Source organism: Hermetia illucens, chromosome 2 (genome assembly GCF_905115235.1).
Source record: "Hermetia illucens chromosome 2, iHerIll2.2.curated.20191125, whole genome shotgun sequence".
In the NCBI taxonomy this organism is placed as follows: domain Eukaryota; kingdom Metazoa; phylum Arthropoda; class Insecta; order Diptera; family Stratiomyidae; genus Hermetia; species Hermetia illucens.
Window position 1 is genome coordinate 153,886,732 of NC_051850.1, and position 72,089 is coordinate 153,958,820.

Consider the following 72,089-nt stretch of genomic DNA (forward strand, 5'->3'; position numbering starts at 1 on the left):
AAATGATTTATTTAAATCGCTTTTTAAAAAATAGAGGGCAATGAAATTTTGTGTGTGCACGCTGAAGTGTCATGCACTCATCGTTCCTCACATAGGAAAACACAAAACCTTTTATACCAGAAGCGTCTACTTTCCCAACGTGTTTATGTATGGAGTAGGTAATTCCTCCGTCAAGCATTAATTTACTGTCCCACACTTTGGGCACTATTTGGTAAGCCGCTTGGTGTAATTAGTGGCCTCCATATTTAACCAATTCGCCTCTAATTTCGTCGACTCCTGCAACATATGATTTTTAAGCCGATGAATTGCACGGACTGTTTCTTCTATACTTGGTGGTGGCAGCATTTGTCCGTTGTCTTCAGTTGGCGGGACCTCCAACCCGCCGATGTTGTGGTTATTCAGCTTTTTATCAAAATATTCAGCACAATCGCTACAATATGCCTATTATCTCGGAAATCAGATTTCCCTCCTGGTTTTGGCAGGATGACCATCAAGGTGTATAAGGCTTCATCCTACTGACCCTAACCCCCTCCCCGCCTGGTGCAGTGTCTCCCTGTACTTTTTTAGCTCACAGATTTGTTGGTTCTCCCAGGCTTCCTTTTTCAGTCTGTGAAGTCGCTTCTCCGTTCGACGCAGTTCGTGATAAGTCTGTGCACGTGCCTGCGTTCTTTGAGAATGAAACATTACTCAGTATGCAGCATTTTTCGTTCGGTTGCTAGCTTTTCATTAATCGGCAAACCAGCGTTCTGACTTTTCTTGTGGCTGGGGCCAAGTATCTTGGTGGCAATGTCAATGGTAACGCTGATGCTTCATCTCCAGGATCTCTGCTGTCTGCGGTTATTGCGGCATCCACGACCTGCTTATGAACCACTTTCTGCGTAAACCAGGTATTTTCAACAACAATTTCGTGTGACACTGCTAATTGAATAATCCGCAGTTCGCTGTCGTTGGTATCTTTATGTAAGCTATGAAAGCCAACGTATCGCCTGAATATGGGCTCCATCCTTACTTGGCTGTTGAAATCACCAAGTATGATTTTGATATCATACCCGGGACAGCCTTCGAGGGTTCGTTCTACTGCCTCGTAGAATGAATCCTTCTCCGACTCTGCAGCCTTTATAAATTTGCCTCACAAGCACAGAGTGCATAGTCGTTCGTTTATGTTTTCAGAGCTGATTACAGCAGGTTTCATTTTTTGGCTGACTAAGAAACCTTCACCGAGCACACGGTTTACTGGAAGGCCACTATAATATATGGTATAGTGGCTCTTCTCCGGGAAACCGGTCCCTGTGTAACGCATCTCCTGCAATGTTGTCACATCAGGGTATCCGCTAGCTGCATGCGCGCATGTTCCATGAGAAAATGCGCAAATGGTTCCGTTTTCGTTGCCGGGTTTGTCGTTGCTCTGTTAATCCAGTCCGAGGCTCCCTTGTGGCTTCGTATTGTTTTCCACAACACGTTAAAAATGGAATTGAATTGGCAATAACGAATTTGTTTTGAATTTTGCATTAAAAATGAACCCAATTCTGCATTCACTAGGTACTCCTCTACCAAATCAGTCATTATTGGAGCCGCGGTGTTGTGCATTTCCGGAAGATTAGGTAGTGAACAAAGAGTATTATGGAACGATCGTACGAAGCAATTCGCCATCAACGAAAAGGTCTGTGGCCAAAGAGCTTTCGGATTCTTTACTACGACAACATCCACCGAATTCTGTGATTTCTTTCAATTCAATCCAGTAAAAAAATAACTAAATCCCAAAATAGGCCCTAAAATCTCGCTTTAAGGGCCCTTCTCAATCGGAACTCCAACAAATCAATCTTCAATCTATTTGAATGTCCTTGCCAAACCCAGAATCTTTCCAAACTCCATTTAGTATGCACATATCATTACAAAACAGTTATACAAACTGTTGCTTTTATATATAGGTGTTGAAAATTAAAACGTTAATAAGATTTAAATCCTGGCTTCTCTCCTCACCTCTGCCGCAAAGGTCTTTCAAATGAACATAGATAACAACCGAATTTTTCAATATATCTTAGCAAATCTCATTAATACAAAAGTCAACAGGCAGACATAAATTCCGCTAAGCCCTCTATTTTTATTTCCAGAATATCACCTACATATCTATAATTTGATTTTCGTGTATACGTTCCGTGGTAGCATTTTTCAAGATTACTGACTCCATTACTGTCTCTTTAGACATTCCCATTTGCATATTTTACAATGGTCCAAAGTGTGTTTATGATGTTGTCAAAAATGCAAAAATTAAGTGTTATTAGTTTTTGTGTTTTTATAAAGCATACGCCAACGCAGGAATCTTGAAATATCATAGTTAATTTCTCAGACGAAATGGAAGTTTTCGGTGATAATTAACCGATTTCAGATGGTTTATTTGTAACAGGTGAGCAGCCATGGCGGTTGGCCGATGAGATGTTGTCCTTGAAATTTCGGTTTTTAGTAGATATTTTCCAGCGTTGATTGTGGAAAAGAAAATTGCATTTCCTGCGGAATAGGTGAAAGACGGTTGGAGTGAGAGAAAATGCACGTTTTCAATTCAATGGGGTTTTATTTTTAAATACAATATTTCGCCAAACAACTAAATATTTAATATAACTTATCTATCTAGATTAGAACTAATTCATAACTAAAGGAGGAAATTTACTTGCAGCATTCTATACATACAAATTAAAAGAGAATTTATTGTTTTTTTTTCATTTTTATTCTTAGTAAAATAATGGTTTTCATGCTCATAATAAAATCTACAAATTTACATTGTTCCATAGGAAAAAATGATTTTATTTTATTTTATTTTTATTTGAAATGAAATGCAGTCTTCTTTGAAAATTACCACAGCCCTGAATAACAGTAAAGAAACTTTTCCCGATTTTGATTTTCATGCTTGTATGTACAATGATTTGTGTTATAAATAAGGTAAGTCGGTGAAAATGCACTTCGCCATTCCGAAGTAGAATAATTGCACTTGATATTCCAAATACCATTTACCGATGAGGAAATGAAACTGAATTAGCACTTTCGATTGCAACACTTAATCTTTAGTGATCGCTTCCTAATATCGCTGATATTGTGAAGCTGGTTTTCCTTGGAACTTTCGGCGAGGAAATTTCTTTGTAGCTGGTAGTGTTGTTGCTAATGTTGTTATTGTTATTCGGAATTAATGGTGGTGACATTATCGGTGCAACATCTGCCGGAACTGGTGATCCATTGCAAGGCTGCGCTTCTGCAATTTGAGGTGAATAGTAGCCGGGCATATGATGGCTTGGGTAGTAAGGTTGCCGTCCGAAGTACGAGCAGGCTAGGTCGACCAGCGAGGGTTGAATGAGGGACTGCATATTTTGATGGAATTGCTGCAGAATAAGGTCATTCCTGGCGACGGGCAATGCAGCTGGGTGTTGGATTCGGGGGTCGTCATTGGTATTCGCTGGGGAGCTCGCGCCACTTGAACTTCCGCTCATGGAATGCACGCTGTCGTCCATCGAAGATACTGAGCACGCTGACCCGGTCGATCGCATACGTTTAACACTCGCGGCATGATTGTTGTTATCAAGATCGTAGTTGGAGTCGTCCAATGATTCAGAATTTTTGGTCGGTGATTCGGAGATTTCTGATTGTGACGAACCTTCGCCGCTTGAGCCTCCCTCGGATGATGTCATTTTTCGTTTGCATCTTGATTGTCCAGTTTCGCGGAAACCTTTCGCGAACGGATTGTTATCGATCTTCAATTTCGTAATCCGATCATTCTGCAACAAAAAGGGACAAAATAGTTGATTAGAGACCAGTCAAGAGCCAATGATATATGAAACGAACTAGGCGCCAGTAATTAGCATTAAATCTTAATTAACTTTTCAAAATTCCCGACAAGCCATGACTAACGACATGACCCGTCTATCTCAAGCGAACAATCCCTGTCGGACGTAGGCGGATTGGGACAACCACTCACTTTCAAGGGTCATAGAAGGATCTTTTGTTTTTAAACACAAACCAGACACGGTCATTTCGCGCAAGTCTACTTAAGTTGTTGTCGGAAATATTATTCGGAACCTGGACTTGAGTTTCTACAACAATTTCCAGACAGGCATAGGCAAAATGTTTTAAGTGAGAGGCTTTTAGGACGAATATTGATTTTTCGCTTTCAACACGAGTTTGTCTAGATCTTGAGATATTTCAATTTTTTTTTTTGGGATAGAAATTTTGGAAATGATTTCTCGGTTATGACGCCTAGGATCTTGTTTTGGAATTTTTTTTTTGTAGGTTTAGCTTCCCATTAACACTTAAGAGTGACTTTAAAGCATATGTGCAAGATAGTGAGTTGATACGAGTACATACCTGATAGGCGGTGACGGCTACAAATTCTGTTTCAGGAAATACGAAGGCCTGTTGTGGCGCCCATGGGATTTGTGTAGGGTCTGATGTGCGGATTATGTGAATTCGGGGCTGATATTTATGCATACTCGTTAGGACAACCTGGAAATAGAAGAAAAAGAAAAATTTGTTAATGATTTTGCTTTACTTTGATATTGTTTTATAATGGAAGGATCCCCGGTTTTCTTAATATTTTGTCAATATGAGTTTAGATCATGGATGGGGTGAAATCAGAGTTTCAGGGGATAGAACTTACATGGACAGATAGTTCATTTCAAAGAGTTGAAGATATTATTTGGTAGCAAACCGCGCACCAAATTTAATCTGTATGGTAAAAATATTGAATCGTCTATCACAGAAAATTTGGTACACAAAAAATAGTCTGTGCTGGAAATACAGTATCTGCGTAATCTCAATAAAAATGTTTAACCGAGGACCGAAATTTTCTTCAATCTCTTCCTTTTATTGAAAATGGCGAATTGGGACCGAAGGAGTAATTTGACAATTACTATGAGCAGAAAAATATCCCACTATCCTTTTTCATGTGAATTATGAGCAATATATTGCGACGCAACCGCTCTTAATTCTTATTACACGTAGCGAGATTGAAAGCAACGCTGGTGCATGGTTCTTCTGCGTATACAACAAAACCCTCATCCGAACACCATCTCGGTGAATTCCAATTGCTACGACTGATGAGATCATCTTAAGCCAACCTGATTACAGACCCACAAGCTCAATTTTGGAATTATTTGTGACTAGTCAGCGTCACTTTGCACTTCGCGAGGACAACGGCCACCATGGGTCAGAGGTGTCTTGATTGCTAATCAATTTGAAACATTTGACCTTCCTCGCTGAAGACCAACATTGCAGTTCGTATTGCCGGTAAATGTACGAGCTTTCCTGACATATCAGTTGGTAGTGCTGGCTTCATTACTGATGCTTAGTAACCACTCCATTTCACACCGCTTTGCATCAACTATATTAAAACTGAGAGTAACAGCTTTGAAACTATACTATTCCAGCATTCCTAGACTTGCCCACCCTACTGAAATGGGAGCTGTTGGAACTAGCTTTAGGCAAGTTTTACTAAAATCGGTTGCAAAACCAACTCCGGCAGGACCAATTTCCAAGATCCGTTCAATTTTCTCCTTCTACCTCAGAATATCAGACGAAAAGCATAGAACCTACCTTGGAGATCCAAGAATTATATGCTAGAACTGGAATACCGATAAACAAGGAGCCGAGCATAGAAAATCTAAATGGAGTGGACTACTGAACGTCACAATAATCACAAAGGATCAATCATGGGATCAATATACTGTTGTCCACTGTTAGAGCTCTCACCAACTATTATCCAGAAAGGTTTTCAAACCGACAGCTTCTTTAATTGACTCCTCTTAAAGTTGCCTCAGTCATTAAAAACGTTAAAAGCTCAAGAAATCAAGGAAACTGTCACGACAGTCGCTGAGTACTCAATACTAAACCTCTCGATACTGTCTCAAAGGATTTCGACAGTTCCTTATGGCTTCCGCAGTTAAAGATTCGAGTCCCAAAAATTGTGATTGGGATCATTTGCTTTCAAGTGCATCCATACTGGTGACTTACAAAATCAAACGATGGATCTGTAGCAAATTATGCAGCTCCTTCTTGGTCTTCCAATTTAAATGTACGAGCATTCAAATCTGTCTGAATGCTGATCGTTGTATAGTGGTATTCTGCCTCCTAATGTCATGCCCAAGACTGATTACACCAGGGGAACGATGCTCCCGTTTCGCTCCTCTTTGAACAACTTCAAAACTACTTAATACCTGCTTTGTGAACTACTAGATGGGATCTTTCATGTTGCTGAGGTCAGAAGCCCCACCGAACGGGTGGATGGAACATGCGAGCTGAGCGCAGTTCCCAAGAGGAAAGGTCTGTGGATACATTTTGTTTTTAGGACTGTTCCGAATAATGTAAAATTTTTCATCTTGGGAATGAGACCGTTTGATAACTATGCAAATGGGGGCAGAAAGGAAGAGATCGGTAGATGGAAGGCAAAAGTGTTTGAACCGCTCAGGAAAGGATAAATGGATGTATAGAATGATCCCTGCCATCAAGAGATGGTTGCAGGGAAAGTATATAAAGATCAATTGTAACATGCTTTCCTCAGGTCCTCATGGAATGTGAAGAATACCGTGAATATCTCTGAAGGTTTGAACTAGGCAGTCCACCTGGTTGGTCAAATGATCAGATTTATGAACGAAAGCAGAGGGCAAATTGAAATTGAAGGTTTGGGATGTTATTAACTCGATGACCGAATCCATCTCACAAAAATCGAGAGGAATGCGCGTTTGCGATCGCTGCGAGCGGAAGGAGGAAGCCAGATTGAATAAGCTAGCGCTACTATTATATTGGAAGCTCACTACCTGCTCGGCATAAGTGTGACGACAGTGAAATTAAAACACAGTCTTTTTCTTGAATATAAAATGAAGAGAGAAAAATGCATGAGGAGAAGGAGACTGTGTGCAAACTAATGGAAAGGAGAGGTACCACTTTATGATGTGATATGAGGTTTATTCAGTTGGACTCCATTTGGAAAACCTGCAATTGAAACACTTACTATGCTCAACACAGCTCATGGTGATGAAGCGCACGGCATGATCCAAGTGGCATGACCGTTTTAAGGGGTTGCAGATGATGAGCTTCCAGGATGTGATTTCACGTCAACTGGAGATTCACACATCGAGAGTCGAGCATATAAGTTGGTTTTTGTTATGTCTAGGGTTGGCTTGACCTTTCAGAAGAAGATGATAACCTTTTATCGAGCATCATAACAAGTGATAAATTTTAGTTATAGGATTATGACATTCAAATGAAGGCGGGTGAAACGTCTCCAAGACCCAAAAAAAGATGATCAAGTACGATCCATTGTCAAGATGATATTTTTCTTCGAAGCTAAAGGAGTTTATTACTATCTGAATCCCTCCCAAGGCTCTACAGTGAACTAAACTTACTACATTAAAGTTATAAAATGTCTGGGGGCCAAAGATGCCAGAAATGTGTAGGGGTGGCGGTCGGGAGAACTCGTAAGTCTTTGGTCAAACACTCAATCATTGTTCTTTCCCACTGCTCTGCTCACTGACCTTGATCCTTGTCTCCCAGTAGCTGATATAAGTGTGTTCATTGGGAAGGTGAATACTTTGAAAGAGACGTCTGATGGTGTCAGTCAGTGTGTTTTTTTAACAGACCTTGTACCTTAGTGTGATTTCACAAGGAAACTAGAGAGTAGGAGGTGATTTCAGCAGGTAAAAACTCCACACACTGGTATCTCTACACAAAACCTTAAAATATATATCTTTGGAAAACGCTGAACATCACATTCAAAATGTTCACTAAACCCTAAAATTGCTTCAACAAATCAAATGATCTGGAAATTTGTGCATATTGGATGTGATTGTATGTACCATGGCACTGTAAAATTTCGTTAGGCGGCATTACCTAGATATGCAATAATAAAGAGGCACATCCGATTGTAAGTGTCGACAAAGGACAACACTTAATGCAGACAATGCCCTTCAATGAAAAAAATTAAAATCCCTTCACAAAAGGGCTCACAATGAGACGAACTACTGAAACCTATCTTCTGGGTCTTTCATTTCCCTTAATCCCCCAAAAAACTTTTGTTACTCAATTAACCGCCTATAATTGATATTACCAGAAAGTAGAGCTACCAAATTTTTTGATTGACACTAAGCACAGTATCCCACACGATCTTCAAACAGATATATATTTCTTAAATAAACATTTCATTTGCTTGTGAGCATTAATACTTACATGTCCATTATTGTCCAATGTATTATTTGTCAGTTTCACTTTGTTGAATAGAATTGGTTGCGCTTGCCAATGTGATCCTTGGGCTGGACTATCCGGATGCAAATACATACGTTGCGGGCTTTGTGGTTCAGCACCACCGGCTGGAACCCATTGTGATCCGGAAAATTTGTATCGACAATCACCAATGGGTACCATTTCCAAAAGGACACAATAGTTGGCATCGTCCTCCAATCCTGAGACCGATAATCGCATTGAAGGGAACATACGTCTGAAAGAAAATGGAGAGAAAGTTTAAATGTTAGTTTTGGTGTATTACAATTTTCAGGAATAAATGTGAAAAGTGTGGGTTCAATCAATGAAAAAAAATGTTTATATTTGCTTTAGCTGTTGTAAGGATGTTTCATGAAAATACGTTCGCATTCTGGGTGGAACGAATATCTTTACAGAGCTAAAAATATTTTAAAGAAATTGGGATATATTTTCGAAAATTTTGTTTGTTTACACGGTGTTGACCGCTCTTGAAATGTGAGACATCTGGATCTGTTTAGCTTCAAAGCAAGAAAAGGTACTTATTTTTTTCATCCTAAGGCCATAAATTTTGGCCTACATAAGAGCCCAAGGCTGTTATCGCCTAGTAAATCTCGTCAACTACTGGTTGTTGTATTACACAAAAACACGTAATGTCGACCTGAAAAATTACATCATTCGTCACACATAATTCGGCACCTTTCTCAACCTCAATCTCAAAGAGGACAACTTATCCAGGAAAAGGAATAAAGAAACATTCTGTATATATATTAGGACAAATTCAGCCAATTTTTTCACTCAAAATACCATGTTGTGTTATTTTTTATACAAAAATGAATGAGAGAAAGACGGTCCGAAATCCGATGTCGATATAAATTGCTCAAGTCCAAAGGGAAAGAACAACACAAGAGGAATAGTCAGTCGGTCAAAAACCAGTACTAGCCGCTGGCGCCACTACCTCATGCTGACTAAAAGACAAAAGATCATTAAAACATGGAATACCGCAGGGTTCCGATCGAGCGCCTTTACTGTTCACAAGTCTTCCTTAAAAAAGTATGCACATGACAAGTGGCTCAAGCGCATCTAGTGCCTAGATATGCCCGTTTGTTTGCAACATCACTTTTACTAACAAGCCAACGGAGAAAAGCAACCAAAACAGGATAGGAACAAGCAAAAGGCATTGAAGATATCTTGGTCAGAGGAGAAAAAAAAAGAAGGCCGAAACGATTTTTCATCCATTTTGACTTATGTTTATTATAGTTATTAACCATCCCGTCAAATTGTGATCAGTTAGTGTTGTCTCTATAACTGGAAACAGAGAATTTTGGATGCTTGATGTTATGGAACATATTTTTCATCTCCTAATGGTCATTTTTGTTTGATATTTGTTTTCTTTATAGAAGAGAGAACAAACATACAATTTAGAGGGATGAGGGTGCATCAACAATTTTTTTTTCTATTTTCGATGGATGCATTCTGCAACAGTTGGCCGGGATATGTTTAGATAAATATTGTATGTTGATAATGGCTCAGAATTTGGAGGAAGGAAAGGACTTTAATGGCAGAAGGATAGTGAACTGTGAACATCCCTGAATATGTTTTTTTTATATAATTTGTTTATTTGTTGAATACTCTCAGAGCACCAGCCGTTGAAAATATAAATAGTTGGAGAAAACAAAACCATAAATTGAACCCCTCAAAATTCAGACCCCTAAATTGCAGACACCCAAATGGTAATTCTACCATGAAGGAGTGACAGACTTATATTATTCAGCAACAAAAACACATCACAATAATAAAATATAAAACATGGCGTGATGCAGACGTGAATGTAACAAAACTAATTAAATCATCTTGTTCTGAGTTTATTTCATTCAGCGGATAAACAAAAAAGACAATTAAATCTTAATAAGTTCACAGCAGGGAGGAGGAAACAAAAACAAGAATCTGCACAAAAAAGAATTCTTCAATAGTTACTTTTAATTAGCTGTTAATTTACATTTTTGAGCAATAATTATTATTTTCAATGTGCGAAACCGATTCGTTTGCATTTGTTAATAACATATTTATGCAATTCTTAGAAGAAAATATTAAGAAGTCGTAAATGAGCTCCGTCGATTGATTGAACACAAATAATTGATTCAACTCAAAGCTGGAGTCTCACAAATTATACTAATTACGAAAAATTCTCCATAAAATGTTCTTTTAAACAATGAGACTCGTTGATTCAAATCTAAATGAATTTAGATTTTTGTATGAAATTATCTAGAATAGAAAAGGAAGCGAGAAATTCAAAAAAGATTCGAAGATTATGGCGGCCTCAGCTACTAAAAGTAACAGTAGGTTGTCGCTATTATCAATAAACAATAAAAAATCTTAAACTGGCGGCGTTCTATCTTCATATGTAAATTCTATTAATCTTTCACCTCAGAAGCGAAATAAAAAAGAATGGAAAACAAAACACTAAATTTTTAAAATAACGCCTAGAGAGAAGATAAATAAACCCCATTGACATGATGAATGAGAAGAAAGGCCCGCGTTTCTTAACAATCGCCAAGCTTTGGCCTTAAATCGAAAAAAAAAAATTTACAGAAAATCAGACCAAAACTGGAAACACGGCGACATTAAAATAACAATAAATCCAATATAAGAATAATAGCGAAATGCGTTTGATAAGATTCCAGAAGAAGAGACTGAGCGAAATAAAAAAATTACGACTCCCAGTGATAATGAACAGACGGCGGCAGCTTACAAAGGAATTAAGAAAAATCGAAACGACTTGGATGAACTTAAAAAACTTCTTCAGTTCTGATTGAAATCTGATAATCAAATGTGTAGTGGCAGAAGAGTGTTTCAAGTTTTTTTTGCTCTATTCATCATTATCATTTCAAATTTGAATCTGAAAGGCAGTTAGGTGCTACTACATTACTAACTAACTGCTTACTATATGAATATCGAATTTTGAGATGGAATTTAACCCTCTGAAATTTTATTGTAAATATCTGAAGATATCGGCACGGTAGATACTTTGCTGTAATGCGTCAGGCAGTTGATCTCCTTTCATTTTCTAGTTTTTCTCAAGAAGATAGCACACTCACATTAAAAAACGTGTCCTTAACTTCTTCTGTAGTTAGGACCAACTACATGAATTTTGATTCCTTATATGTCCCCGAACAAGCTCACAGAGATAATAGCATCAGTGGCTTTTTATTATATTAATTTTAATAGACAAATTAAAAATTAGCTTTGTTTTCCTTACAAAAAAAAAATAATTTAATTATTATTTTAATTATTTATTTGTGTAGGACGAAGTCCAGATTGTACGAAGGAAATGGAGGTTTTAAACAAAAGGAGCGTTGGCCAAATCAAATGAGAGCGCCTGAGGGCAACTTTGTGTCAACCAAGATAAATGGAGAATATGTGAATGTTATTTTGACGAAGTGGAGAACATACTTGATCTTTTACGCCCAAGTCAGCAATTACTTGGGCGTGATTAGAAAAAATCCGAGGAAGAGCAGTTTGTTGTTTTTAGCTTTTGTCCAATCGTAGGTGACATTTCAACGAACCAGCAAAACGATCTGAATCAGTTTTAAGATAGTTCACGTTGCCCGGGTGCAATTTAATTATTATCATCGCTGCAACCACTAAAATGTTAGAGGAGAACAGAATGCCGATCAACCAATGGACGAGCAGCCTTTGACGAGGTGCGTTTAAGTCAAGTTTGCTGGGTAGCAAAGTAAGGAATCCCTGTGAAGGGACTCTGATCGGAGGTGAAAATAAATTCATGATGGGTCTCTAGAGCATGCTCATAGGAAAAAAGCCATACGTTACGGTGAATCATATGCACTCATCTCTTATTAAAAAACATTCATACGTCTTTTTTACCGACGAATACGATTTCGTCCAGGGCAGAGGGAAACTCATCAGACGCGGCCTTTGCCTGGGAGCAGCGTGACCGAAGTGGTTAACAAATGTAGTTCGCTCCCTTTCATTAATCTCCAAAAATTTCATGGGTGCGAATTATATCCAGTAGAAAAACGGTCTGGCCAAAGGAAAGTGACCACTCTCCTTTAATCTTACCACCGTACCTGATGCATTCCGCAACGAAAAATGTTTTGTGAGTAAAGTTTTATAAGTTTCTTGGTAGAAGCTGTGGACATCAGTGGTATTCCTTTTAAAAAAATATCACAGTGCCGCCTCTGTGTAAATTACCAACACCTGAATGCCATAGCTGCCAGAGATTCGCACGCGTTACCCGTATATAATTCGTACCCATTAAGTATTTGCGATTATATGTAGGTGGAACAATTACCATCGGTCGTTACTTTCGGTCACGTCGCTCCCAGGACAGAGGTGAGGCAGCGTCTGATGAGTTGCCTCTGCCCTTGATGACACCATCAGTCAACTTTTTGTTCTTTTTTTGAAAACTTGGGTTTAACTGAAAAAAGAGGAGTCCGTGGACTACAAACGAGGAAGTAAGTTACTTCCCAAGTGGTCCGGTCCGTCACTAAGTGGGTGCGGACTCAGGATTCCCAGCATCTTCAACAAAAAACGTGATCGTGCCATCAACTAGTTCTGGAGAACATCTTAAGGCCTAATTCAAAATTTACAGACGATTTCTTCTCATGGGCAAACGTAACTCTTTAAATACTGCCTCACCTCTGCCCCACAGACCAGCTTAGTCGAAAGTGGTTGCTAGTGTTCGCTTGCTGTGATTATGATTCATAAAAGCGACGTAGATTTGAATCATATATGGCCTACAAATCTAAGCTCTAAACCGACGGCATGCCGCTGGATAACGTTCATACTCACGTCGTGTTTATGAATCATTATAATCGTAACAAAAAAACATCAGCAGCTCTTTTCGGTCATATAGTGTTCTGCAGGACAGAGAGGTGAATCAGTTTCTGAAGAGTTACCTGGCCTTTGCCAGTTGGATAAAACCAAACTATTTGTCATACAATGTGGCAGCAGCAGCTTGAAGGTGGAGGTACTAATGATGGAGATCCTGGCGGTGATATGGATTTTGAAGAAGTTCATGGCTACATTAAGGATTCGCAGATAATCGCTCATGTCCAGAATATCAAAGATATAAGGGAAGCAACCAAATGCCTTTAGAATTGTTACAGGTACTGTTGTATAATCATCGCTTTGAGATCTCGTTGGATTTGTTTGGGCCATTCTGAATCAAATTAAAAGAACTGGGTTTCCATCCTTGAAGATATATACATCAAGTAGGCTGAGCTGTTCGCACTGAATTGACTACTGCAGACGAGTGTGCTTCGACTTTGATCAATGAGGTTTTCCTACGACTAAGGTTGCTCAGAAAAATAATTTCTGACAGGTACGTTCACTACGCCTCTGCCGTGATGCAGCATGTTGTCTTCATGATTGGCATTGAAGAAAGTTCCACACTTCTTCAGCGAATATGGCTGAGAGATAGAATTGCCAAATTAAACTTCTTGGGAGTAATTTGGTAGCCAGTAATTCGGGAATTAGTTGTTTCCGCGTTAAACACGGAAGGGAACAACTACAATAAATTGTAGCTAAAAAGGGGAGAATCGTCTTTTTTACGCTATGAACTACGTGTGATTTGCAATTGCTGGTAAAAAAGCCGCTTCTTATCCTTTAATAGCGAGCTTCGCACAATAGATTAACCCTCTGGCGACCTTCAGACTCTTCTCAACTAACCGATATCCGAATGATGGAAATGTGAATAGAAGCGAAAGAAACACATGACAAACAGGAGAGAACCATCAGAAGGCTTATGCAGATACCAGAATAGAGCTTATAAATAGATTTGAAAATGGCAAATCGATTTGAGTTATGATATAGATATTGAGTAATGCGGGCAAAGTTATAACCAACAAACTACAAGAGTTGGAACATATCACGTATAGGTGTTGACAAATTTAAAAACAGATGAAATTTTGGAGCCGGCCTTAGCAGTTAGAAAAGGGGACCCTCTCGGGGCGAATTCACGACTAGAATGAGGTTATAGCTAGTTAAAGCTAGTTAGGCAACTAAGCATACACCCAGTAAGCATCACCTAGAGGAAGTAGGGGATGATAGAATGAGAGAGCCGGTTAGTCGGAAGAGCGTCGTTACCGCTTACAATCACCGTTTCCCGTCTTTTCACTAAATTCAGGTCTTGGATTGATGTCATTTGCGCTAGGCAAATCATATGAAATTCACCTCCGAAAGCAAGGATCCTTCTTTATCAATTTGAACAATGAACGAATTAGATCAGAATTTTCTTTGATTTACACATTTAATTTGGCCTCTCTCGAACGGTTAACTGGAGTATCTTTCACAATGATATGAGAAGTTTGCTAAAGGTAATCCAAAAATTAAAATCTGGAGTGTTTGTTGGGTGCACTTTTAAATGTAAAACAGTAAACGATGATCCTGTTTTCAACTATAGATTTTCGCTGAATTATGTCATAAACAGGATTTCGGGAACAAATTGTAGCTTTCCTATATTGCATTAGAAGAATTTTTTTTATTATTGGCTAAAATTCTTCATTAAGGGTATTTCGGGAACTATTTATTCCCTTCCCATACTAAAGAATGGAACAAATGGTTCCCGAAGTGCTGTTCATACTTTTAGAGGAAAATCATTATTCCGAAGAATTTCGCTTCCAATTAAACGGATTCTTTGCCAAGCAAAATTGAAAGTAGATTTTATAAGAAATATAAGCCTTCAAAATAATATCTCCTCTATGAAAATTCCAAATCCTAATCAATAAAAAGGGTTAAAAATCAAACCTCATCATTTGCTAATCACCACCTCATCTTCACCAAATTTACATGAAAATACTTTAAAAACGGTGAATATCAAGCTAATTTATCGGACAGAAAGAATCTTTTTTGGGAAAACGGCCTGCCCGCTCATCACGTCAAATAATTCAAGAGAAAACGTAAGATACAAAAAAAAAACGTCCACACCATCTTGAAATGAACAGAAATTTTAGATTCCAATACGATTTTTATTGTTTGGAATAGTTTGATACCGCTTAATATTGTATTTCGGCAGCAAGCAAGTGTGTCTTCACACTTTTTGGGAACATATTATTAGAATAGAAATGATAATGAATGTTATCGATTAGACCCGCGGACCGCAAAGATCATTATTAACTTTGGATTTGAATCTGAAGAAATGAAAACGATGTATTAAAATAGACTGTTGAAAACTTGATGGGGATAAGATGGTGATGCGCCGAAAATTGTCAGAAAGAAAGAATTATTGTATTATAAAAAGATGCTTTTGATGTTTCCGTCATATTTGGGACAATATCTTTTTGAATTTTTAACATGATTTAAGATGTAATTTCAAGCTTTGCATGGACCGTATTTTTTGCATCTTTGACATGTTAAAGAGTCTAGAATGCAACTGACCTTCAATTGGCGTTTGGGAAAAAGTTTAGACGCGTGTTGTCTGGAGATATTTTGGAGAGAATAGCTGTTGATGAACGTTTCAAAAGATGAGGAAAATCCGTTTTAAATACCAGAAGCTAACCTTTTCGACTTAATACAAATTTATGAGTTCGCCGTGAATTGTTTGGGGCGTTCATTGATTAAATATGCATATTTTCATCTTGAATTTTTAAATTAAAATAGTTGGAATTTCATTTTCAAAGATCCTCCAACATTTTCAAATATTTTCATTATTTTAAGAAAAGATCGATTTCACACAAAAATCAGGTTATCCATACAAAAACCGTCTTTCACAAACTGCAAGAATCGAAGATCTACCAGGAATCATGTACAGGATCAACTAAATTTAATTTAAGTAAACATACATACACCCAAATGCTTACAAAACCCACAAACCACGTTGTCCAGTCCACAGTCATTCCGTCCAGTCTGCATGATAGCCACCATCAAAGGCGAAGGTATGATATGTGTTAGCATTAATTTATGACATCAGTCTTCAATTTGGATGGGTCAAGTAGGCGCCAAGAACTTAAAAACTTGAAAATTATTCAGAATATATTACAAAAAAAAAATCCTACACCGAGCGCCGCATAAACGAAACCGAACAACCGGGAGAGCTAGAAAGACATTCAGAGAGATTTGGTAGTAGAACCAGTAGATGTATTACAAGATAGAAATTGAGGTTTGTTGCTGTCGTTGACGATTTGACGAGATGAAAAGAATAAAAATATGACTACTCCGTGCACCAACAAAAACGAACCGAGAGAGAAACCTGAAAAAGATACATTACACTACCAACAGATACATCAGATACATGGGAAGATCTTCCAAGCAAGCGTCATAAATACACATCACAAACTCAGATCTTCACGCAAAGTTGAAGAAGGAGACATGATGAAAAATGACTAGGCGCACTTGAATGGTTATGAAGTAAGAAAAAAATCCAGCCCAAAGCTGAAGCCGGAGAAAATGATATGGTTATTTATATTAATGTAAATGTAGTTTAAAACCCTATCTTTACGAGAATACGTATAGGAGGGAAAGGATCGCGATCTGTTTGCGAGATTGATGAGTGAGAAGATCCATAAATTTTGAAAAGAGGGTAAGGTCAGCCAAGAAATACAGTAAATGAAGTTCAGGGGGTTGGAATTTAAAGCCGAAAATTCAATTAGAATAAAATTCAAATGATGTTTGTTTACATCTTAATTTGTAACACTAAAGAGGGGATTATTTGAAGCATGAAATCTGTGGGGAGGGCTTAATTTAAGTACGTCGGCAAATGATTTAATAGCAATATTTCTTCTTGGTTCGACTCTCCTTATCTGTATCTGACCCTCAGCGAAGGGAGCATGAAGCGCACAAAGGATAGGTGGACCTGCTACAACTATAAAAGTAGATGGAACTGTTCAGTTACTAATTAACAAGTGGAAAAATGTGACTACATGTAGAAATTAGCTTAAGTTCTAATTAGGGTTAGGGTAGGTCTTTCGAGGAGGGGGAGGGGGAAGGGGGTGAAGTGGGGGACTTCCCCCAGGTTCGGAATTCGCTCGAGGGCCTGGAATACAAATTTCAATGAAAGGGACCCGCTTAGTTTTCACCCCAGATCCGTATAATCTTCACCGCGAAGCCCGGTTTTTCGCAGAAGTTTTACTCCGGGGCAGAATTTTCTTTCTACTGCTTTGAAAATATTTGTCAAATATAACCTCTTTTTTGTCTGTTCGGAATCCTGAATCTGTATTTGCTTGCTGGTGGACCCGCGCAATAAGAGCAAAACTTCTAAAGAACCTCTCTTTATCGGCTAGGCACCCATTTTTTCAAAAAAACAAACGACTCACGGTTTCCTTCAAGTTAGGGGCAGCTTATCAGACGCTGCTTCACCTTTCTATTGGAAGTGGCGTATTTAGTTATACACGCAGTGTTCATAACTTTGAATAATATTAAAGAGCTAAAACCGCCAGAAAATGTAAAAAACCAGTCTTCGACCAGCAGTTCCAAATCGTGCTGAAATCCTTGACACCCCAATACATTATGAGGCACCTCCTGACCTTGCTTCGTGGCTTTGTCACTGCGAGATTTCAAAGTGCCATACATACAGCAGACCCAACTCCCTGTGCCAGTATGTCCTCCCCTTTTCAATTATTTTACGGTTTCACAGTATCTTGTCACATTGATGGTCTCCTTCAGAGGTAAATATTCAATAAAGATTATTTCTTTTTGGTTATAAAACACGGATGCCATGACTTTTTGGTTGAAATTTTTGGTTTTGAATTTGGCCCTGGGTGAAAAAGGATCAACACCACTAATGAGACTGTCTTTTGGTTTTAGATGTTTTAAGCGTGTAGTGAGCAATCCCCACAAATGGTTTTAGAGAAGTCTTAACTCAACAACGGAGTTTTTCCGTTTAGGTAGCGAATCACGGCCCGGACTTCGTACTTGGTGAGAGATCGGGTGGACATTTTTGACAAAAGATGATCGTGAGTGCAGACTTTTGAAGATACTTGCCTCAAATTGTTCTCAGGAATCAGGTTGCAGTGCATGTCAACATGTCCAAAACCCATTCCCTATGGCCGCGAAAGTCCCAGTACACTTGCTTTCTGAACGTGCCATGTACATTGCTATTGGAATTGTGATTTGTAATCCTGGTTGCATTTATCGGAACTGCAGCATTAGTCCTGGACTTTATTATTAGTCTTATTTCCTTCTCTGGAAAGCCATTTTTTTAGAAAGGGTGGCTGCACTATTTTTGGACCATAAATTTCAACGGTACTCCAAGCTAAAGCTGAAAATTTCTTGTTGTTTTTCTCGTATAGAAGAACTGGAAATGGATGGCCCGTCTTGAGGCAGTATCCATTTGCCATCCGTTTAACTTCAAGGCTGCTCCGTCCCGTTTGATCACTGTATCTAAATGCGATACGTATACTCGAAAATTGAGTCTAGCTTTCCATGTGAACTGCCCCCGGTTATGATACGAGTTGAGTTCATGGAGAGTGTTAACAACTGTCACTCGGACTCCGAATACTTAGTTACGTGTTTTATTGCTGGAACCCAAACAGCCCATTAACATTGCAGGATGAACAGAATACAATCAAAATTGAGTGCATAGGAGACAAAGATCTTGCGGTGTATGCCATATAATTCGAGCTGATGTGAACGCAAGGTAACAATGGTCTGAGTATCGAAGTCCATAAGAAACGAACAAAAGACTTCAACATCAATGGCTTGATAGGCTAGATTAAGGTTTGAAAACCTCAACCTCACCAAAAATAACGAATTCGATCTAGGTGAGCCAATCCCATTACTGAAGTCTTGTTCAAAAGTTAAAGCAGATGAAGCCTGTATTTGGACTGGTCACTACCTACGATTGCTAGATTGTCGTGCTTCGACCGCGGTGAGAAGGTGAAAATCACATAAGTTGCTCGGAATGCAGTATTTTCGACTAGGGGAAGAGCATTTGGATATGCCTATAACTTGAAGAATCGTCACCTTTGCTCCAAAAAAGTGCTGCCGCATACTGTAATCGACTTCAAACATGGAGTACAAATTTGCATTTGCCTCCGGATGAGATGGCTTTCTTCACTAACCACGAATCTTGGGCTCTTTAAGAGAAACCCGAGCGAAAAAGTCTTCTGTTCCCTTCCAGGCGACCACTATGTCAGTGGTATGCCGTTCGTCGCCTAAAATTTCATCTATCTGCATTTTGGGGTTTTCGAGGGATCTGTTCGACGGAATAAGTATAATATTATCAATACCGACAGTTATGGGGGTACACTTCAAAAACCGCTCAGAAATTGTCTAAAAAGAGCAACTTCAATTTTTTCAAATGGCGTTTCTAAATTAAAATGCGAAAAGAAAAAGATAATGCAGAAATTTCTGCGAGAGTTTGGTTGGATAACAAGCAACGTCCACGTTATAGCTCAAATTTAAAACTATCTGAATACCATTTTGGCTGGTCGTTAAAGCATCACTTGAATAAGAAGAAATCCGAGGATGGACTCGTAGGCCTTTTCAGCATCTTTTCTTTCGTCTTTGTGCCGTTTATATTGTTTCTAGAATAAAGGGTAGATCCTTTCACTGTCAAATGTTTAGAGTTTCTTGATTATAATAGAAATTCAGAGAGAAATTTATTCACTGAAATAACAAGTCGGGGAAAACGAAAGTTCAGCGCTTCAGATAACATTTTTGACTTATTACAACTTTGTTAATAATAGTTGGGCTTCTATCAAACTTTCCAATATGCTCCATATCGTGATCTCCACCGCTTTTAAATTTAGTGTTATGTGATTGCTAGATAAATCATTGCATTGAACACAAATTCCGTAGTAACCATATATTTTGGTGATTGTTGACGCAATATCGTAATGAGTTAAAAGTGGTAGTTAATCAGTTCGACCAGGAAACGTTAGACTTCAACTGATGACTCCCCTGTTCAAGAAATAAACGATCTGGTGGGTCGAAATCTTAGATTGATCATCAGAAGGAAGTTAACATTTGGATTGAATTAGTTATGCCTCAACAACTGAACTAGTTGTGCCTGAAAATTAGAAAATCAGTCACAGGAAATTTGTTCCTTGTTTCATCACCGAAAAAAGAGGCAAATTGAATGGATTGTCAGCAACCTTTCGAGCAAGTCAATCATGGCAAACCTTTGATATAAAAGACCACCAGAGAACACGAATGCTGATTTTATGGTTACAGCATGAAAATAGCAATCACATCGTCACAATGGATTGCCAAAGGATTCTTACGCCCCAGCTCAGAACATCAGTTCTGATCCCATGTCGAAGTGTTGCTCACTATTTTTTTGGATGTGAATTAGAGTGAAACACTGAGCTGAGCATATTATCCAGCCATTTAACAACAATTACATGAACAAATTGGCAAAAAGAGGCTAAACTTGTAAGGACACAGTTAATTGTTCATGCAGTCTGACATATGGTAGACCAGCTCACTCAGCTTTGTTAATTCGTCAATTTCGTGCCAAAAATTTGACTGGCTTGAGCAAACTAGCTCTTCGTCGCCTTTTTTACTCACCAGACCTAGGTCACCGTAATTTGTTTGGTTTCAAAATGGAATTAGTGTTGGTAGGGTACCGCTTTCAGACTTTTGACGTAACCACAACAAGTTACTCGCAGACCATAATAGCCACTTTAAAGGAAGTTATCACAGACTGCTTTGGGCAATGGAAACACTGTTGGGGAAACTGCGTGAATAGGGGAAGGAAGTCCTTTAAAAAATTTATTGTTTTTTTTCTCTAAACAGACTTCGTATATTCTGTATCTACGCAATGAGTGCTATAGAATTTGACATTATCTATCATATAGCGGAAAGTGAAGCCTTGCTTAGCTTGCAGTCGTGAAAATGGGAGAAAAGGTATCACATGTAAAGAGTGTATTAAGCACATCTAGGAGGGTATGGTATTTACGAAGTAAAAAGTTTGTAGAGAGGACTGTTCTGTGCTGCATGCAAGAAATAAGGACGTAACATGATTGCCCACTGATGGGTGATACCAAATCGTTTGGAACGGATTTGGAAGTGAACTTTTGACATGGTTTCTCGTAAGACTTCAATGGTAAATTTCTTGATAAGCAAGTATCATTAAAATATTACGCTCCTACGAGAGTCTAGTCGGAGTTTTTGGTCCCAGCTTCACGACAACGGCCGTCAGTTGAACCCTCTCTCATAATAACTCGCTTGAAATTCCAATTTTAATTGGAGTATTATTTTGCAGGTTTTTGAACTGTACTAGTTTCATAGTATGCTCATAAATGCATTATATCCATAATAAAAATTCTTGAGAGAAACCACGTTTGCATTGATAAAACTCGTTGTTTCACCTTTGAAATATAGATGGAATTAGATGCATAAATACTCCCACCTACCGCATATGGGTGTACTCTTTCGAGTAACTTAACTTTTTTTTCTGCTGATAAAGTTCAGATAACATTTCTTTATAAAATGCACACGCCTTTTTTTCAATATTACTTTTAATGGAGTCAGTAATACTTCCTAAGATGGAAGCTCTAATTGCTATCATTTCGTAGAAAGTACGAAAAAAAAAACTAAGAAGAAAGTTGTTATCTTTTCAGGGAGTGTGAAAATTCCACAAAAATTCATAAATTCCTAGAATAGCTAAGATCAAATGGAGATGAAAAATAGAAATTTAGTCATATAATGCTTTTGCTTGTTTATTTATTTACTCTGTAGGTTTTTCATCTGTATATTGTACTATACTGTGTTATAATGACCTTATAACGATTCACAGAAGGTGGCAAAGTAAAGTGTAGTAAATTTGCGAACGACACCTTTAAATGTTTGCAAATCTTATCTAAATGTTGATATATATATTTTGCATTCGTAAGCTGAATGATTTTTATGCATTTCTACTTTTGCGGTAAGTATAGACAGAGAGTAAGTCACCTAGACTGGGTCTGGTTTTTTAGGTGGCAATGGAAACAGTGTGAAAAGATTGAGGTAATCAGAATTGGATCTTCACCTAAATCTCGCCAATTTAAATAGGTCTACGTGCTACAAACAATACCATTTTGCACGAATTTGACATGAAACTTCACCTGGGGAGTTGCGCTTTAGTAAAGGTTAGTGAATAGATAAAAGAATTATTCCAAAAATCCAGCACCAAAGTGAAAGATACACAAGATATTTTTCTATCCATTTAGCTTATTCACTTCTATGATTCTATTCCGGAGTGAAAAAGAGGATCTTCCTTTTTGGCTACAATTTTCTTTGTTTACCTAAAAGTTGCATTTCAGTTGTTGCCTTCCTCATTGGTTATTTAAGGAAATTAAGACAGACGAAGTGAGCAATGATGTAACGCAATTATTTATTTAAGGAAATAAACATTGAGAAAGGGCGACGCATAAACAAACGTCTAAAATCTAAAATTTACCACAGTGTCGTCCGTCCTGTCGCCCTCTATGGTTCTGTGTGGGCCGACTATAAAAGAAAATGAACGGCGTCTTGTGGTAATGGAGACGAAGATGTTGCATTGGACTAGTGGCGTGACACATTTTGAGCACATCCGAAATGAGGATATCCACGATCGTTATGGGGTTGCATCGATCGTGAAAAAGTTGCGAGAGAGGCGTCTCCGATGGTATGGTCACGCAATTCGTGCTAACGAGAATTCACTTGCCAAGATTGGTCTGAACATCGAAGTCGATGGTAAACGACCAAAAGGCAGACCGAAAGAACGGTGGCTTGATACGCTGGATGGGGATTTAAAAGCCTCGAGATTGCACCCAGATCAGGCATTCGATAGAGCGAAATAGCGAAACCGATCACGACGAGCCGACCTCGCTTGTGAACGGAACAAAGGCTGAAGAAAAAGAAGAGAAGAAACACTGAGAAAGGCAATAACTGATTCCCGAAATGCGGTGCTTGTTAAAGTAAACTTGCCTTTCCTTTTTCTTGTTACTTGAAATACTGACTACCAAATAACTCCGAAAAGGCGAATTCGATATAAACCGGCCTTGAGAAAAAGACGGCAATTTTGATCTATTTCGGAGCCCAGAGAAAATCCTGTGTCCGAGAAAACCACCCCTTCTCCTATTCAGCTTCAATTTTGAAAATAATCGAAAGGCACTTTTAAAGAAAAATCTACGTTCGTTTTTGTAACTTGAAGTGTATATTAGCCAACAAAGGCTCCAAATAATCTAGCAAACTAAACTATCTTCAGAATCTTCAAATTGATCCCCTCTACACTTCAAAGATTTAAGAAAACGTACAAGAAACTTGTACATCTGAATCATACTTGCTAGTTCTCAAACAATATTTATTTCCACTCGTACACCACATTTAAGATATCACACAAATCCCTCAAAATCCTTCTCAGCATCTTTAAAACGTACCTAGCACCTGACTTAATCTGCTTTGTTCTCAGATAGTACGTACTTGTATAATCATAATTCACAAGACTTTATCCAGCCACGCATGTTATCAAATTGGATGAAATATAAACTTCCTCCCTGAATTTTCTTTTACACAAATAGGAATAAAATGTCCATATCTGAGATGATACCGTGCCTGGTTTTTCTTCACCTTGAAATTTTATTGTATTTGATGATTTAGGCGCCGGAGTTGAACTACTCATGAGTTTTGTTCCTTTTGTGAAAATGCATTTCCACTTTACGCTTATCTTGAAGGCAGCCATAAAAGTATGAGTAAACATTCAGCTACTATTTGTTCCTTTGTATGGTGTTTTATATCTTTTTTAAGGACTATCGTGATAATTAAATATTTGCCGGTTTAGATGCAGGAAGAGGCGGGATAGTGTTGCAAGGTGTAAGAAAATTTTTAAGCGCCGGTTGGCGCCTAGTTAGGAGGGATAAGTGTTGGTTTTAATATGAAAATTCTTGTAGTATTTTTTGTTTTAAGAAAAGTCCTTAGAATTATTATGGAGAAAAGAACTTCCATAAATTTAAAGTTACACAAGAACAACGTTAGGGGTTTATTTTCCAGGCCGTTTTCGAACTATTATTCATGGAAATAACCCAATTAGCACATAGACTCAATTTCGCATTATGACATAGAAATTAGCTCCCATCCCCATATTTGCCACCCACAAACTAAACGGTGCCTGAAACTTCTCCCTTCCTTAAAAACTCTTATTTCCTACGCCCCTGAATACCATCCACCATCCATCCTCTACAACCAATATTTGTTCACTCAATCCGAGTACCAAGTCAAAATTTTTATTTGACCAAATTCCACTTAACTTTTTCCCGAAGGACGTTCCGACTTTGTTTTTACATACTAGAGTGTTCCAAAAATATTTGTTTAGGACTTAGCGCCATTATTTGAAGGAGCAAAGGTGCAAATGCAAATGTTTCCTCGTATTTCACACATTTACACATAACATATGTACGACCATAGTGGTGGCGCATAGGAATGCGAGTGCTCACAGGATTTCCATAGGTAACTCTGGGAATTTTAGTACCGAACCGATACTTTTTAACACATTTTTTTAATTAAGGTTCCATCTTACAATCTCGAGCAGGTGATAAATTCTGTTCTGGGAGCAAAGCAGACGAATGCTCATGAGACCATGAGTGGATGATAAATTTAATTAGCATCGGACCCAGGCATAGCAAACGGAAACAATCAATAGAAAGATATTAGTGCGAATTCAAATTTCCTACACAATAGAAGGCAACGTGTGGTCATAATTTACATATCTTGCCTAAGGGCTCTTATATTCACACTAAAGGCAGATGTGGAAACATGTGAGTGTTGCGGACGTGTGGTCCCTACTTGTAGAAGGTACAGGCGTAATAAACATGCGTATCTAAATTTTGTCGGCATTTTTGTTATCACAAAGAAGTCATTAGTTTAGGCGCCAGCTCAATTTACAGGTTATTTGTTTTTCGCCTAATTTTCGTATTACCTACTTGAATATTCATATTAAGTGAACGTGATGCTATGACCTGATGTGCTATTGCAACTTTAGCCGATAGTGTAGGAAATTTACTGGATACACGCCTAACCTTCAAAATTTTCTGGGCCTGAGGGAAAACGATTGAATTCGGGTTTTGTAAATTTTTGTGATTTTACAGCTGAAAACGGATTGAGTTCAAATTTGAACTGAATTAAGTTCTGAAAACGTAAAGATCCAAAGTAAAATCTTTTCACGATAATCATCATGAGTGTGAAATGTGTTTGTTAACCAATCTTTACATGTATTTATTACCTTCTTCAATGCAAACAATTTTAGTGAAAAAAGGGAAAATCTTCTGTTGACTTTCACTTATCATATTTCTCAGTTCTCAATGCGGCTGCATTCAAAATCGGGATTTGATTCAATTTATCAACATTTGTTTATCGATAATTGGGAGTACAAGAAAATTAAGGGCCTTGGGAAACAGCCCTCTTCTCTCTGCATTGAAAAAAATAAGTACCAACAGTGAATTGGCACAAAAAACGGCGAAAGTATAAGTCTTCCGGTCCTTTGAACTCACCATGAGGGTCTATACCTCCTCAACGACAAAATAGGAATCGCGACAAATAACCAACTATGATAACGCTGATATACCCTTGTAGGAAAATAGAATCCTCGCTTGTCGATGACCAGAAGAGTCTAGAATTTTCCCAACTCACGATGGTCCCCGAGTTTATGCTTTGTGATGGTAGTAGCGATCTACTCAAAGAACATCCTTTTGTCTAGTCACCAGAGAGAAAAAAGATTTACCTTCAACGTTCAAAAACATCTACAAGAAATAAAAGTGAAATTGAAATATCGAGGCTCGTGCCAAGTATCTGTTAGAAATTCAAGCCAGTAAATAAGGAACTTTGGTTCGAATCCTAGTTTGTCATGGATGTTTGTGTTCGTCTTTGTGCTAGTCCCTCGTCAGTTGCGCGGCACTATGTTGCATGATAATAATCAAACTCCAGACGAATCTCATTGAAAATGAAATCGAGAAGACAAACAATCCGAATAGAGACTGGAATCACTTGTTCAGTATGATTACCGAATAGTTTTCAATATATACAACACTCAAAATTGTCAGTTTTCCAATCGACTTCCGTGAACTGCGCCTCCGTGGTAATTTTATCTATATGCTCATTTTCTCCTAGATTTCAATACTTTCAATATCCTCAAGAATTTTGACCTCAAAAGGATAACCTAGGTTAGTGAATGGCACTATCTTGGAGGGTATTGGCTTCTTTTCTTATTAGGGATTCGTTCAACACCAGGGTTTGCATTACCTTGGAATCTTTTCATTAGAAATATTCGTTCGATGCCCTGAAACCCTTTATTTGAAACTGACTCTGCGTGTCTAAACATGTTTATCTCTGTCAAATTGGCCACCACGATGATGTACAAGTGGAAGAAAGTCTATGGCTTTTTTCTTGCATTTCTTTTTTTTCATTGAAGTCACCGGCAATAATCTTCGGGCTGTGATGTTCCGAGTCGTTTGCCAGTCTTTTCGATGTAGAAGTTGTAAGTGTCTTAATCCTTATGATATGAAGCTTATTATGCGATATTTTATTATATCCAGCATAGCTCGGCTACTCTAAGCCCGTGGTGCAGCATTTCCGTTTGTCTTTGTCTCCTGCACGCCGTAATAGATAGATTTTAACTTATTTTTCGCCTGCACTACCTGTTACCTAGGCTAGTTGCGAGTTACAGAATTTGCATTGACGCATCATACTAAGGTTCGTCTGATGGCTGAACCTTGAATATTACGTGCCATTTAAGTGCAAATCCAAGCCTGCGTCCGGAGCTAAAACGTTTGAAGTACCTTCCCATCGCTATTTTCAGTTATCATCATGCAGAAGTATCTGACGGAGAGTGCCTTACTTGCTGATACCGATATATTAATGGCTGCTATCTGCGTTCCACTATTAAATTTTCTTAGGGCCATAAGGTCAGACCCTTGCATCGTCTTTACAACTAGCTGCTCTTTAAGAGCTGGATAGATTACCTTCCTAGTAGCAACCTTGTAGAGATCGTTGCATTTGACCAAAATTAATGGTCAGCTTATGCAAATAGTGGATTATTTACCAAACGATGCCCCTTATTTTTCTGCAGATCATCACGTTTGAGGTTTATTCTGCACCCTTAATAGATTAATTTTTCCCACATGATTAGTGGTAATGGAAACAAAGATATTACCTTAGGACAATAGAATAACACGCTCCAAAGGCAAACAGAAACCGAAGAAAACTGGCAGAGCCGATCTAGATGAGCCAATTCAGCTACCGAGTGGAACATTGCGCAAAAAAGAGGAAGAGGAGGAACCAAAAGCCAAACCCTTACAAATGCCCGCTTGATTCGTCTCACATCATGGCTAAGCTCTTTTAAAGCAAGATCTGTTTAGGCTCTTTGGTGAATATCAGCAGGGTGTAATCTCTTTTGTGTAAAACAAAACCTTATTAAAATCAGTTGACTGTCTGTCTGTTGGCCACACGCATTTTTCTTGGAGACGGTTGTAGCGATTGACACCAAATTTGGTAGAAAGGTGAGCGCTCATGCATACAGTAAGTTACATCCTTTTACGTCGAATTTAAGGCGGGGTCCCCATACATGCCAAAGGGGGGTGTACATTTTTTTTTTCATCAAATATAGTCATGTGGAGTATCAAATTAATGGTCTCGATTAGGACTTTTCGAAGCCGGCCTTAGTTTTGACATTTTTTAGAAAGCTGAGGAGTGCGGGAGGTTGAAAGTGAAGATTTCTTTAAGGGGGGCATTCTCAGAAACTACTCAACCGGAAAATCTGCCACTATATGGTGCCTGGGCTCCCAAGTACCTTCCATACCGATATCTGGTCAAATAAAGTTAATAATAATAATAGTAGAATAAAGGAGATGCGTTGACTAAATTGATGTTAGATAGCACCACCTACGTTGCGAATACACCTGCTGATATAAAGAGTGCCCTATTTTATAAGGTTAAAAAAAGAAGCCTACGCAAACAACATCAATATTTTGTCCACTTTACTCATTCCCACTGAAGAGGCTATACCTGAACCATGAAGCGAAGCAGGTAGGCCTCAAATCAAGGAGATAAATTTGAAAGTAATGACGCAAATGCAAACAAGACCCCCAATAGAGAAAATTGATATGAATGGTATCAACAGCGAATAAGGCACAACCTGAGCTCTACTAACTAAATGGCGGAAGCTTCCACGGTTATAAGACGGGGTAGGCTACAACGGGTTGGCTACATACAACGCATGGAAGGAGACTGAATACTTCAAAGGAAAATTCGCTGAAAAAAGTGAGAAACGAAGATCAGTGGAAGAACTTAGGAAGAGATAAGCCTGCCGATACTATGCAATGAACGTGATCGATGGGTCTAGACAATTAGAGCCTGCGGGAAACCAAAGACCAAGAAGTATTATAGAGCGACAACGAAACGACAACTTTGCTCGCGACCTGGAAGAACTAGAAGCCGAGAATTGCATTTGGTGATCTGATATATAAAATAGACTATTTATTTATTTTATTTTTTTTTTTTGAGAAAAAGGAGTTAGTTCCTCGTCAAAAGAATTTATCGTCATTTATGATCTCATGAGGCGGATTTAAATGGAGAACGAACTCGAGCCAATTGTAAATCGACTGTGGCAAACATTTGAGGAGTTCTATTTGGCATGGTTTTCTGAACATTTTTGCGCTAATTATGAATTTTGGTACAATTCGAAATATTTGGTAGAATAGGGAATTAGCGTTTTTTCCTAACTTCGTGATTGTCTTTATTCAAACGCTGCTGGATGATGGAAACAAAAAAAAAACATTGCACACGCTGCTCCCAGGGCAGAGGTGAGGCAGCGTCTGATGAATTTCCTCTGCCCTGGACAACCGTCAGTCACTTTTTTGATAAACCTGTTAAACCCAAAAAAGAGGAGTCCGTGGACCACAAGAGAGGAAGTAAGTTGCTTCCCAAGTGGTCTGGTCTGTCATCAAGTGAATGCAGACTCAGGACTCCCAGCATCCTTAACAAAAAAAAACAGTTCGGCCTGGTTTAGGTCTGAACTTATGACGGATTCAATTTTAATATAATTCGCACTCATATCGTGTTTCCGATTATATATAAAGGAAGCGATTCTCACCTGTCGCTACTTTCGGTCACGCTGCTCCCAGGGCAGAGGCGAGGCATCGTCTGATGAGATGCCCCTGCCCCGGGCAAAACCGTCAGTCACTTTTTTTGACATTGCAATAACTTGATTGTAATGATGGCAAGAGGTATTACCTTCATAAAGAGCGAACTTTTCAGGAGAGCGATTTTTCCCGCTTTTCAAAGTCACTAATTCTTTCTCCAATCCCTGATCAGTACTTGATAGCCGAATTCCCGAAATGCGATGTATACAGGCTTGAAGGAAGGGCAGAAGGGCAGGAAGCGATTCGGTTTTTCAGTTTTTAAGAAAAGAAATTTTAAATGAAATGCAGGAAATAAAGGGGGGAAAGGGGGGGCGGATAATGTCCAACGTATTGTGCTATTAGCTGAACAGTTTTTTATATTTCCTTGAATTTTTAAATTTGAGGAAAGCATGTTGTCAGTGTACATACCTATTGAAAATATACATGTTCATGATGTTGATGAATATGATTTCATTACATTAATTCATCTGTACTAGCCTCTTATTTCTCTACTGTGGACACTTTTCCCGAATTTCAAACCACAGGTCCAGCAAAATTCGCATCACTGGCGATAACCTGTCTAGGAGCCATTAAGCTAAGCGCCACCTGTAACACACAATAAAGTTTGGTACCTGATTGCACTTCAGTTTTATGTTATCCAGATTCACTTGTAAGCTACCTGAATATAACCCCAATAATTATCAATTCATTTCCATACAGTCATTCAGGTAATAATCATTAGATGAGTCGTTTATGACCATAGATTAGAAAAACAAAACAAAGTAAGAAAAACAAGGCTCAAGGACCTTCTTTCATTAAAAACAAGGGTGCTTTCCATTACTCGGCAAGTGAACAGGTAGTTGCACTTCAATTTTATGGAAAGTAAACAACCCCATAACACTTCAGATTTTGAAGTTTTAGGCGCCTCCGTTTACAAGGGCTGAGGAGTGAATCACCTTCCGCGGTGGGCAGGTAGTTTGTTTTGATTTCTTTGATATCAAACAGGTACTTGCTTACAAGTGGCGAGCTGTGATTCATTTGGGCCACGCTAGTCACAGGTGCTGGTAAAAATTGAGTAGAAATTATTTGATAATTCCTAAAGAATTTGATAGTTTGCGCTATTTTCAGGCTATGTCTTAACTCTTTAGAAATGATAGAATTTGCTATTGAATAATTCTAATTCTATGACTTTAGCGCAATCCATATGAGTGAAAAAGGAAAGATTCTTTCAAATCGCAATAAATAGTTATGCAATCTGGCTGTATTGTGCAAAAGATAAGTGTCAATTACACATTATGTAAATTGATTCCTTATAAATATAGATTTAGTTGCCTTTCCTTAACTTTGTTGGATGTGTTCCTTAATATTACTAATTTCCTTAATATTACTAACCTCTACTCTTAAGAAAAAAAAAAGTAAATTAGATACTAACCTTCCACTTTTCGTGATAATCATTTCGGTGCCAATTTGATGAAATTGATTCCATAAATCATTATTTTGTAAGTTTGCTTCTACACCGGGTAATGTAACACGTGGCGGTAACATTATATGACGCGGCATCGGGACCGGTATCATAGCTGGGAACGGATCTGTAACGGAGAAGAAAACAAAAACGATTGTTCTAAACTGATCATGACCCCTTAAAAGTCTTTTTCGCTACATATCTTTCCATTGCTCTAAAACAGTCGCATGCAACTTTAACGTTATTAGGATTTATACTTTCTCATATGCCGACGGTAGACAACTTAGACCGTTTCTTAGAATCTTAGGAGCTCTACTTACTACTATTAAAACGGAGGCATCGAATGAAGATAATTATACACTGGACTTACCTGGTATCCGTTGCATGATCTGCTGTCTATAGATCTCATGCGCGATGTGCTGCTGCATGCGTAAATCCACTAATTCATTCATGGTTATCATTTTGTGATGTTTGATAAGGTGCGGTTACTTCTTGATACGGAACACTAAACTTATTTTTAACGAAGATCTAGTTCACTTAACTGTTTGCTCGGTTCGTTCTCTACCACATTCCACACAATGACTTTATAATTCGTTCGTTATCACTTTATATTTTAATCTTTCAGTTAGGTTACTCCAAGAGAACAAAATCCAAACATATGAAATTCAAATTCCACTGAGTAATACTATGGTCGTGATCACGCGGCAAAATATTCAAAAATTGTGTTAAGTAAACAACGGGCACGTTCACTCACTGAGATAATAACTTGAATTCATTCACACATTTCGGAATATTTACGGCTCGAATAGTCAGGTTGTGACTACTGGAGTAAGGAATTGTGATTGTGCCGAGTTCTGCGCTGCACCTCAAAAGTACTTCTCCAGTCATTAACAACTTGAGTCGGTAAAACACGTCTTAACAAAGCGATGATCGCGTTACAACTAAACTGGTTTTTGATTCGAAATCGACACTCCGATATTCACCACTATCCCAACAGTCGGCCAACAACAATAACCGGAGGCATGTTCTTCTTTTACTTTTCCTTCTACAACTCCAAGCCTTCAATAGACAACTCAAACATGGAATATACCAGGTCCAGCCAACAAAACCTCACCAAACAACAAAACCACTTTGAGTGATTTTATGACCAACCTGTTTGTAACAGTGTGATCACTCGTTCCCAGCCAAGATCACATATGCCGCACACACCACGACTATGCCAGAACCCCGGCCTGTCATAAAAAAACCTAAGAAACACCTTCTTAGTCGCGATCTTATCAAGTCTTTAGAGAGCGAAGAAGGGGCCTGCAAGATCGCTTGGTTGGCTGTTTCCATGATCATTGCACATGCACAAGCTACTGATCGTGTGTGGCGTTGAAAAGAAACACGCCTCGGGCTGAAAACGATCAACACCATCCGATCTTGAGACCGCACCCAGTTCCACCTTCTAATACCATTTTGAAGAAGCTCTGTTTTGACCAATGACAGGGCAGACCGCTCACGCAGGCAGGTAGTGCCAAGACCGGCTTTGATGCCTGGGTCGGGAGTGGTGATTGGCTGGTGCGATCACATTCCCACGTTCCCACTCATGATCACAAGTAAATATATAATATAATGGGCATAGTGGTATCTTGGAAAACAGACAGTCTTTTTTTTATCAGTGTTTTGAGAGGAGCGAACTAGGCCTAGCGGAGGTGCGCGCCCCTCCCACTTTATGCTTCTCATTCTTTTCGGGAGAAGAGAAGTGATCGTTTCGGCGCCTCATGTATGGTGGGTTGTGGTGACTGTTGTATGGAACAGCGCCTGGGGAGGGAATGAATCTTGACTCAATGGCGTGAAAATTTGATTTTCACTTAAGCCGTCATTGTAATGAAGATTGGTGAAGAATTGAAAGGCCTTTTGGCAATTTTGTTGCAGAAAAAAATGTGTAATTAGGTTGCGGAAAATATAAGGTAAATGAACGGTTAAGTTTTTGAATATGTGAAAGAATTGGTGCCAGGAAGAAGGCACTGACTTTGAACGGATATGAGATCCAAGAAAAGTTCTAGAAACTCCAATGATCGTTTATTGCTAGATCTAAATACACTGATATTCTAATGAGTAATATTACAATTTACAAAAATTCGATTAGACTTGGTTCCATTTTAATCGAATATAATAATTAATTTCAAGTCAATTAAACCACGAAATTGGAAGAACATTTCTCAAATTTTTTGAGAGATAAATACGGTAGGGTTTCAAAAAAGTTAACCTGTTTGGATTTTAGGCCTATCAACTGTTGTAAATTATGAACTTTTTAGGTACGCTAAAATAATGTACATGAAATAACAAATAAACAGCAAATTTTCATAATGTGTCTACATGCTTTATTATTATTCAATATATATCTTTATTCCATATAATCCAGGTGTATACCTGGATAATAATTTCAAAGATCAGGATTTAGAGCCTTTATAATTTTTGTCTATATTTTAGCTAACTAACTAAAGGATTTAATCTATATTGTATGTACTACAAGGAAAATTCTGAGAAAAAGAAAAACCTTGTTTGTCAACCTTATCACTAACTAAAATCTAAACACTAAAATTATCTTATCCTAACAGATCGTTCTAAATAGGTATCAGAACTACAGAGAAGGCGTTATGAGAGTGTTGAACAGATGAAAGCTGATGTTAGTTTCACTCTAGAATTGACAATATTAGATGAATGAATGAATGATGAAATTATAAGATGAAGATGGTTAGTGAAATAGTGCCAAGGTTTGTTCAAAATTAATTTCAAGCATTTGTTTTGAGCGGTTTGAAGGTTTGCAATGTGACTCTTTGCGCAATGATGATATACTGGGGGAGCGTAGGTGACAATTGGTAGTATAGTGGTTTGTTCCATTGCGAAAGATGGGATTTCCTGCAGATAAGTGAATATAACGAATGTACGCACTTTGAGATTCTCAGTAATATATTTTCATGCCTTATGAATGTGAGCTTCTTGTCAAGGGTTAAGCCTAAATAGTCGATGGAGAAACTCCAGGAATTGTTTGCATCAATGAAATTCAGATTCTTTCCTGGCAAGTTTACTCTTTTGGTGTCTCTAAATTTTCTAATAATACAGGTATCGCCAGCGAAAACTGTCAGTTGGCATGATGGTGTTTTTGGGATGTCTGCTGTAGATATGTTGAACAGAATCGAACTTAAACAAGAGCCTTGTGGCACATCTGCTGGAATTTCTCTTTAACGAGAAATGTTAGCATTTTCCTTCACGCTAAACGTACGATTCCCAAGGAAGGATTTGACGATTAAAATAAGATATAGAGGGAACTTAAGCGTAACTATCTTGCATATGAGCCCTTCATGTCACACTGAATCGAATGCTTTCTCAATGTGGAGAATGACCATTTCTACGGAGTTTGTTTCATGGAGAGCTTGATGGAATCACTAGTTACTCTGAAAAGCTGGCGATTAGTAGAAAATCCAGGTCAGACACCGAATTGAAAATCCGGATTAATATTATCTATTTCTGAGTATTGCTGAAGTTTCGAGGCGAGCATTTTTTCGAATAGTTTACACATTATGGGAAGCGGACTTATTGGACGATAGTTTTTCGGATCAGTTTTGTTCTTCGCCCCTATCGGGGTAATGATTGCTGTTTTCTAAACTTTTGGGAAGTATGAAAGCTACGGACACAAAAATACTTGGCCGCAGCGGCAAGAAAAGTCGGAACGGCAGGTTTGACGATGAATAAAAGCTAGCTACGGAACGGAAGAATGTTGCATACCGAGTAATGTTGCATTCTCAAAGAACGCGGACACGCGCAGAGACGATCACGAACTCCGGCGAGCGGGGAAGCGACTTGACACACGGAAAAAGGAAGCCTGGGAGAACTAACAAGTCTGTGAACTAGAAAACTACAGGGAGCAACCGCATCAGGAGGGAAGTTTTACCAACAAGTCAGCAGGATGAAGCCTTATACACCTCGATGCTCATTCTGCCGTGACAAAGAGGCAAACGTGATTTCCGACAGAATGGGCATATTAGAGCGATGGGTCGAGTATTTTAATGAACTGCTCAACAACCAAAATATCGGCAACGGGGCATTATTTGTCTCATACCTAAAAAGGGGGATATCACACAGTGCAGCAATTATAGAGATATGACGTTGCTGAGTACCATCTATAAAATATTCTCCGCTATCTTGCTAGGTCGGATAGCCCCATACGCTCAGAACATTATTGGCCCATACCAAAGAGGCTTCACTGCAGGCAAATCAGCAACAGATCAGATTTTCTCTCTATGCGGCAAGCGATGGAGAAACTGCTTGAATATGGTGATCAGTTGCACCACCTTTTTATCGACTTTAAAGTCGCATAGCCGAAGTAAAATTGTACATGGCCATGGGAGAATTCGGTATCCCAACGAAATTGTTAAAACTGACTAGGCTGACCCTGATCAATGTGCGAGGCCAGATAAAAGCATCAGGATCACTCTCGAGACCATTCAACATGAACAACGGTCGACGGCAAGGGGATGCCCTATCATGTTGAGGTAAATGTGAGGGGTACGATCCTCTTTAAGTCCACCCAACTACTGGCCTATGCTGACGATATCGACATCTTGCGGAGAACGTCCCGAGACGTACAAACTGCCTTCGTCCAGATCGAGCAGGCGGCAATCGACGCGAGATCTTGGGCTGCACATTAATAGTGGCAACGTCAGCGGCTAAACCAAGAGAACGAACAACATCGAATCGCACTGGTCAAACGAAAACAATGAAAAGACTACAACTTTGAGACCGTTGAAAATTTCTCCTATCTAGGGTCGAAAATTACAACCGATAACAGCTATGACGATAAAATCCGCGCACGGTTGTTGGCAGCCAAGAGAGCCTATTTCAGCTTATAAAAACTGTTCCGCTCGATACGTCTCACCATAGGGCCAAAGCTCTTTCTGTACAAGACAGTGATCTTGTCAGTCCTCATGTATTCCCCGGAGACTTGGGTTCTTAACAAGAAGAATTGCGAACTTTTGGCCGCGTTCGAGAGAAGAATCCTCCGAAGAATTTTTGGCCCCCTACATGAGGATGGACGATTCCGTAGCTTACATTACGACGAAATCTATAAGCGATACCGCGACCGACTGGTTGTGGATAAATTCCGGCTCAACATGTTACGGTGGGCGGGTCACTTAATGCGTATGGATGAGGATAATCCCACCCGGAAAGTCTATAAGGGCAATATCTACGGTAGAAAAAGAAGACGAGGCGGACCCTGCCTGAGATGGAGCGATAGCGTAGGTCAGGACTCCAGACAGCTTTTAGGGATATCGAATATGTGGACCTCGGCCCAAAACCGGGATGTCTGGAGTTCCTTATTAAGGTAGGCCTAGACCGGATAACGGTTGTTGTGCCGTTGACGATGATGATGATGATTACAACCTATGATTGCGGATTGAAAATTCTTGTATTAGCAGTGTCACATGACATGGATGCTGAAAGTATTTGGTTTGCACGGAAAGAGGTTTACAAACGAAATTGGTGGACCTCGGCACAAAATCGGGATGCCTGGAGTTCCTTATTAAGGCAGGCCTAAACCGGATACCGGTTGTTGCGCCGTTGATGATGATGAAAGCTTGAGGCATGAGTTAAAAATGAAGGCCAAAAGGACAATTGCTTTTCTTGGCAAATTTTTTAAAATGAAAACTGGAATTTTGTACATACTTTATCAACACTTCAGACTTTTTCATATGCATACCATTGCTGATGTGACTGTTGACGGCTTTTATGAAAAAATCTCTTTCGCCTTTCAAAATAGAGCTACTAATAGAACAGTTGCCTTCGTTTTGGTCTAAGAAGCGCTTACGCGGCCTATTTTCCATATCTTCGTACTTAACTTTTTCCTGGATATTTTCTAACAGATAATTGACGCTACTATGCATCCTATGCTTGCCTTTATTTTGGAAATTGCCGCATTAGAAAAACTAAACTCCATTGTTAAGCGACTGGCTGAAATAACTCGTTCTAGTTTTTAAAGGTTCAGCATTTTTTGACAATTGTTAACCGCTTCTGCGATACATGTGCACCGAATTATGTATTACGTAACAATTGGTGAAAGCGGTGAAATTTTCTAAGCCGGTTTGAGTAAATTAGAGGGTTTACGTGGGGCGCAGCATAGCTTTTCTGGGGTTTCCCACAACAGGGATCAAAGTAGAATTACAGAAGAGATTTCTTGAAGCTTTGGAGTCGCGGGATGCTAGCGTTAAGGAGTGCACATTCCGGTATAATTCAATTTTGTATATCAAAAATCGCGAGGAAACAGCTGGAACCTCCAAGATAAATGACAACTATTTGGTAATTCTATTGCAATTTTTATCCAATATGGAAAGACGAAACTGCAAAATGACGATGTGAAGAAAAGATAGAACAAATTGCGAAAGAACAGAAAGGAAGTATGAAGGAAATCGTGGGAGCATTCCAGACATATATGTGAAGAACGGTTGGAAAAAAGTACAAAAAGATTGAACGAAAAGATGGAAGAATTTACGAGAAGGTTGAATTTGACTGTAGAGCCGATGCAGAACAGGATCCTAGAAGAAGCAAAATGGCAGGAAGGAGCTGCCAAGTTACATAAGGATACCAATTAGGATATTCGGAAACTACAAGAAGTCATTGGGCAGGAGGTAACTAAAGAGCAGGAGTGAAACTACCGAGAAGCAGTAGATCAAAGACAGGAGGTTATAAGTGAAGATGTAAAATAACAGGAGGAGGAAATGCGAGAAGGTATGGAACAGCAGGAAGAAATTTTTAAGCAAGTTGAGCATTCCTGGTGGGACATTGCAAACCCGGAGGAAGGGGCGAAAAGCAACAGTTATACCCCGGGAGAGCAGAGAATCTGGTTATAAAATTGATTAGTATAACACTTTTGCGCAATTTTAGAAGCAGCGGTTATAACTGGAATAGAAGAACGGACGTTACAAGGAATTGTCAGAAGCATCGCCAGAAGTGCAAACTATCAGAAGGGATGGATAACTGGATAAGACAAGAGTTTTGGAATAATTAATGCGAAGAAATCGAAGTGATAGGTAACAGAAGATTGGCAAAATTGAAAAATAAGGAGATACACCCGTGAGTATCGTAGTGCGATCCAGTAGTGTTTATCATTTGAGTGGTACAACGGCGAAAGAACTGACTGATTGAGCAGGTATGGCAAGACTATGGTCACCACGTAAAAGTAGAGAAGATAATGTGCAGGATCAGAACGAAAGACGAGTTCGGGACGAAATAGCAGCCAAGGTTGGGTAGTTAAGGTTTATGGAATAGGACCGCGGAATCTCCATCAGGTGAATAAATGCATGTTCAACGTTTCGGAAGGTGAGGTTCTAGGCGTCATACAGATGTTGATTGCTGTGTGAGCAAGGTATCCTTTTGAGATATGATGAAATAGTTAGCAGTGAGCATTTCGTTACCACCGAAACTATAACAAATGGCGTGTTCTTTTGGACTAAATGTTTAGAATCATATTGCGTAAAATTATGTGTACAACATGAGTTTGTAAAAGGGCCAAAGAGACGAAGACGGAAGTACATGCTGATAGATGAGATTGGAACTACATTCGAAAAGAATTTTTGTGGTTGAAGCTAAACCCTCATCAGGAATCAGCAAGGAGAAATTGCACCCTCCAAGTAATAAGAGACAAGCGAGATTTTATGTTAGAACCAGTTCTGGTGTCTCCTTCGAGGATCAACAAGTGTTGTTTCAGAGTTTAAAGCACCAGAAGGGAAAAAACTAAAGTCGCAATCGAAATTGGGAAGCCCTTGTTGGGAGAGCATGGAAATTCATGATGCCGATTATTAAATTAAACAAAGTGGCAAAGCCGAACGAAAATGAAATTGGAACACCTGAAGAGACGAACAGGATTCAGAATACCAGGCAGATAGCAGCGAACCTTATTTGGGACAAACAAGTTTGGATGTTGGGCAGTGTGACGAAAATAAATTTGGGAGGGTACAGAAGTTTCGTTATTCAAGTGGACATTTACGTAAAGCAATTACATAGCAATACATACATGTTTTTACAAGTTGAAAACACACATTCCATAACGGTTAATACCGATTGCATTAACATTGTATTGCTTCTTGCGAACATTCAAACAGTGACAATCAGCACAAAGTCAAATTGAAAAAGAACTTGGAAAAGTTAACTTTTACTTTAACTTTAACGTAAACGTTAACTTTTACTTTAAGTTTAACGTAAACGTTAACTTTTTAAGTTTCATGTGGTGATCGAAGCCCACTTAATTTTTCCGTATATTTAACTTTTGCAAGTATCAACCTTTGTGAGTCTCTACTGTACTTATTTTGTTTGAAAGCACATAGTATATGGAAACAAAATGCAAGAATTGTTCTAAAGATGCTACTCTTTCGGCTGCAACTCCGTAATATGAAAATTGTTCCTTTTAATTCAAGAATTTCGAAGAAAACAGCTGCAATAATATTCTAAGGTGAACTCGTCCAAGGACACAGATGATTTTACTAATGAAATCCGTTAAAAAGTAAACTTTATTTCCTTCTATTGAAAGCAAGTTCAAATGCAATCGAGTCTCTGTAGGTGAAAATTCTTCCAAGCCGAATTATTCCCTAACTTAAGGGGGTCATCCCGTGTAAAGGCCGTTTTTTAGATTTTTATTGTGAAGAACGGCAACGTCAGCATTAAAATACAACCAACCAACAACATCAAACCGCATTGGTCAAACGGGAAGAATAAAGATAGGAGAATACAACTTTGAGGCTGTTGATAATTTCTCCTATCCAGGGTCGGAAATCATAACCGATAACAGCTACGATGATGAAATCCGTGCATGGTTGTTGGCTGCCAACAGGGCATATTTCAGCTTACAAAAACTGTTCCGCTCGAAACGTCTCATCATAGGGTCAAAGGTCTTACTGTACAAGCCAATGATCTTGCCAGTCCTCATGTATTCGTCACTTGGATTCTTAGCAAGAAAAATTGCTCTTGGCCGCGTTCGAGAGAAGAATCCTCCGAAGAATTGTTGGCCCCTTACATGAGGATGGACGATTCTGTAGCCTACATAACGACGATGACCCTGTCAGGATGTGGATAAAATCCGGCTCAATAGGTTACGGTGGGCGGGTCACTTAATCCGTATGGATGAGGATGATCTAGCCCGGAAAGTCTATAAGGGCAATATCTATGGTAGAAAAAGAAAACAAGGCAGACCATGCCTCGGATGGAGCGATGACGTAGGTCAGGACCCCAGACTGCTTTTAGAGATATCGAATTGGCAAACCTCGGCGCAAAACCCGGGTGTCTGGAGTTCCTTACTAAGGCCAACCTAGACCGGATACCGGTTGTTGCGCCGTTGATAATGATGATTATGATTTTTTTGGCGAAAATCACCAGTTTTTTGCTTGCCAAAAATTCAAATCCGAATACATATTTTGTTAATTTCTTCATTCGAATCTAAGATAAACTTATGTATAATACTAAAGAAATCTTTTTGGTGTTTTAATTTCAAATAAAGTAACCATAAGTTTTCTTGACTACTGAATGCAAATTTTTTTTTAAGGCGATTCGGTTCTCGTGATTACCATTGGCTTAATTTTCAATGTTTTTTTACGAAAATTTTGCATAATATTCTGAAAATAGTGCCTAATAATGCTAGATGCATTATTATTTAAAAAAAAAACAATAATAGATAAAATACTGTGACGCAGGTCCCCCTATAAATTGAAACCTTTAAAGGTAAATAATTTAGTGAATATTCCTTGTTAGTTTAAGATTGATTTTTATATATGGGTTTTGCTATGTTGAATTTTAAAAATGAAAACTAAGAGAAGGTCATACAAGGCTACCGTGAAAACGTTTGTTAATTTTTCTTTTACCTTGTATAAATATTGTCAACAACCATAAAATATTTAGCACTAAATAATCATTTCAAACCCTTCAATGGTATATACTTTTTTTAAACTTGCATATAAATCAAGGCAAACATTTGATAATTATTTTATACTTCTGACTTATTTTACTACCGCGATTTTTCGTTATCAAACCTTCATCAATTTCACAGAAAGAAAACTCTTTGATATTTAATATTCTGGAAGGCTAAAGTAACCACTGTGTGGTTTGTGTAAAAAAATACTATTCCGTTTTTATTTTTATTTTTTTTCCAGACTAGAAACGTTTGTTTATTATTTATAAAATTTTAACCACAAGAATTTGACTACTCTTAGTTGTAAATTTACGAAATCCCACTAAAAAATAGTAGAATTTCACATAACAAGTGATAAGACCATCAAATTTTTTGTTCCATTAATATCTAGTGTGTAATATAAGTAAGCACATAGTTTGTTAAAATTTGTACATATATGTATTATATATATTCCGTTGTAATGATGCAAAATAGAAAAAATCGCTTCGGATCTTGTAAAATTCATGAATAATGTCAGAATCATTTTCTCGATTGGTCACTTTTTTCAATTGTAGGTTATTGATTTTTATTTTATTTTAGATAGAATAGTCAACATTTAAGTCTAAAATTGAAAAACATTTCAAAAGTGTAGTATAGAAGAATTAAAAATTTCCAAAGGCAATACATTTAAAAAATCTTGAAACGCAAACAAAAATCAGAAATTTTAAGAAAGAAAATTGCAGGGAATACATCTGAAAAAATGTACAGAACCTTTAAATTTGAAATTGATGGAATGAGGTTTTACATTCTTAATATCGCCCAAATTTTGAAATTGTTTTTTTCTCCTACGTTTCTGTTTCATCCTGGCTTTTTTCATTTAACCTGTTATGATCGTCGCACCTAAAATAATTATCTCCAAACCAGTTTTATTTATACCTGAATTTAACAGTTGCATGGTCTGAAAAAAGGTAGTTTAGAAATCGAAATAAAATTATCTTGTTTACTACGGCGAAAATAGATTGCAACTAACAATAATAATTTTGGGACCTGTGGTCAATGTAAACACAAAACAATTTACCTAGCTTTTACTTCCATTTCAGAGATTAGTCACTTAAAATATCTAAATGAAAACGCTGGCATCCTAAAACAAATAGATTTATTAACTATTAGTCTATTAGTCATAATTTTATTTTCATAAAAAATAATCCCAGGTTGACGAAAACAGGGAAATTAGGCAGTAAAACAATTATGATGCACATAATTGTTATGTACATTTATAATTTGCTGATAACTATTCAATAAGAGGTAGCTGGCAGAGCTTTTAGAGAACCCTTCAGAGTTACAAATCTTTATTTTGCTGGTTAAACAAGGTTTTGTTACCTAAGAAAAGGTTTTGTCATCAATGGATTTTGAAATTCTGTTGTGAATTAAAAATAACACAAAAATCTGTCAGGCTTTGTTAAAAACAAGTCAGACACCGGAAACAGAGGGTTCCAGGTATGAAATATTTTTTTATTTGTTTATGTATGCAATAATAGGTAGGTGCACCACTTTTTGTTTTTTAGCTTTTGTCCCTTTCAGTAGGTAGGCCGGCCTGACTTCAAAGTAATATTGACAATCTATGATATCGTGTGCAATAAATTCTTATCAAAAACACAATTTACCATTCTGCTAACTGTGATAGGAGTTGTACCAAGATTTTCGGTGATACACCCTATTTTGTAACGTTTGTTAATTTTTCTTTTACTTTAGATAAATATTATGAAAAACCATAAAAATATTTAGCACTAAATAATCATTAAAAACTCTTCAATGGCATATAATTTTTTTTAACCTTGTATATGAATCAAGGCATCCATTTAATAGTTATCTTTTACTTTTGATTTGTTTTACAACGCGATTTTTTCGTTATCAAACCTTCATCAATTTCACAGAATGGAAACTCTCTAATATTTAATTACACCTTCTCATTCTTTTCAAAAAAACTTTCGACTTTTGGAAGTCTAAAGTAACCACTTTGTAGTTTATGTAAAAAATACTATTCCGTTTTTATTTTTATTTTTTTCCAGAGTAGAAACGTTTGTTTATTATTTATAAAATTTGAACCATAAGAATTTGACTACTCTTAGTTGTAAATTTACGAAATTCGACCAAAAAATAGTAGCTGTCCTGAAATTTTTTTGTTGAAAATTAATTTCACATAATTAGTGATAAGACCATCAGATTTTTTGTTCCATTAATATCTAGTCTATAATATAAGTAAGCATATAGTTTGCTAAATTTGAATATATATGTATATATTCCGTTGTAATGATGCAAAATAGAAAATTCACTTCGCATCTTGTAAAATTCATTAATAACGTCAGCATCATTTTCTCGATTGGTCACTTTTCTCAATTGTATAATAGTTTGTTGATTTTTATTTTATTTTGGATAGAATAGTCAACGTTTAAGTCTAAAATTTTAAAAATAAAATATCTTGAAGAAAAAAAACAAAAATCAGAAGTTTTAATAAAGAGAATTGCAGGGAAAAAATCTGGAAAAATGTACAGAACCTCTATATTTGAAATTGCTCGAATGAGGTTTTACATTTATAATATCGTCCAAATTTTAGAATTGTTTTTTTCTACTACGTTTCATCCTGGCTTTTTTCATTTAACCTGCACCTAAAATAATTATCTCCAAACCGGTTGTATTTATACCTGAATTTAACAGTTGCATTGTTTGATAAAAAGGTAGTTTTCAAATCGAAATAAAATTATCTTGTTTACTACGACGAAAATAGATTGCAACTAATAATAATAACTTTGGGGCTGGTGGTCAATCTAAACAGAAAACAATTTACCTACCTTTTACCTTCATGCCAGGGATTAGTCACTTAAAATATCTGCATGAAAAGGCTGGCATCCGAAAACAAATAGGTAATAAATTAGTCATAATTTTATTTTCATAAAAAATAATGGCAAGTTGACAATAACAAGGAAATGAAGCAGTAAAACAATTATGATAACCATTCAATAAGTGGTAGCTGGCACAGCTTTTAGAGAACCCTTCAGAGTTACAAATCTTTATTTTGCTGGTTAAGAAGATTTTGTTACCTAAGAGAAGGTTTTGTCATTAATGGATTTTGAAATTATGTTGTGAATGAAAAATAACTCAAAAATCCGTCCGGCTTAGTTAAAAACAAGTCAGGTACCGGAAACAGAGAGTTCCAGGTATAAAATGTTTTATTATTTGTTTATGTATACAATAATAGAGAGGCGCGCGACTTTTACTTTTTATTTTTTAGCTTTTGTCCCTTTCAGTAGGTAGGCCGACCTGACTTTAAATATTGACAATCTATGATGTCGTGTGCAATAAATTCTCATCAAAATAAAAATTTGCAACTTTGCTAACTGTGATAGGAGTTGTACCAAGATTTTCGGTGATACACTCTATTTTGTGACTTCCATTGCTGCTTTAAGCTCCGAGGATGCACTTCTTACTTGATGAATTTGTTTGAACATTTCTGTGAGAAGGTGCTTCTGTTTTATTATCATCACATACATATATATCCGAGAATAGTGATGAACCTATAACAGGAGAAAATGAGCAGAAACATCCATGACAAATCGGGTTTCGAGTCTGAAGCAACCAGATCAAGAGGCCGTTTTTCCTCAAATTTCATGTTAATAGGTTTTTTTAGGTTTTTCGAAAAAAATTGTTATTGTTTTATACAAAATTTTAAAATTCAATAGATTAATTAACTTTGACAGATTATTAAAAGATAGGGTTCCCTTATTCGCCTTTTAACTATTATAGTTTTTCCAAAAATTCTCGCAATTTTACAGCGCCCCCATTTGAAGAATAAAGTTTGGTGGTCGTTGGTGGTGTTACATGGTTCTAAAAATTGGCAATTTTTTAGTAATGTAATACTTAATACGGTTTCAAGAGTTTAAGTACGCATATATACTGGGGAAACCTTTGAGTTGCCAATGAACGAAAAACATTTTAGTAAAACGTGACTTTTTACAACCACGGGAGTATAGCATATTTTAAAAGGGGATGATGGGAACTAATAAATTTTTCAATAATTGCCCAAATTGATAGTTTCATTAATGTTCAATCAATAACAATAAAAAACACTAAACATTTTATTTTTACTCTATGGACTATAGAGACTTTTTCTACAAGCGTCATGATTATTTTGTTAATTTATAGAATGACTTTGCCATTTTGTTTGAACTTACAGGCGGAACAACGATTTTTCCGATAAATTCCCGAAGCAATGATCAAAATGATCAAGATATAAGGTAATCAAGGTCTATCACTCTGTCAACCAATTTTTATCTGTAGAAATAATGTATGATTTATGTCAACTGCTTTCCGGGTGAGTAAGAGATTCCTTGGAAGAATTCCCTTGTTCCTCTCGGGGATATGGTGATTGAAGCCGGCTGTCCACATACAGTTCGGCCTGTCAGTTACGCCTGAATAGTCCGCATTTGACCGGCGGTCGTAACATGGATGGGATGCATTTGGTCTGCCCATTTTGACTGTTCAGTAGCTGGTGGTCAAATAAAAAATGATTCGGCCAATCGGGGAGATTTGTTTAAGCTGTGAGCGATGATTTCTTGTTGGTTTAGGATGCGAACGAGAAGTTTATGCACGTTTTTATCGCAAATGAACATTTTTGCGAAGTACTCTCACACAAAAATAACTCAAATTTTTGTCTCAAGGCGTTCCACATCCAGAGTTGAATTAATGATGTGGCGGGTTGCCGGTACGTGGATAGGACATTCAGTTCAACTGGTAGGTAGGTGGGTGCATTGCAGGCTCTTGCGGCGCAATCGACAGGCCAAACTGTACGTGGATGGCGGGCTTACCCAAGCTTTCCAAGAATACGAACCTTGGAATAGAGACTTTAACAAACTTAGATGAATTATGCGAGGAGAGGGAGGTATATTTTTGAACTTATACTCGACATTTTCTTCCCGCAACGTTTTATGTTCCAATAAATGTAATGAGTAATTATTTGGGCAATGGAAGTGTTAATCGCTAGATTATCGTGATGAAAAAAAGGGAAACATTTTTCTGCAATTGGTTTATTTAAATGGTCCAAAGAACTGGCATCAAGTTCAACCATTCCAGTCGATTATTGACTTTCTCGATCTTATTGTCCCCTTTTACTGAGTTTCAAGCTCTCAGCTGACCTCCCATTGGACTCTGGATTACATTTCATTACATTTATTTTCATGTATTATATTTTATCATTTCAGTATGGTCGATGATATTCAAAGTCTCTACGATCAGACTTCCTTTATTCAATTGTGCATACTTTGGAAATCATGAACAAAGGAGTCATCCAGCTGCAAGGTTAATTTGAGGCACTTGAAATGTTTAATGCAGGGATTAGTTGGTTACCTATCATTATATATAGTAGTAGTATATTAACAATTCAATTATTTGTTGACAACTGGGACGATTCCCTCCTCCTCTCCTTTGCATATCAATTATGTATAGTATTTCAAGTTAAGAAGCGGCTAATTTATTTATCGCCTTTCACTTTCTGCTACTTTTTGCTTCACCGAAAATGTTCGATCTAAGGTATGTTATTCACCACCTTGATGATCACTTGGGTATGTCTTAAGTCCCTGTAACACAAGAACAGCTTGCCCAATAAGGATATTTTTCTGTAGTTATCATGTCTTTGATGGTAGATTTTTTGCAAAATTTACAGAATATGTTCTACCGTTCGTGGTTAGATAATTTTCTTCCATCCAAATATCCCGATATCTTCTTCCTTGGCTCTTTCCACATATAGTGGGTAAGCTTAATCCTTCTTTTTAATCGCAAACCGGTATTTCGCATTAAATTAGTCGTCACTTTTGATGTCCAATCACGTCAGCGGTTCCTGTTTGCATGCGCCGAATTTTAGGGTCCTGCTCTTTTTCCGATGCATCACACCAGATTGTGGTCCGAATTGCCGCCTGTCACGTCCTTAGATCTAAGACGCAGGATGCCCTTTCTTAAGGTTTTATGTGAAAAAATTGATGCAATGTCTATCTGTCTGTCTGTCTCTCTGTTTGTCTGTCATACCCGATTTATTCGGAAACGGCTGAGGCTATTGTTTGGTGAGAATTTGTCCTCAAATTATGATAATGTATCAAATGAAAAGGCTTGATTAGTACTTTCCGAAACTGGCCTCTGATATTAGGTGAAACATAGGGGACTGAGGCTTCAAAATTTATGCCCTCCGAACTTAAAACCTATCCAACTGGAAAATCTGAAAAAATTCACAATGGTGTACCGAAATAAAATCTAAGCCTCAAAATACATTCCATTCCGATACCTGCTCAAATAAAGTTAACAATAGTGTAACACCATATTTTAGAGGGGGAGATGGAGTTCATCCTAGAAGTACAGAATCTTGGTGCCATTATTAATAATAATATAGTACTGCGAGTTGAGGCTTAAAAATGCATTCAATGTCTTCCCTGCTTGTCACAAGAAGCGATTAAAAGGGATAAAAATGTATAGCCTTGTAACCTGCAAATATAAAAATTTTACTGCTATTGAAACGTCAGCAACGCCTCGAATAGGGGTTTACCTCACGCTGAAGACCTTTCGCTATCGAAGACGGACTATGATTGGTTTCTGGAATGTGCTCCTCGATAACTGTAGCCAGGATCCTCTGAATGCTCACTTTTTCTAACTTGAGCCGGGATTCCAAAGATATAAGCTGAACCTTCTGGCCCTAATTCAAGTAAGATGCTGGGACTTTGAAGGTCGCGTTGCCTCTGACGGTTACTGCAAGGCGCGCTCTCTTGATCTGGGAGCCGGTCTCAGACAGACTTCTGACTAAAAAGATTCCAGTTCAGGTTAATGAGCACAACAACTGTAAAATGCTTTGCACTAATGGAGACTTCCAATATAGTGGAGAAGGATGTTTTCTACGAGCAATTACACGCAGAAGCTTCCTAAAGGTGACATTGTCATCGTGATGGGTGCACTGAATATCAAGGAGGATTTTGCCAACACCTTGTTCGGACATGTGATGGAGAAACATGAAATGAAAACGGTGGGAAGTTTTTGGATCTCTGCACCTACCACCACCTCTGCATTGGTGATACATTGTCGCACTGCGGAGCCTGCCATAAGGTCAGCTGGGTTTCAACTGACTGACACCGTATTAGTAGTCAGATTAACCATTTTGCGATCAGCAGGAGATTTAAGAGTTGTCTCTTGGATGTGAAAGGGATCTCCATCTGATAGTCGTTTACTTTTGCTAGCGTAATGTATTCGCCACTTCTCGCAAGGTTAGAGTACTGCGACCCCCACGTCAACACCGAGTGCATTTATGATCCAGCTACCGCTCGATGGTGGGGATCTTGCTGATCGGACGGTAGATTCACTGAGTAACCCGCCTGAGAATATCGATGAACATTGGGCTGCCATCATAAATGTTTTGTCTCGGGTTCTTGTGAGGTTGTCGGCCACGTCCCAAAGGAGCATCATTATGTTGAAGGCCCTATTGGTCGCTGCGAGTAACGAGCTGGAACTCCGATATCGTCCGAAATCTTGGGAAGTTCAGCGTTGTCTGCACCGTGAAGTAAGGGAGTTTGTTATTGCGCTGGTAAGGAAAGCGGAAGAGGCCGTAAAATGCAATGATTTGAGAAGTGTATACCGCATCACGAAAGAATTTGCATATATAATGGTCGCAAATTTTTCAGTTGTCCTGTGAAGGATAACAAGCAACTGAAGAGTTGGAAAGAACACTTCACCACGATCCTTAACCGTATCACATTCGGTGAATTTCCACCTCTTGCGGATGAAATGGTTAGTTATCGTAATATGCGGTACGGACTGTTCCTTCAAGTAGAAGAAAATTTATTTCGGTCATCCATACACTCAAATTGAGTAAAACAGCGGGACTTAAGGGTTTCCTCGCCGAGTTATTTATCGCTGAACCTGCGGTTTTCAACGATCAGCTACTTCCACCCGTACGGAAACCTTAGGAATTCGAGACCTTTGCCAAAGAGTGGAAGAAGCGGATGATGGTTGCGATCGAAAGAAGGGCAACCGTTTTGGGTGTGAGAAGGGAGTATGTTCCCTGCAGTTGCGAATATAATAGTTAAAGTAATAATGGAACGCATCAAAAAACATATCGAATATTCGATCGTTCCGGATCCTCCTACATTGACCACATCGTCACCCTACGGATCATTTTGGAACAATATGTGGAATCAAGATTTTTGCTTCGCCTGCTTTTCATCGATTTCGGGAAAGATTTCGACAGCATTAATAGTGAGTATATCTTGTGCCTCTACGCAGGATGGGTTTTCAGGAGAAACTAATAGCTATTATCAGAACGAGATGTAATGGTACAAAATGCGACATGCTGCATCGAAGTGGAATCTCGGAGGAATTTGGGATCAAAAGCGGAGTCCGCCAGGATTGTATCCAGTCACCGATCCTGTTAGCAGTGACATTCTTCATGCTGCATTGTGCAGTGAACCGGAGAAATTTAATGGATGATGACATTCTTCCTCATACGCCTCGACTACGCTGATAACCTCTGTTTGCTCTTTCACCGGGTTATGGGCTTTTGCCAAATGGCTCTGGATTTGGAAATAGAGATTGGAGTAGAGATAAACACCAAAAAAACCAAGGTTCTCAGTCTGGGGGGTCATCACACTCTCCCTATCAACATTAATGGGAAGAGCATCGAAGATGTTGATTAGCAGATATATTTAAGAAACGTGGTTTCTGCCGACAGTGGCACCTGGATGTTACCAGACCCCTGAACAACGCCAAATCCGCTTTCGTTGCATTGTTTAGCCAGGATATGTAATTATCTGGTCAAAGGGTAGTATAGGTCCCGGGGCGAAACGTGGATTGGTACCCACGATGGAACATAAAACCTGGGAAATGCCTGCTGAACTAACACCAACAGCTCTACTACCAAACCCTATCTCCACCTCCACGTGGTGACCGCTGGTAGCTCTTTCTTGACGAAAAGCTGCAGAGGGAGAAGAATGAAGGCGAGTCTCCCGCGCCTAAAAACGGGACAAATTGTACCAACTGGTCCTCCAGGTTGGGGGTTGGGTAGGGCTGACAACCCTACACGGAAAACAACATGTTACGAAGCCACAACAGGAGCCTCGGATAGGACGGATTTTAAAACGACGGACCCGGCAACGACAAAGGAACAACAATTTGTGCATTTTCTCATGGAACGTGCGCTCCCTGTACAGAGATGAAGCTGATAAGCAGCTAGCCGAAACCCCGGTCCCAATATAGGGCTGATGTAACAGCGTTGTAAGAGATGCGATGGACAGGGACCGGTTTCCTGGAGAAGAGCCACTACACCATATATTATAGCGGTCATCCAGTAAACCATGTGCTCGGAGTGGGTTTCTTAGTCAGCCAAAAAATGAAACCTGCTGTTATCGGCTTTGAAAGCATAAGCGAGCGGCTATGCACTCTGCGCTTGCGAGGCAAGTTTAGAAATATAAGCCTCATAAACGTTCACGCCCCTACAGAGGAGACTGCAGAGTCGGAGATGGATACCTTCTACGAGGCAGTAGAAAGAACCCTCGAAGCCTGTCCCAGATACGATATCAAAATCATACTTGGGGATTTTAACAGCCAAGTAGGGAAGGAGCCCGTATTCAGGCGATACGTTGGCTCCCATAGCTTACACGAAAAAACAAATGATAACGGACTGCGGACTATTCAATTAGCAGGGTCACACGAAATGGTTGTTGGAAGTACCTGGTTTGCGCGGAAAGCGATCCACAAACATATGTGGGCCTCTCCAGACGGGACCACTTTCAACCAAATTGATCACGTGTTGATCGAACGCCGCCACCTCTCAGCCTTGATGAATGTCAGAACATATAGGGGGCCAATAAAGACTCGGATCACTATCTCGTTGGCATGGTGCTCCGAGCTCGAATAACAATACCACCTAGAATCCCCTCTGACAATCAGGTGAGAGTCAACACTGAAGTCATCCACAACACAACCCTCCGCGACACCTATAAGAGGGAAATGGATGCCGCAATAACCGCAGTCAACAGAGGACCTGGAGATGAAGCATCAACTAATGATCTTCACAACCACCTGAAGAACGTTATCATGGATACGGCCACAAATATATTATACTTGGCCCCAGCCGCAAAAGGAGTCGGAACGGCTGGTTTGACGATGAATGTAAGCTAGCAACGGAACGGAAGAATGCCGCATACCGAGTAATGTTGCATTCCCAAAGAACGCGGGCACGCGCAGAGACTTATCACGAACTCCGTCGAGCGGAGAAGCGACTTCACAGACGGAAAAAGGAAGCCTGGGAGAACCAACAAGTCTGTGAACTAGAAAAGTACAGGGAGCAACCGCACCAGGCGCGGAAGTTTTACCAACAAGTCAGCAGGATGAAGCCTTATACACCTCGATGCTCATCCTGCCGAGACAAAGAGGGAAATCTGATTTCCGACAGAATGGGCATATTAGAGCGATGGGTTGAGTACTTTGATGAGCTACTGAACAACCTGAACATCGGCGAGTTGGAGGTCCCGCCAACTGAAGACGACGGACAAATCACTCTCAAGACCATTCGACATCAACAACGGTCTACGAAAAGGGGATGCGCTATCATGCGTCCTCTTTAACCTGGCCCTCGAGAAAGTGATCCGTGATGCTGAGGTGAATGCAAGAGGTACGATCCTCTTCAAGTCCACCCAACTACTGGCCTATGCTGACGATATCGACATCATGGGAAGAACCACCCGAGACGTACAAACTGCCTTCATCCAGATCGAGCAGGCGACAATTGGCGCGAGATCTTGGGCTGCACATCCTTCATTGATGTGACAAAATATATGGTGGCAACGTCAACACCGAAGACGAATCAACCAACAACATCAAACCGTACTGGTCAAACACAAACACGAACAAGAATAAGGATAGGAGAATACAACTTTGAGACCGTTGACAATTTCTCCTATCTAGGGTCGAAAGTCACAACCGATAACAACTACGATGATGAAATCCGCTCACGGTTGCTGTCAGCCAACAGAGCCTATTTCAGCTTACAAAGACTGTTCCGCTCGAAACGTCTCACCATAGGGTCAAAGCTCTTACTGTACAAGACTATGATCTTGCCACTCCTCATGTATTCCTCGGAAACTTGGGTTCTTAGCAAGAAAAATTGCGAACTCTGGACCGCGTTCGAGAGAAGAATCCTCCGAAGAATTTTTGGCCCCCTACATGAGGATGGACGATTCCGTAGTCTACAAAACGACGAAATCTATGAACGATACCATGACCGTCCGGTTGTGGATAAAATCCGGCTCAATAGATTACGGTGGGTGGGTCACTTAATCCGTATGGATGAAGAATAATTCAGCTCGGAAAGTCTTAAGGGCAATATCTATGGTAGAAAAAGGAGACGAGGCAGACCCTGCCTGAGATGGAGCGATGGCGTAGATCAGGACACCAGGCAGCTTTTAGGGATATCGAATTGGTGGACCTCGGCGCAAAACCGGAATGTCTGGAGTTCCTTATTAAGGCAGGCCTAGACCGGATACCGGTTGTTGCGCCGTTGATGATGATGATGTAATTATCTCAACACCAAGATCAAGTTGAGACAATGGCAGTGGATAGGTCTGACACTTAGGAAGCGCGGTAATTATGGCCCAAGGTTATTTGGCGCAAAACAGTAAAGAAGGAGTTCAGGCGTCTCAGGAAGTCGTGAGGGAGCCGGAACACATTTCAGGTAATCGCGAGCGCTGACGTGTAGGTGAGGTTAACGTGCAATACCCCACCAAGAGGTAAATAGCAATCATATTCAGGAAGTTGCGCGAACTTTAGTGAATACGCCCAGAAAAGACTATCTCTGGCCAAGGAGTGCTCCAAAACTTTGGAATGTAGCCCCATTGGTAAATAATTGAAGTGTGAAAAAGTTAGTTGTTCGGCGAGAAGCCGGTTTATTTGCGAACATTTAGAACCATGTTGGCGGAAGAACTCGGGGACGACAAGGCGACCATATTCTAGGCCCCACAGGGAGCGCTCCCTCCGATTGTGTATGGGGAGATTGGTTTTGTATAGAGTGTCTCAATATTGTGTAATTTAAAGGGGAAAACTGATTGTTAAACATACATACATTACCTCCAAAAGCAAATATTGATTGAGATTCTGAAACCAAAACGAGTTGTTGAAAATTCCCAAAAGAGAAGAAAAGAAGAGAGAAGACACTATCCTCTTAAAAATGTGCATAAACTTGAAATTAATTTATAAACCTAGCAGAGATTATGTCTTCAAATAAACATTTCAACCAAAATCGATTCAAAAGGGCTTTTGCAAAAAAATATTTCAATGGAACTCAAACATCAAACACGATATCTAAACTTTTGAAACAACATAAAAATCGTTTATTTTTATAATAATTCTTCTGACGACCTTCCTTCCAGAATTAAGTTCTAACCTGAAGTAGAGAGAGAGTGTAGAGAGTAAATTTAAACCCTAAAATCCTTCCAGTGGTGCTACATATAATGAACGTGCTACAAAGATAGTGATCAATTTTCTCGTATACTCCCTGAAATCCTTTGAATCCACATGACTATATCTGATGAAAAAAATTCACGCCCCCCTTTTGCATGTATGGGGACCCCTCTTAAATTCGATGTAGAATTATGTAACTTACTCTATGCGCCATCACCAAATTTGACGTGAATCGCTACAACCGTCTCTGGAAGGTGCGTATGACGGACAGACAGACAGGCAGACAGTAAACCGATTTTAATAAGGTTTTGTTTTACACAAAAGCTTAAAAGGGCTGGGGAGAAGTAGATTCTTCATGAATGGAATTTTAATATTTCACTCGAATGTCAATTATTCTTGTTAATTATGGCATCAGCATCTTATTTGTATGGCGTAGGATGCAGTAAATTCGCACGAAATTGATAAGTTTGAACTACTATAACTTTGGCCTTGGCCAGATTTCCATGAAGTTAGCTTGTGTATTCAAGATATTGCCATCTAAGCTGCTGCAAAATTTGGTATTCCCCCTTAAAGGATGGTTTCAGTCAATTTTTAAAAGTTATATAATATATAATATAAGTTTATTTGAGCAGAGATCGTACAGATTTTGAGGCCTAGATTTCATCTTAACGCACCACCCAGATTTTTGGGTTGGGTAGTTTCCTAAAAAGGAATCCTGTCTCACTTTAATTGTGTACATTTCGACTCCTTACTCACGCACTCTACAATTTACATCAAAAGTAATATCAGTTCCGGAATGTACTTTCATTTGATATCCTACACGACTATATCCGGTGATTAAATTTTTTAAATCTCCTTTTTGCATGTATGGAGGACCCCCTTTTAAACTTAAAATAAGTCGGGAAACTGGAAACTGGACGCTTCAGGTACGAAAGGTTTTGTGTATTTCTTAGTACGTAGCACGTAATATATGCATATATTATGTGAGAATATCCACTTTCGGATGATATTGACATTCATAGTCTAGAATTTGCAAAGAAACGACAACTTTGACGTATTATAACTTTGTTAGTAATAGTGCGATTTCCACCAAACTTGGTAAGATCATGCTCTATGTTATATTCGTGGTGCTAGGATGAACTTAAGAGGGGCTTTGTAGCCAATTTCTAAAAATTATAGTAACATACTATTACTAACTTTATTTGTACAGATATCAGTGTGGAAGGTATTTCGAAGCCCAGGCATCACATAATGGCAGCCTTCTGATCAGATTTCGGTTTGGTACTTTCTGAGAATGGCCGCCTTAAAGGACTGATCACTTTGAACTCCCTCCCCACCTTTCCAATAGATGTCAAAACTAAGATCGGTTTTGAAAAGTACTAACCGAGACCTTTAATTTGATACCCCGCATGACTTTATTTGACGAAAAAAAATTTACACCCCCCTTTTGCATGTATGGGGACCCCCTTACATTCGTGGTAAAAGGATTAAACTCACTGTATGCTTGAGCGTTCACAGTTACCAGCTTTCTACCAAATTTGGTGTCAATCGCTGTAACCGACTCCGAGAAAAATGTAAATTATCCCCCCATTACATTGGAAGCGGCAAGGGGCGAACGGTTAGGTTGGGCTGGGCCGTTGCAAGGTCGACATGCGGTACGATGGTAGTCACTCGTCGCGTAGATGCCCGAATTGGCTCAGGGCTAGTCCATCCCCGTCCATCCCCGTCCATCCAGCGTACGTTAGGTTTTTTGTGATTTATTCCCCTCTATTATTAGGACTTTTGGCAGTTTAGCTCCTTTTGCGAAGAAATTTTCGGTGGTATTAATCCTAAAGTGTACTGTAGTGTACCATTACGGTTTTGAATGAAGTGCTCTAACACACTTCAAGGCCCTGATCCAATATGCCAATCAGCCTTGAGACTACACGTCTCTATTAGAGTAGTTTACCCCTGGTGGGTTTAATTTTTTTTGACTATTGGGTCAAGGCATGTAATAAAATCTCTGTGTCTTAATAGGGAGATCTTTGAGAAGCAAGAACCTCGGCCCTTATCTCGCCGAACTGCTAGCATTCGGGTTAACTCCAGTCCATGCGGTCCGGTTCCATGTATTACCTCGCGCAGTCGGTGTTCACGACTGGCAAACCTGTTAGGGGGGTTTGGTTGGTAGACAGCCTTGGTGACGGTACTGGTGCCAAGGTGATGCAAAGTTGGCGCCCAATGTGGGGTTACAGTTACGTTCGTTTTTATTGTTTTGTTTAGAGTGTGAGCAACAATAAATGCTTACACACAAAAATATTTCGAATTCTCCTCTCAAGGCCTTCCACGTCCAGAGTTGAACTAATTATGTTGCACCTTGCCGGTACGTGGATAGTGTATTCAGTTCAGCTGGTGGACGGGTTCATTACGAACGCTTCAGTTGTAACCGGCTGCCAAACTGTTCCCGGATAGCGGGCTTTAGAGTCCTGTTTCGATTATATTTTTAAGCGTATGCTAAGTTTTATATTACCTCCTCCTTCTGGGGACAATATTTGGCTGGATTCAGTCTACACAGTATATAGGTACTCTTACATTGGTAATAGGACGGATTAACATCTTGCAAATCGATGCCTGACGGATAAAGGTATAGCAAAGTCGAGGTGAAGGACTTTCGGAAACTTCAATGTTATTCTAGAATGTCACGTCGAAACAACAAATATTCTGCTTGGCAACGACGAGAAATTCCACGTCTAGCTTTCGTGTGAAACCTCGTCACTATGGCCTTCTTTTCTATCAGGTGAAGGCTAATTCCGAATGAACTCCGTTCATTATCTACACTTCCGCCAATTCCAGAAAATCACAATTAAAACATTTTAATTTCAAGCTCAATTAATTTCCAGAAAAACGCTCACACGAAAATAGACAACATTAAAAATTGGTTTCTGCCTTTTCCAGGATAACTGCCTCACTTGAAACCAGTATCCAATGGCTTATATGTGGACCCATTTAAATTTCCACAATTTCAGATTGGCGCCACTCCAAGAGCAAGAAGATTATCTCCACGGCGATTTGTCGCCTTCTTTCCGCTTTCCTACAAAAACTACAAAGTTGATACTTTTTTCCCAAAGCAATTTTCGTCTCTAAGGAGATGTCAAGAAGCACTTGTCGCTTTTCAGGGTGTTCCTTTTCATCTAGTGTGTTAATCGTAAAATTAACATTGTCTGAAGTGCTTTAACACATGTAACGTGTATCGATTTGTATGAGGGGTAGGATAACTCCTCAAAGATTGAATTCGTGGATTTGGAAATTTGGAGTCCTATTGTAAATGAAACGGCAACCACCACATCAAATGCTTAGAAATCTGGATTTTGCATAAACTGCTTCAACTTCATTGACCATGTTCGCTTTCTAAGATATTTATTGAAATATATGAATTGCTGCTTCTCTCATGAAAATAAGTTTAAACCAAGGACATACTTTTCAAAATAAAATCTTCTTTAGGAATACTTAAATTGATAGATAAAAGTATCTATAAAGATAAATAAAAGTATCTATCGACATAAATATTTATAAAAATCTTATTTTGACAAGTTTGCCATTATTTAATAATTTCAGTACAATTCCATAATTGGATATTTTTATAGTAACTTATCTCCTTAAAAAGTACTTCCCAGAAACAGGCAAGGGCTCATACGCGATCAACCTCTTGCGCCAGTTTGATCGTAAATTTGCAGTAGTCCGTTGAGGACATTTGTTTCGGTTAATTATGCGAAGACAATTCGGTTAATTAAAATTCGCGAAGACCGGAATTACGATGCCAAATTACCCAGAAGCCCCGTTGAAATTTAAAATCTGAAGGAAGAAGTGAAACTGAGAGATTTTTGGTGGCCTTGCCCCGAATGAGGACAATGATATATGCAACGGAAATTGGTCGCTAGTGTTTGTCACAATTGGCTCTTAGTTACAGCAGTTATTGGGGGGTCAAGATGTTTCCGATCACACGAGTCCAAGCTTCAAGTTTGCGTTCAACTCTTGTCACCATAAAAACATCGGCGGCTTGGTTAATCTCCAAGAAAAATCCACCGCGGCTAGGACAAGCGTGGCTGCATCGGGACTGGATCTTGAGAAGTTCTTAAAAAGGAGCCGAAGATAAAGTCGCCGCCACTTGTTCCTGTAGCCAAGTACATTTGTCCGGTCCGATAAGATTCCCACACACGCTGGCCGCCAGACTTGTTCGCAAGCAATTTCACCGCGTTCTTTCCCTCATTTCTTCACTAAATCTCCTGAGGTGGTGCATGGACTTTGTATTTTTGTTGCGAACCGTAGAGATATGGAGGCTTATCGAAGTTGAAGATGGAGAAAAGATCGCACCTTCTTGGTAGTACATACTGAGATCTTAAATGTGTGCAAGTAAGTTTCAATGTTATTTATATCAAAAAGTAATATGCCGACGTGTTCATTTTTCTCATAAAATTAATTTTACACGTTTACGGACTTGAGAATCATAAATCTATTTGCGATCAATCAGATAAGATACTTTCTTATATTTAATTACGTTTAACCATTTCCGCTTTATGAGATTCTACATAATATCGATAAAGATAGATTCTTGCAATTTAAGATGCGGTGGAATATTTCTAAGTGGAAGTTTCAAGCAAGTTGGGTTGTTTTCTTTATAAGAAACTTTAGAGAACCAATTATACAAGAGTGATCGGAAAAGTTTCCTACCTAACAATGATGTAAGACATTTTTCCTTTGAGTTTATTTTTCTGTATCATCATCATCAACGGTGCAACAACCGGTATCCGATCTAGGCCTGCCTTAATAAGGAACTCCTCTCGGTTTTGTGCCGAGGTCCACCAATTCGATATCCCTAAAAGCTGTCTCGCTTCCTCGCCTACGCCATCGCTCCATCTCTGGCAGGTTCTGCCTCGTCTTCTTTTTCTACCATAGATATTACCCTTATAGACTTTCCGGGCTGGATCATCCTTATCCATACGGATTAAGTGACCCGCCCACTATAACCTATTGAGACGGATTTTATCCACAACCTGATGGTCATGGTGTCGCTCACAGATTTCGTCGTTATATATGCTACCGAATCGTCCATCTTCATGTAGGGTCCCAAAAATTCTTCGGAGGATTCTTCTCTCGAACGCCTCCAAGAGTTCGCAATATTTTTTGCTAAGAACCCAAGTCTCCGAGGAATACATGAGGATTGACAAGATCATTGTTTTGTACAGTAAGAGCTTTTACCCTATGGTGAGACGTTTCGACCGAAACAGCTTTTGTAAGCTGAAATAGGCTCTGAAGGCTGCCAACAACTTCGCAAGGATTTCGTCGTTGTGATTTTCGACCCTAGATAGGAGAAATTATCAACGGTCTCAAAGTTGTAGTCTCCTATCTTTGTTCTTCCCGTTTGACCAGTATCGTACCCCTTGCATTTACTTCGGCATCATGGATCACTTTTCCAGGGCCAGGCTAAAGAGGACGCATGATAGGGCATCCCCTTGTCGTAGACCGTTGTTGATGTCGAATGGTCTTGAGAGTGATACTGCTGCTTTTGTCTGGCCTCGCACATTGGTCAGGGACAGCCTAAACAGTCTTGTCAATTTCGTCGGGATACCAAATTCTCTCATGGCCATGTACAGTTTTACCCTGGCTATGCTATCATAGGCGGCTTTAAAGTCGATAAAGAGATGGTGCAACGGATGTCCATATTCAAACAGCTTTTCAATCGCTTACCGCAGAGAGAAAATCTGATTTGTTGCTGATTTGCCTGAAGTGAAGCCTCTGTGGTATGGGACAATGATGTTCTGAGCGTATGGGGCTATCCGGCCTAGCAAGGTAGCGGAGAATATCTTATGAATGGTACTCAGCAACGTGATACCTCTATAATTGCTGCACTATGTGATATCTCCCTTTTTGTATGAAACAGAAAATGCCTCTTTGCCAGTCGTCAGGCATTGATTCGCTGTCCCACAACTTGAACACAAGTTGATGAACTACTTGGTGTAATTGGTCGCCCCCAGCCAATTCGCGTGTAATTCCATCGGCTCTTAGCGACTTATGATTTTTAAGCCAATGAATTGCACAGACTGTTTCTTCTGTACTTGGTGGTGGCAGTATTTGTCCGGGGCCTCCAACTCGCCGATTTTCTGGCTGTTCAGAAGCTCATCAAAGTACTCAACCATCGTTCCAATATGCCCATTCTGTCGGAAATCAGATTTCCCTCTTTGTCTCGGCAGGATGAGCATCGAGGTGTATAAGGCTTCATCCTGCTGACTTGTTGGTAAAACTTGCGCGCCTGATGCGGTTGCTACCTGTACACGCAAGTGTGGCAGTTTGTCCGCAATTTCTGTCTTTAGCTTATTGAGTGATGGTAAGTAGTATGCTCTTGTAATGGGTTTTCGTGTTTGAAGATAATCGATTATGATAACTCCACGACTAACCCAAAAAGTAGTCGCCATCACTTTTTTTGGAGCCGTTTCTCCTTTCGCCATTCATTGTTTTGATTTTGTTTCATATGCAGTAATTAATCTTCGCCAAAACTCTGATTTATTGGACCTAACTTCGCCAACAAAGCGTTATAAACCTTCATTGGAGCACGTTTTTAGTCTAACGTGAGCAAAGGCGGCCCTCAATGCGCAGACAACTTTCGCTTGCCTAAATCTTCATTCAATATGTCATAGACACCTTCTTTTGAGATATTCATAGCCTCTAATATCAGGCTCACTTTAATTCGACCTTCTTTTAGTGCCATTTGGTGAACTTTAGCGACGTTATCGTCAGTGGTTGCCAGTTTTGGACGTCCCGAACGTTCATCGCCTCCTGAGTTTGCACGGCTATGTTTGAATTCAGCTTCCCAAAATTTCACGGCTCGTTACGAAGCGCCAAAAAGAGGCTCAGACTGGATTGACTTCAAGACGACGAACCCGGCAACGACAACGGATTAACGATTTGCGCATTTTTTCATGGAACGTGCACTCTATGTCCAGAGATGGAGCTGCCAAGCAGCTAGGCGATACCCTGTCCCAATATAGGGCTAATGTAACAGCGTTGCAGGAGATGCGTTGAGCAGGGACCGGTTTCCTGGAGAGTCGTTACACTATACATTATAGTGGCCATCCAGTAAACCATGTGCTTGGTATAGGTTTCTTAGTCAGCCAAAAAATGAAACCTACTGTTATCGGCTTTGGAAATATAAGCGAATGGCTATGCACTCTGCGTTTGCTAGGCAAATTTAGAAATATAAGCCTCATCACACCCCTACAGAGGTGAAGTCTCCAGAGCTTGAGAAGAATACCTTCTATGAGGCAGTAGAACGAACATTCGAGGCCTATCCCAAATATGATATCCAAATCATTCTTGGGGATTTTAACAGAGAAGTAGGAAAGGAGTCCATATTCAGGCGAAACGTTGGCTCCCATAGTTTACATAAAACTGCAAATGATAACGGACTGCGGATTATTGAGTTAGCAGTGTCACAAGAAATGGTTGTTGGAAGTACCTGGTTTGCGCGGAAAGCAGTTCATAAAGAAACGTGCGCCTCTCCAGACGGGACCATTTTCAACCAAATTGATCACGTGTTGATCGAACGCCGCCCCGTCTCAGCCTAGATGAATGTATATAGGGAGGTCAATATAGACTCGGATAACTATCTCGTAGACATGTGCTCCGACCTCGAATAATAACACCACCCAGAATCCCCTCTGATAATCAGGTGAGAGTTAACTCTGAAGCCATCTACAGCACAGCTCTCCGCAACAACTATAAGAGAGAAATGAATGCCGCAATAACAGCAGTCAACAGAGTTCTTGCAGATGCTGCATACCGAGTAATGTTGCATTCTCATACGACGCAGGCACGCACAGAGACTTATCACGAACTCCGTCGACCGGAGAAGCGACTCCACAGAAGGAAAAAGGAAGCCTGGGAAAATCAACAGGTCTGTGAACTCGAGAAGTGCAGGGAGCAACCGCCCAGGGGCGGAAGTTTTACCAACAAGTTAGCAGCCTGAAGTCTGACACACCTCGAGTCTCATGTGCCGAGAAACAGGGAAATCTGATTTGAATGGATTGAGTACTTTGATGAACTGCTGAACAACCAGAACATCGGCGAGTTGGTGCTCCCGTCAACTGAAGACGCCGGATAAATATTGCCACCACCAAGTATCGAAGAAACAATCTGTGTAATTCATCGGCTTAAAAATCATAAGTCGCCAGGAGCCGATGAAATTACAGCCGAATTGGTTGAATATGGAGGCGACCGATTAAATCTAATGGTTCATCAACTAATGCTGAAAGTGTGGGACAGCGAATCTATGCCTGACGATTGGCAACGAGGCATTATCTGTCTCATACATAAAGAGGGATATATCACGAGCGGTAAAGTCCTGGCTAGAAAAGGCCGGGCTGACCTTGGCGGACGCGAAAACGGAAGTGGTCTTGATAACGAAACGCAGGAAAAATAATACTGTAAAATTGGAGGTCGGTGGACATACGGTCGTATCAAAGCCGGCTATCAAATACCTGGGGGTAATAATTGACACCAAATTGAGTTTTAGGGACCACCTAGAGTATGCATGCCAAAAGGCAGCCAGTGCCACCACGGCACTTGCAAAAATGTTGCCAAATATTGGTGGGCCGAAAAATTGCCGGAGGTTGGTGCTAGCCGGAGTGGTGCGCTCCATCCTGCTCTACTCGCCGCCTGTGTGGGCGGAGGCGCTTGCAAACTCTCAGAGACGGAAGCAGGTGAACTCGGTTTACCGGCGGATGGCTTTGAGGGTTTGCAGTGCTTTTAGAACCACATCAGATGAGGCAGTATTGGTGGTGGCAGGCATGATCCCGGTTGATATTCTGGCCAAAGAAATGAGTGTCCTGTACAATGCAAGACATATGGAGAGGCATGCACAGCGTAGAAATGCGGCAAGGTCAGAGTCGCTTGATCTCTGGCAACGCAGATGGGACGAGTCTGCGAAAGGTCGGTGGACGCACAGGCTCATTCCCAACATTAGGGTGTGGCTTGAGCGAAAACATGGGGATACCAACTACCACATTACCCAGTTCCTCACGGGACACGGTGGTTGCTACAGGCAGTATCTGCACCGCTTTGGGTTGGATGATTCTCCGAACTGTCCCAGATGCGATGGCATACCGGAGGATCCAGAGCATGTGATGTTTCACTGCCCACGATTTGCGATGGAGAGAAGGAGCTTAAACCAGGTGCTGGGCAGGAGCGGGACCTCGGAGAGCTTAGTTACTGAGATGCTGGGGTCCGAGGAGAAGTGGCTTGCGGTTAGCTCCGCAATCATCCAAATGCAGGAGGAGTTGCTGAAAGAACAAAGAAGGAGGAAAGCTGCAAATAGGAGAAGGATGAGTGCCTAAGAGCAAACCTACCCCGCGAGGTAATACCTCCATGGTGGTCCCGCGGGGCTGGGGCTGGAGAGACCGGGGGTGGTTTTTAGTGGGTGTGAATTCCACACGCGCCCGCTGTATTTCCGCCGTTCGGGCGGCGGAGCTGCGGCGGACGTGTCTTTCTAAGATTTTCCACCTCCGTGTACGCACAAAAAAAAAAAAGGGATATATCACACAACGCAGCAATTCTAGATGTCTCACGTTGTTGAGTACCATCTATTAGATATTCTCCACTATCCTGCTAGGACAGATAGCGCCATACGTCCAGAGCGTCATTGATCAGATTTTCTTTGTGCGGCAAGCGATGGAAAAACTCGATTTTAAAGCCGCGTATGATAGCATAGCCAGGATAAGACTGACCCTAATCAATGTGCGAGGCCAGATAAACGCATCGCATTCGACATCAACAACGGTCTACGACAAGTCCTCTTTAACCTCGTTCAGGACCGAAGGGTGCAATCCTCTTTAAGTCAACCCAACTACTATCCTATGCTGACGATATCGACATCATGGGAAGAACAACCCGAGACGTACAAACTACCTTCATCCAAATTGAGCAGGCGGCGTTAGATCTTGGGCTATACATCAATGAAGGCAAGACGAAATATATGGTGGCAATGTAAGCACCAAAAACCGGCCAATCAACAACGTCAAACCGCAATGGTCAAGCGGGAGGAATAAAGATAGGGGACTACAACCTTGAGACCGTTGATAATTTCTGCTATCTAGGGTCAAAAATCACAACTGATAGCAGCTACTATGATGACATCCGCGCACGGTTATTGGCAACAGAACCTATTTCAGCTTACAAAAACTGTTCCGCTGGAAAACACTAGAGGGTCTTGTCTTACTGTACAAGACATTTTGCCAGTCCTCATGTATTCCTCGGAGACTTGGGCTCTTAGTAAGAGAAAGTGCGAACTTTTGGCCGCGTTCGAGAGAAAAATCCTCCGAAGAATTTTGGACTCCCTACATGAGGATGGACGATTCCGTAGCCTATATAGCGACGAAATCTTATCGGCGGGTTGTGGATCAAATCCGACTCAATAGGTTACGATGGGTGATGTAATCTGTATGGATGAGCATGATCCAGCCCGAAAAGTCTATATTTATGGTAGAAAAAAGAAGACGAGGCAGACCCTGCCTGAGATGGAACGATGGCGTAGGTCAGGACGCCAGATAGCCTTTAGGTATATCGGCAGAAAACCGGGATGTCTGGAGTTCCTTATTAAGGCAAGCCTAGACTGGAAACCGGTTGCTGCGCCATTGATGATGATGATGATCTATTGAAAGATGCGCAGCCACATTCCCAGCTTTTATTGACGAGTGCTGCCACCTTCACGTTGAGGTCGGAAAGTGTTCAGAACACCCCTGTATATAAGTGTATTTGTTCATGAAAGCCTCAAATTTAAAAAACAATCCTGTTAACAACCGGGTTGCTCAGTCTCAAAATCGAACATTAAATACCTAGGGGTTGTGAGGGATGGCAGTTTATTTCTAGCGAAGATGATGTTTATGATCGGAGGGACAAATTATCTGGGCGGGAGGATTGGACAGTTGTGAACCGAAGTAGGATAAGTGCGGCATACTGGTTAATCCCGCTGATGATGTAAAATGCGAATAGTACCGCATTAGGGGGGGGGGGGGGGGCAGTATGTGTCATTGAGGGAATGATCACCATCGATATTCTAGCGAATGAGGGGCATTATCCCCGATCGAATTCATCCGAGTGGCTCAGGACTTTCGAAGAGCTACTAAGAAGAAACTGTATTGCGAAATGGGTCGAACGAAAGCAAGGGGCCAAAAAGACTGGGGTTGTGTCCCAGGTGGATGCGAGCGTATGGCTGCATGTGTCACATTACATTGTTGTTTATGGCTCGTCACATAGGTATGCATATACAAAAAAACCACAAGGCCGCTATCAATCAAATCAAACGCCATCCTGTACCTACCGCTAGTTGCTGTCAGGCTTTTCCGTTCCGGCAAACACAGAGTATTAAATTACCTCTTGACACTATTTCTTAGGGAAAACTGTTGTTATAGAACGTATTTGCATTGCTTTGAATTGTAGAAATCCCCTGACAATTCTAAGTGCATGCCCATACCCGATCGATCCAATCGAATTGCAGTAAACGCCCAACAACCAAGATTCATTGCAAAAGAAACGTCAACAACTGGAAGAAGCTCGATAAGCGTGTCGACTGCGTAACCTAAATGTGCTGATATAGACCAGAGCGCACCTCAGGAAGTAATACTTTGCGGTAACTTCATGGGGTAATGGATGGAAGAGTGGAGGTGGTTACAGTGAGTACGAATCCAATACGCTACTGCGACCTGACGAAACAGCGTCTTTTGAAGATTTCTTCCTTCATCCATAAATAATGTCAGTTGGATATAAGATGCATTAAGTTAATAGTGAAATTATTAATAAGGTCCCACTTATTCCCGTAGGCGGCTATGGATTACGGAGTCTATTAGGACTATAATGACCCTTCTCTTTTTCTCTTTCAAACAGTCGTGGAAGTATCTGTGCCGGAATTAAGCCATCAACTATGTCATTGTAACGAAGATGAAAAAATGCAATATCATTTTTTTATTTTTATTTATTATTTGGAAATTCAGAACTAAACTACTATAATAGAATGGAACAGGAGAAATACTCCATAAAGACCAATTTGCGTGTGATCACGCCTGGTACAAACAGTATCTAATTAAACATTCCGTACTTGCTCCAGAAAACCAAGAAGGCTCTTACGTTTACTAATCCATCTACGAGTACAGCATAAACAACTAAGCTGGGTATAGTGTTAATAAATATTTGTTGGTTTTAATGATCAGCTAATTACCTTCTTCTCAGAATAACAGTATGAATTTCAAACCAAAAGATTTGGCCTCAAAATGAAATCTTTGGATTTATCCAACTGAGGCTTAGTCCGTATTATTTCTACCTCATGTTTTCTTAATCTTTGCGCACATAGTAGCACTTCTGGAAGAACAGCGCTCACGTGTAGAACAATAGAAGCGGCAATACCTTAGAAAATCTGCATAACATTGGTCCCAAACTAGAACACGTTAAAGATACTTTAGTAGCGAATCGCGATAAAATACATTGTTTGCCGATAAAAACTCATTACCCACTTTAATTTCATGTGATGCCTGGGTAAAAGCCATTGGTAAATATTTCAAGTTGGACTAATATTTGTTTGTATCTTAAAAAGTGCAAAATTTATGGTTTTAATCATGACAGTTTGGAATATAGGCAAACACCGAAAAGCATGCATGCAATCTACCACTCTAAGCTGAGAATTAAAATTATTAAATTCGTGAAAAAAATGAGGCAAGCTCTTGAATTTTAAATGGATATTTCGGAGAAGAAATAAATGGAAAACCATGTTTTGGTCAAAATAAATTGTTTACTGGAAGCATTATCTGCAAGCGCATATGAATGTTGACAACTATCTTGTCTTTTTCAAGCGAAGGAAGCCAAGGATGATTTGCATAGGTGGACGTTTTTAGAGCAAGTTTGATAAACTTTGCTCTTGGTTTAGTATAATATAGTAATAATTTGGATAGATCTTAATTTGGTGCAGCTGAAATGTATTTTGAAAGTATCTACTCAAAGCCCAGAGATATCTTAGTGAATTTAATAAGTTTATTTAGCCCCTGTTTTGTTATGGCTCGAGAACAAGGAGTAAGTATAGTAAATCTTTTTGTGATATAACGTGTTATGGCGAATTAGAAGACTGTGGAATGCTATCTAAAACTTTGTTGGTAGTGCGTACATAGTTTCTCCTGAGCGAATTTGAGCTTTGTAATTTAATTGGTCGCGGATGGATTTGCATGTTACGCTGAATGTCGGATATTAGTAGATTTGGATGTGGGAGACTACCTGTGTCAAGTCAGGGTAATAATACAAACGAGCGCAATGCGTGTCGAAATTATCTCGCAGATATCTTTGTGGTCTTCAAATAAGATTTTTTAATACGCTTCAAGGCCTAGGTTGAAATTGGCTTTTCTCACTAGCGATTACCGTTGCTATTATAAGACTAATTCATGAGTTCCAAGAATATATGGCCCCACTCAACGAATAAGAGGCTTTAAGATATTCTTTCTATTATATAACTGAGTAAAAGCCAAGTTCCCATTAATTTTATTAAAGATGCAGTGCGATAATACAGATAGCCAAGCCACATTGACTTAATAAATTAGCAATGAATAGAAATATCTATTTCCTACATCTGCAGGTTTGATAGGCCAAGATTACCTATTGAATATGAAGGCAGATCGATACTATTTCTCAAAACAATGGTACGGAAGGGTAAGAAAAGGGTATGCCGAGAGAAAGATGGTAGAATTTTACTTGAGGATAGAAGGATAACTGTTTTGATAAATGGTAATGCTAATAAACTTTTTCAACTTTTTAATTTATTACAAGTTTAGCGAATCGTGGTGAACGGTGTTAATACGAAATTCCTGGAGGCAATAAGCAAGGGATGAAACCACGAAACAACGGCTAAAAAATGAAAGAGAAAAGTTCTGTACTTAAATATTAAGTACCTCTCCAGCAGCCAAACCTTTATTTGATTCTGCCCAAGTACCTAAGCCTCCATAAGCAACCTGGTTTGCTCCATTCCCGGTAGGTTCGCGCAGAATACTACCAATAACCCCGGCGTCTGCTCCTTTGTCTGTAAGGGATCTATAACTGCACCAGGTAATCAGTTTAAGCAGTAGGTCACTGTCACGCTCTTCCAGTTTGACCTGTTACATCATAGTGTTTTAAACTTCATATTGAAATGAAAACTCGTCGTCATATCCCTTGGAAGCACCGCCGAGGAAGAATATCAATTTTCCTTCGATTTAGGCAAGTCTCCACCTCACTGATACTTGATAGGTCGGCCTCCTTATCTACATTTGTATATGCAGATGGAGAGGAGTCAATCCCAAAAGGACCTACAGACCCGCAGGGCTCCGTATTGGGCCCACTACTGTGGAACATCATGTACAACGATATACTTAATCTTCCCCTTCCGGAGGAAGCCACAGTGGTGGGTCACGCTGATGACATAGCACTGGTTGTTGTCGCAAAGTATCTCGAAGATGCTGAGTTATACTCAACCGAAGCAATCAGTGCTGTTAAAAGTTGGCTAGAGAGCTCAGGTCTGACACTAGCGGAGGAAAAAACAGAAGCGGTCCTCATCACGAAGCGCCGGAAGAGAAACTACGCCTGCATAAGAATCGGCAATCATATCATCACTTCCAAGCCGACCATCAAATACTTGGGGGTGGTGTTAGACAGGAAGCTCAGCTATAAGCAACACGTGGAGTATGTTTGTGACAGATCGTCCGCTGCTAGTATGGCCCTGGTGAGGATGATGTTGAACATGGGAGTGCCACGGCATACCTCTAGGTTGCTTATAGCCAGGGTGGTGACCTCAATCATGCTCTATGCGACCCCAGTTTGGAAGGAGGCGTTGCGGATGTCAGTTAACACTAACAAACTGAGTGCAGTCTACAGGAGGACAGCCCTGAATGTATGCTCTGCCTTCAGGACTATTTCAGATAATGCAGCATTCGCCATCTCAGGAATGATACCGATTGACATCTTGGCAGATGAGGTGGCGAATATATACCATGCGAAGCCAATCTCTCCCTTATTGCAGACGAAGAACGCTAAGAGGGAGAGATCCATAAATAGATGACAAGAGCGGTAGAAACGCTCGGGGGAAGGGTAGGTGGACTCCGCCTCGTGATATAATACCTTAGGGTGGTTCCGCGGGGCAGGGAGGGAGTCGAGGGTGGTTTTAGTGGGTAAAAATCCCACACGCTGGTGTGTCCAGACCAATGTCTTTTGAAGATTTCCACCACCTCAAAAAAAGGGATGCCATTGGGCATACTCTTATTGCCCCCCTGATACACACACAAGCCAGCCTTTGCAGTTTGTATTACTCCCTGGATGTTGTGCTGAGTTCAGTTCTTTCTGCCCAAATTACCGCCCCATAGGTAAACATAGCCTTTACTATTGCGGTGTTTAATACAAAGTAGTATCTTCGTAATGCAACCCCATTTCCTGTGGACATGCAAGTCATCAAAGCTTTTGTAGCTTACCGACGTGTGGTTCATCATCATGTGGATCATGCGTCTTCCAGAGTAAGTTTTGATCTAGTGTAATACCCAAATATTTTGTATATCACATTGTGCAGTGCAGTTTCCGTTGATCTTCCTACCAGGAATAGCAGGTCTACTTCCCTGCATGATCCGGTCTTTTCAGCCTCTATGGCCTCCGACATTCCTTCCGGGATTCCGGTAAGTTTTCCATGTCCCCTCCGAAGTATCGTTCCCCGGCTTTTTCCTGTGCGTATGCACAATTATGTTCTCAAATCTATAGTTGGTATGGTATTTTTATGGTTTGATTGCCTCCATATATCGATCATCTACCCCGACCGTGAGGAGGTTACCTTTGGCGTCTACTCTGCTTCTGAAGACTCTCTATATTCGCGTATGGAGATCATCATGTGTCACCATGTGTGCCCCTGATATATCATCCCTAGTATATGAAGACAATTTTGCTCTTTTCAGTCTGGAAATTTAGAGACTATTGTCCTTAGCCATCCCACAGTGTTCTCCGTCGCGTAGTCCACCAGTATATAATCACAAGGTCTTAGATAGTTTGCTGCTCCCCACGTGTGAGTATTTGCTCAGGAAATGTTTTTGGCAGTGTGTGTTTAAAGACATTCATCTCCACTCATAGAAACAGACGATAAGCCTGGTTTCTGAAGAGTTACATGTCCCCCACGAGAAGAGATATCACCTTCAAAGGGAGGCAGGTTGACTCCCACAGAACCATCTTCTGGATCAGTGTACCATCTAGTCCACTGCTTGACCCGATGTAGGAATACAGGCATACCATCCAATATTATTATGCAAATCTTTCCAAAAATGAGGTCTACCATTGAAAAGATCCTTCCTGCTAACCTTTTTCGGAAATCTGACATATTTTTGACATTGCCGGCACAATTTCATTAGACCAAATATGAGCTCATGAGTCTTAGTCGCTCTCGTCACACTTTGTGTCTTTAGAAGTTCCGCAAGCATTCCACCCACACCCAGCGCTGTATTGTTCCCCAGTGTTGTAGTTGACTTGTTCGAGCGTAGGTGATGGGACAGGTCATGCAGCCTCTGCTCCTTCGGTATGCGGAGTATCAAATAGGTTCACGAAATTTTGAGCTCCTTTTATTCTGGGTCTCCATGAAGCCACCCATTTATCACGTCAGCCCGCTGTGTTCCTGCTAAATATGGTTCTGGGCTGAAATCCTGCTTTGATTCTTTTCGGCCAGTTGTAAGCGGATCTTAAATTATGCTCTTGGCCCGATGAGCTAATGATCGGTGCCACAATTTCCCTCGCGGTATGAACGTCAAGTATGCTAGGTGCAGTTCATTTCTTAAACAGAACGTAATCAATCTGGTTAAATGTCATTCTCTCTGGCGAGCCCCATTTTCTTTTGTGGGTTTTGCGGTGAGGAAAACAAGTCGATGAGAGTGATGTTTCTGTTGGAGGCAAACTTTTTGAGCATATTTCCTTGCTTGATAGTTAAATTGTGGGAGATATGACCCTCATTAACTCCACCGAGCACCAGCTTTCCGACTTTTGCGTTGAAGTAGCCCAGGACTATCTTCACGTCGCTTGAGTGCAGTTGTCCTTATCTTCTCCTGTAGCATATAGATTGATCGGTCAAATGCTAGCTTTCACTCGAAGCGCACCAATTCTTCCATTGATTAGTTGGGTGATTTTGCAGGCGAGATTTTTATGGATGCCAAAAACTATGCTGCATTCTAACATTCCAGACTCCTTCCACTTTTGAAAATAGTATGCGCCATATCTTGTACTTTTTGGCTTGTTCGATAAGACAACTAGTTATGAAAAGGGAGCGAGCTTACCCTTCTTTCATTCAGAAGTGAGGTTACTCGTCTTGATCAGTTGCACAATTTTTCTCAGTCATACGCCTGATCTGGATGGAAACAAGAAGCTCTAGAATCACCACCTAGCGTATTAAGCCAACGTCAGTATCGGACGGCCCTTTAGCCATTTCTGGATTACATGTCCATACCATCCAGGACGCTTCTCTCGCAGTTTCTCTATGATCGTGCAGTGCCATATCGATCGCGAATGACCTTAATTCGGATGTGATAATAGTATGGTGCCACAGGCGCAGCGAAACACTTTCGCCTCTATTACCACGAGCCTTCTATAGTCAACCAATACTCAGAACCATATACGATGACAGGGTGGAGACATTGTGACGATTATAAAGAACACCAGTTGTGGAACGTCACTTCGCGCAGGTTGCGCTAATAAATGAAACGATTTCAGAACGCAATTTCCTATTGGCTGATTCACCCGAGATATTTAAATCGCTCAATTCTGGATAGGTCACTGCCCCCGATAGTGATAGTGCCTGTTTCATGGCGATCGGTCAACAAAAATTCAGTTTTATTTAGATTCAATCTGAGACCGTGTTGCATGAACCGATCATTCCATTTTTGGACAAATTGCTCGAGATCAGCTTTGCTATTAGACACTAGGAGAATATCATTTGCATAGAACAGTGTGTAGGGCGCTGAAAGCTGAATGCCCCGTGTACCAGTATCCATAATAAGAACAAAGAGGGGCGGTGAGATGACGCATTTACTCCTTGATAGGGCATAGCATGTCAACCACATCTACGCGCCATTGTTCGGGGTTACCAGAAATACTGTGCAGCCCCCCTCCCCCCGATTTACTGAAATCCCTGCATTTCTTCTCCACTGTTCTGCGCCAAGTGCTCTCGGAGCGACTCACCCGTTGGCCAAGTGTGACCCTCCTTAATGTGTAACCTATTCACCGCCACTTCCGCCTTCCGATCAAAGTAGTTACGAGTTCCAGGCCTTTTCACTGACCAAGTTCTCCGTTTGTGATAGTATCGGCCGAGCGTATTCCGATGACATGATGCAGATAGGTGTTGACGAAAGCTTTTGAGTAACAATGGGATTCACTTTCCATATGCTACTCCTATATAGTAACACCGAAAGAAGACAACCACAGAACAGCCTTGATCTTGGTGTTGGAATAAATGCACTTCCAGATTTTAAATAGGGCAGCGAAAGTGGATCCAATATCCAGTTCTGCGTCTATGTCAGTGTCAGTGTCACTTTGTCAATCTGGGCACTCACTACGATCACAATGTAACCTTTGAGAAGCCCCTCCTGAACTGCGTGTAACTGCTTTTAGAAAGCATCCTTCACCACTATATAAGGAGTCTCTGGTGGGGCATATCATTGTACAATTATGATGGCTCTTAACTTGGACCGGAATCGTGGTTTTAGAAGTCTTTCGGAAACCGGTTCCCAGGTGAGAGATCGTACCTTGCGGTAGCCGTCGGAAGCAGCCCGGCACTTGATTTTCGTCTGGTACTACTTGACCCTCCTGGATACAGAAGCATATTGCCACTTGTGTGGTAAGAGGGAGAGGAGTAATTTGCAGTGCCCCACCATCTTTCTTTGCTTAGGTCAGAATGTCCAGAGAAATCGAACGATCTGGGGAC

General features: G+C 39.8%; 1 protein-coding gene across 1 annotated transcript; it reads right to left on the bottom strand.

Annotated features, from left to right (window-relative positions):
* Positions 1–2,706: 2,706 nt before the first annotated feature.
* On the bottom strand, positions 2,707–31,878 carry LOC119648900 (T-box-containing protein TBX6L). Its single transcript, XM_038050804.1, has 5 exons — positions 31,094–31,878; positions 30,694–30,850; positions 8,203–8,470; positions 4,348–4,485; positions 2,707–3,761 (listed from the first exon to the last, which is right to left on the bottom strand). Exons 1-5 carry the CDS (start codon positions 31,182–31,184, stop codon positions 3,057–3,059), a joined length of 1,359 nt encoding a protein of 452 aa, XP_037906732.1. The 5' UTR covers positions 31,185–31,878; the 3' UTR covers positions 2,707–3,056.
* Between the last annotated feature and the right edge of the window lie 40,211 nt (positions 31,879–72,089).

Bases quoted from the DNA above. Each gene is read 5' to 3' on its own strand.
- LOC119648900 (XM_038050804.1), bottom strand. From the start codon at position 31,184: ATGATAACCATGAATGAATTAGTGGATTTACGCATGCAGCAGCACATC. The intron at 30,851-31,093 runs GTAAGTCCAGTG...TCTCCGTTACAG, and splicing joins GATCATGCAACGGATACCAG to ATCCGTTCCCAGCTATGATA. The intron at 4,486-8,202 runs GTAAGTATTAAT...TTCTATTTCCAG, and splicing joins CATTGGACAATAATGGACAT to GTTGTCCTAACGAGTATGCA.